Source organism: Quercus robur, chromosome 4 (assembly GCF_932294415.1).
Source record: "Quercus robur chromosome 4, dhQueRobu3.1, whole genome shotgun sequence".
In the NCBI taxonomy this organism is placed as follows: Eukaryota; Viridiplantae; Streptophyta; class Magnoliopsida; order Fagales; family Fagaceae; genus Quercus; species Quercus robur.
The window spans coordinates 23,382,381-23,444,929 of NC_065537.1; the positions used below are offsets into that span (position 1 = coordinate 23,382,381).

The window sequence follows — 62,549 nt, forward strand, 5'->3', positions numbered from 1 at the left end:
GTTCACAGTTCTTGAAGAACCAAAAGAAGAGCAAAGCCTCACCTTTTCTGATTTTTATTCAATAATTCTCTCTATTACAATGAGTGCATGCTATTTATAAGACATGACTGCAAAATAAAAAATCTAAAAACGTACTAAATAATAAAACCCTAAATAAAAGTTGATTTGGTCTGAAATTAGCAAATCCAAAATAGGAAAATAGCTAAAAAACATTCTAAATAATAAACGCCTAAAATTAAGGTAGATCTGGTCCGAAATTAGAAGCTCCAGAATAGGAAAAATATCTATTAATCCACGCCATAAATCAAGCCCAATTAAGCCGCCCTCAATAGCTTGAATTAACTTTAATATGCCTTCATCTTCCTTTGGGCCAAGCTTGGAATGTACTACATTAGAATCAGCCCAAATCTCTTGAATCAGCCCATTAAGTGCTTCTTTGATCTTCTTGGATCTTGCTTTAGTAATAGGCCCAACTGGAACATGCAATGGATCCTTGAATGCTTGTTGATTCTCATCACTAAGACTTCAAACCTAAAAGTTGCTAGATGATGCAAACAACTTTAATCTAGATAGGTTTACTGAAGGAGTTTCAAAGCTACAAGGGGTCAAGTTTCATTTTTCCCATTCGGATGGGGACCTCAATATGCATTGGACAACATTTTTCTATGGTAGAAGCAAAAATGGCTCTATCAATGATTCTACAACGCTTCTCCTTTGAGCTATCCTCATCCTATATTCATGCTCCGCTCCTAATTATGACCCTTCAACCACAATATGGTGCTCTCATTATTCTACATAAACTCTAGAATAGAATGTTAGAAGTTAAACTTGTTTTTAATTAACCTTTCATAAATAAGTGGGGGTTTCATAAGTTAATATAGTGGAAGGTTTATTGAAGTTATTTGTGGGATTTATGAATGTAAGAATTAGTAAAATAAATGTAGTGGGAATTAGAGGTTAGATGGTGTACTATATAAACTCATTCATCCATCAACTTTTATGCAAGAGTTGAAGAGAAATACAAAACATTGAAGTGTTCTAACTCTTCCCTCTCCAGTCTCTCTCCCTTTGTTTAATTTGTGAGTGAGAGTCTTTTATACACTTAGTGTGTGAGTGTTTATGAGAGTAAGTGAGGAAAGATCCATCAATATTATTATTTTATTTCCAACAAAGTGGTATTAGAACCAATCAGTTCATGGTGAAAATGGCTATTGCCAATGGGATGGTGTCGTTTCAATTTCCTTGACTTACCAAACAAAATTTTGAAAATTGAAGTATCCAAATGAAGGCTTGCTTGGATCTCAAGATGCATGGGAGATTGTGGAGAAAGGTTATGTAGAGCACAAGATGAAGAATCTTTGAATCCAAACCAAAAGGAAGCCTTGCAAAAGGTTCGGAAGAAAGATCAACAAGCTCTTCCTTTGATCTATCGAGGTTTGGATGAAACCATGTTCGAGAAAGTTGCAAATGGAACTTCATCTAAGCAAGCGTGGGAGATTCTTAAAAACTCTCTAACGGGAGTTAATAAAGTGAAGAAAGTTCACCTTCAAACATTGAGAGGCGAGTTTGAAGGTTTGAACAAGAAAGAATTTGAATCTATTTCAAATTATTTTTCAAGGGTGTTAGCAATTATAAATCAATTGAAGAGATAGAGTTAGAACTTAGATGATGTCTTTGTGGTAGAAAAAATCTTATGGTCATTAACTTCTAAGTTTGACTATATTGTTGTCGCAATGAGGAATTAAAAGATTTGGAGTCAGTGACCATTGACCAGCTCATGGGATCATTACAAGCCCATGAAGAAAGGCTCAATAAGAAAATGCAAGAGCCTTTGGAGCAAGTTCTACAAGCTAAGCTCACCTTGAGTGAGAAAGGGTGGCGTGAAAGTAGCCAAAAACGCTGAGGACATGGACATGGTAGAGGGAGAGGATTTGGAGGAAGGAATGGTCAAATTTCTCCCAATTATGAAGAGAAAGGTCAAAGTTCACAATCCACAAGAGATCGTGTAAGAGAAAGTTTCTCAAGACCATACAGAAGATGGTATGATAAGTCTAATATTAAATGTTATAATTGTCAAAAATATGGGCATTATGCTTTTGAATGTAAAACTGCTGCTGACACTATTAAGGAGAAAGCTAACTATGTTGAAGATAAGAATGAAGAAGTGGAGCTGACTTTGTTATTGGCACACAAAGGAGAAGACAGAGAAGAAAATGATGTGTGGTATCTTAACATTGGTGCCAGTAACCATATGTGTGGGAGTAAAAGGATGTTTATGGAGATTGATGAATTGGTGGTTGGGAATGTTACCTTTGGTGACTCTTCCAAAGTTTCAGTGAAGGGGATAAGTAAACTTTTAGAACCTAACAATTTCCCCCTTTGGCAATCTGTGACAAAACTTACATACAAAATGAAATGCTCAAATACAAGAACAACCTAATCAAAATACATCACAAATCCCAATCTAAGACTCCTAACCTAGAAGTTGCAAAAAGCGGCAGAAGATCTTGATCGGAATGTACCTTTGTTTCCTAAAAACACTCAAAAGAGCACATCAACGCATATGTGGAAATAAAGATAGATAAACAATATGAATCATCAAACTAAAGCAAACTAACTCTCCTCCTAAGTTAGATACATAAAAAAAATAAAAATAAAAAAATTATTTTCTCCCCATTTCAAAAACAATTTCATCTCCCCCTAAATAAAAGCAATTAAATTTTTTTTCCAAATTTCATCTATTTCTCCCTTTTTTTTGTCACATATTGACTAAGACAACTCAAAAAAAGAGAAGATAGTAAACATACACAACAAAGGACAAGAGTAAATAGAGAACCAAAGAACCAAACATAAGCTCTATAAAAAATAGAGGCAACTCCCCCTAGAAACAGCATAGGTTATAAAAACAACTTTCTCCCCCTATAAAAATAGGGAAATTTTTTTTTTTGGAAAAATAGGCTTAGGGAAAATTTAGGAGGTGGGGAAAACTAAAAAGACACAAATCAAACTTAAACAATAATAAGTTGAGGATACACATGAATACAAATATTCTCTCTTTTAATATATGTACATTTTTAGACCCCTTAAAACACAAGTTGTTTAACTTAGTTATTTAACCAAGTGAATACTTAGATAAATTATTCAGATCTAGGTTAACACAATCAAATCATATCATGTAAACAATGCAGAAAAGTAAAAAACACAACAATATGATAACCCAAGAAAACCAAACTGGTAAAAAACTTAGGGAGGATTTAGCTTAGTTATCCTCAAGGTAAAATAAATCCACTATGAAAGAATTGAAATTTTTACAATAAGACTTAGACCACTAACATATTATTACCACTAACATATTATTGCCACCTCTAGTAGAAAACTTACTACCATGACCGCATGACAGCTCCGAATTCACGAACTACTTCTTTCCTTGATCCACAGCAACCACAAGTTCTCCTACTTGTGTTTTTCTTTAAGCTCTTGAAACACCTAAAGAGATTACCAAGTTCTTGACATCAATCTTGATCTTGATAACCTTAAGTGTGAATAAAGGTAAACACCTTTAGATCTCACAAAAGATTCACACACACAACATATCAACAACCTCTAAAACGTGACTAGAGTTTTTTCTTTTATACTTGAAGCAAAACATAAAACCCTACACGTCATATGGGCTTGGCTGAGTTGGAAATTTTGTAGAAAAAACAATTTGCACAAGGTTCAATCGATCAAGTCTAATTTTCAATCAATCGAGCCTTGCAAATTTAGTCCAGTAAATTCTACAATCACTTTATTCCAACTTTACACATAAATACACTTTGAGCGGCCTAAATCTAGACTCTATGTTTTGATCATGGTTTGCCAACACATTACACTTTGAAGTTCTTATACATTTAGTTCCTAAAGTCATAGAACCTAACAAACTCCCCCTTTGGCAATTCATGACAAAACACATCACAAAACTGAAATGCTCAAAGTTACAAACAACCCTTGTGACTAATGCTCCTATGAGTTTTTCTACTCTTTTCATTCAACCAAAGATTGAATGAAAAGAGTAGAAATACTCATAGGAGCATTAGTCACAAGGGCATACAAAAATGCACATCTCTTAATAGGAATGGTGTGCAAGTGAAAGATAGGCCAAATAGAATGACAAGAAATCTAGAAGAACAAATAATTGAGCTTAGTAAGCTCAAGAGAGGTAACACGAGGATTAGTACCCCACTAAATGAAAGTACCAGTGATGTAAGACATAACGTCATCAGGAGAAAGGGTCTCAGTGTATAGGTAGACAGGCTGTTGTACCAAAGGTACACCAAAAGTAGTGGCCACTACAGAAGGTGTAATGACATACTCTTCACCCCTTATCCAACTCATCACATACTGGGCGTTGGAATCATCGGAGTGGACAAAGAGGTTCAAATAGAACTTTCTAATCAATGCAGCTAGAGGAGGATGATCTATATCCAAAAGAGGCAAGCAACCCCTACGCTCAAAGTTCCTACAGATTTCCATATCTAACTTATCTAGTATGACCTTACGCTCAGCTCAGATAGACCTAAACATGTTAAGCTTCTCATAGGTTTCTTGGTTTTTCTCAAACCTAAACCTATCACTCTCGAAAGCCGAGGAAGAGGAGGTGGTGGTTTTCTTTGCCCTTGTCTTTCTAACCATGATACTAAGGGTTGGAAAGAAAAGACCAAAAAAAAAAAAAAAAAAAAAAAAAAAAAAAAAAAAAAACAAAACAAAAACAAAGAAACCATGGGCATACTGCATTAGAGAGGGTTAGAGACAAAAATATAGAAAATAACAATCTATATGATGCATGACATGAATGCACATATGATGCATGCTCTAATGCATTGAAAATTGTTCAATTTTACTTTATAAACCAACAATTGACTTGAACATAGAGTATTAGTTGAAAAACCCCAAATTTTGAAAAACCTAATTTCAAAAATCAAATAAAATTGATCAATTAAGCATTACACTAGTTAAATAACATCATATAATGACATAATCAATCAATTACACAAGTCAAATTTACCAATCTAAGACCAATTGAACAAAATCCCCAATTTCATTTAGTTTCAAGCCCTAGAAATTCAAATTTTTCTCAAAACACAAGATTAATCAAATTAAAGCATGAGAATCACATGTATATGATCTAGGGACAAAAACCCAATTATTGAAATTGAAGAAAAACAACCCAAACATTAAAATCCCTAAAAATCTTATGTTCGGAAATCACATGAAAAATGCATGAAAAATGTGAATTAATTGAAAAATAAGGGTTAAAAAAGACTTACTAGTACTAGAAGACAAAAAACCCTTGAAAGATTGAGGCAGAAAATGACAAAGAAATTTAAATTGGATTGGTCAAGGAGAGAAAGTGAGGAAAAGTTTGAAATGAAGCATTTTTTATAAATCTCAACTTTCGAATTTCGATTAGTCGAAAATTAGATTTGATCGATCGAAAAACATATTCGATTGATCCAACATCAATCGAGCACCGATTGAGCCAAACAGATTCAAACCTAAATTTTTATTGCATTTTCGATCGGTCGAGAGACAAATTCAATCAATCAAAAATCTGGAAAAATCAAATTTTTGAAAAAGAAAACATCTTAACATAGAAACTTCTCAAAGCACAAGATTTCATGAATGAAATGCATGTGTATGAGATTAAAAGTTTTTCAAAAACAAATGGATTTCAAGCAGATCTTTCAAAAACAAGTTTTTCAATCAATTTGTCCTCAAAACTCAAACATTAAATATATTTTGCATTAGAATCAAGGAACATTTAATCTTAAATGGCCACAACAAGGTCACACACAATATCATGTACTAAATTTAGCAAGGAATAACTTGTGTAGTATGTGCAACTAGCAATAGCATGAGATACATGTGAGGTGATATGTAGATAGTAATCAATCACAATTTTTACAAAATTCATCACATAAATTTGAAAGTGACTACCAATTTTATTTCATTTTGAATTTATTATAGCCCAATAATGTACACACCAATTTTATTATTTAAACCGAGGCTATATCTTATGTTCTTTTTATGCATGTGCTACACTTTCTCGAGCACAAAATCATATGAAATGCACTAAGGTGTTCATGATTGGCGAGTAAATAGTGGTGAGATGGTTATTTATGCCTTTCTCTTATGATTTTTTAGTCCTTACAATAAAAAACATGTGAGTTCAAAATCAAGATCATGTGATCAAAAACTATAAACAACTTCCACACAACATGCACTACATAACTAACACTAGCAAAGTACAGTAAAATAAGCTCATCCAAGATAATCAAGGTACACAAACATGTTATGTAAAAATAATATGGCCAACCTTGATTACAAGTCCAAGAAAAATAATGCAAAACACATTTTTCCTTCCTTTCCCTTTTCTTTTTTTTTTTATTTTTTATTTTTTTTAAGGAATAAAAAAAACAACCTATCATGAAATGCAATGAAAATCCTTAAAAAAAAAAAATGCAAAAGGAGAGAGGTCACAAAGAATATTGAGATGAAGCACAAGGACCATGTCAGAAAGACTCAATTAGATTGAGCCTTTTACATCCAAAACCTTTTAGATGCAACTCTTGAATTGGAGTTATCTATATATATATATATATATATATATATAACCGAAGCCTCTGAAACTCTCACAATTTTTCATGTCACCACTATTTTATTTTTATTTTTATTTTAGATTTTATATCTTATATATTTATTATTTCTCTTTAATGTGTAATTATCTTATCAAGTGTTACAATAGTTTAGTTTAAGTAAAACTCTATTAGATATATGTCTCAAAACCTTGAAAATTCTACTTCAACTAAAATTCTATAACAAAAATAATATATCCAAGTCAAACAATGTGGAAAAGCGGATTTAGTTATATTTGAAGCGAAGTTCCTCCCGAAGGATCTCAAGAAGCAATCCTAATTTATACTTCTGGTTAATTGGCATGATCCAGTTTCTGACGTGATAAGTATATGGTGCAAGAGAGTAAATCTTTTGTATGCATGCGCAACCGAAGCCTTTGAAACTCCCACAATTTTCCACGTCACCACTATTTTATTTTTATTTTTATTTTAGATTTTATATCTTATATATTTATTATTTCTCTTTAATGTGTAATTATCTTATCAAGTGTTACAATAGTTTAGTTTAAGTAAAACTTTATTAGATATATGTCTCAAGACCTTGAAAATTCTACTTCAACTAAAATTCTATAACAAAAATAATATATCCAAGTCAAACAATGTGGAAAAGTGGATTTAGTTATATTTGAAGTGAAGTTCCTCCTGAAGGGTCTCAAAAAGCAATCCTAATTTATACTTCTGGTTAATTGGCATGATCCAGTTTCTAACGTGATAAGTATATGGTGCAAGAGAGTAAATCTTTTGTATGCATGCGCATGTCCCGTATGTCAAAATAGAAATTGAAAGTAATATACCTCATCAGTATATATATAAATATACTTTAGCAATACGTTTCAATATTTCACTATAATTTTTTTTTTTTTTAAGAATGCACTATAAACTTTTCAGTTTGTGTTTTCCAGCAATATGTTTTAGTTAGTGTTTTACTTTATTTACTTTTTTATAACAGTTTTTAACTTTATCTCTCTCTCTCTCTCTCTCTCTCTCTCTCTATATATATATATATATATATAATCAAAATCTCTGAAACTCTCACAATTATTATTTTTGTTTAGTCCAAACTTAACAAGGAGTGAAACTCTATCTCTCTAACAAGTCCAATTTAAACTCAAACTCATCATTATCAGTTTTTTTTTTTAAACAAAACTATTTTTGTTTAATTCAAACTTAACAAGTAGTGCTATTTTTCTAACAAGTCCAAGTTAAACTCAAACTCAAACTCAAACTTAAACTCAAACATTGTTAATTTATAAATTTTCCCAATACTAATTGAAATCTTAAATGTGAAGTTCAAAAGTTGTTAGAAAGATTGAGCCTATCTAAATCCCCAAACTTATCATATTCTACATGGCATATATATAGACCAGCAAGTGTCTCTCAACCTCACACGCTCAAAGGAAGGAGAAAAAACAATGGCAAAACATAGAATTGGGTATATTGGGGTCGTGAGACCAAGCAGTAAGGGTAGTTCAATCAAAAGAATAATGGCAAATAAATCATTAACACTATAAAAGCTGAGTAGAGGTATGAACTCTTCTTATGTTATTTTCTTCTCCTCTATTTTATTTAAAAAAAAAATTATTTTATGATTTTTCATGTATTTTTTAAAAAGTAATTTTCATATATGAACCACCAAACTCGCTTTAGCCTTTTTTTACAAGATAAAAAGTTTGTAATAATTGAAATTATTCTTTTGAATGTAACTCATCTTTCTCTTATATTTCTCTATTGTTTAGTCATATATATTTTGTTTTGTTTCAATAATTCCTAAGCAGTGAATCATCTGATTCTTCAATACTTTTTAGTCTTTCAGAAGTTTTAATATCTGAATTTTTGAGTTATTTTTTTGCATTATCTGAAATTGTAACACAAATTAAAGTCATACAAGAGCAAATGGTGTAATTTCTTAATCAATTTTAAATTTTATAAAATTATTTTAATCTACCTTACAAATAGCTAGGTTCCCGTTTATAGTACGAGTTAGCGACTAGTAATTCATATTAGAATGATTAGCAACTCCAGAATTGGTATAAAGGTTTAACTCCTTTACCAACTCACCAATAAGTACTATAGGATTTTGTCCTTGAGGCGCAGGTACTTTTGGTTTATTTGCTCGCTTTGCAGCATATAACTTAAAACAGTTTAGACGAATATGTCCAGTCTTTCCACAAAAATGACAAACCCATAAAGGTCTATCATGCAACTTATCCTTAGGAAGAGGAGGATTCTTAGGTGTGGACTCTTTAAGATCAACCCTAATCTTCCTAGGAGGTGATGTAACTTCTATTGGTTTGACAATCTCACTCTTGGGGGGCTCAGAAGAAGAAACAAAGTTTGTGGAATGAGTTTCAGACACAGAGATGCTATCTTCGAAACCTAGACCAGTTTTGTCTAAGGGAGACTTTTGAATACTCAACATGTGATCAAGTTTAGAACTAGCAGACCTATTTATTTGTTTTCTAGCAACAAATAATTCTAGTCCCAAGTTCTTAATTTTATCAAGCAATAACATGTTTTTAGTCTTCACCTTATCAATCAATTCATTAGCATCAAACAACTTCAACAACAAAATTTTCTTATCAAGTTCAAGAGAAGCAATTTTATTTAAACCTAAGTCAACATTCATAGCATCCTTTGCAACAACCTTGCAAAACTTATTATAGGCTTCTTGCAATCAGCATTCTCAGAGAGTTCTCCATCAGAAGGGTTCTCATCAATCACAACACTTTCATCAACTATAGTAGTAGCTATGAAAGCAATGAAGTTTCCATCCTCATCACTACCAGACTCATGATCAGAAACTTTATCATCACTAAGGGTTACAACCATAGCTTTATCCTTTGATCTCAAGAATGTGGGATATTCTGATTTCACATGACCATACTCTTGACAACCAAAACATTGTTGACCCATGGAATTATTAGAGGTTTGACCTACTCTTTCTTTAGATTTATCAGTATTATTCTTTAGTGGGTTCATTCCTCTTAAAATTCCTAGGTTCAGCATTATTTTTGCCTCTTGCCCTTCTGTTTTTATTCCTAAGAAAGTTTTTAAAGTTTTTGGCAAGATATGCAATCTCTGTAGAAGAGAGTTCATCATCAAATCCATTACCATTAACATCATCAACTGACTTAAAAGCCATTGATTTGGATTTTTTTGTCTTAGGTAGGTCTAGTTCATAGGACTGGAGAGATCCTACAAGCTCATCAATAGGAATGGAGTCCACATCCTTGCTTTCAGTAATGACAATCACTTTGGGTCTAAAATCCTCAGTCAAGGATCTAAGAATCTTCCTAACAATCTTAGGTTGATCATAAATTTCGCCCAAATTATAAGCAGAGTTAACAATATCATTCAGTTTAACATAGAATTCATCAAAACATTCATCATCAGACATTCTAATACTTTCAAATCTAGTAGTTAATTGCTGTAGTTTGTTAATCTTAGCTGCCTTTGTGTCTTCATGCACAATTTGGAGAATATTCAATGCAGTATGAGCAACCTCAACATTTGAGATCCTCTTGAATTCCTCCATAGAAACAGTATTAAAAATAGCATTCATGGCTTTGCTATTAAAAGTAGCTGCTTCTTTCTGAGAAGTTTGCCACTCGCTTACAGGAGTAGTCGGTTTCTCCTATCCGTATTCAACGGAATTGCAAACTCTCTCATCAATAGATTTCAAGAATGTTTTCATCCTTACTTTCCAGTAGGCATAGTTATTCCCATCAAAGTGAGATGGATTCACAAGAGAGTAATCATGTTCCATGACAACAGGGGTCAAGGATCAACTCTTAGATCAAAGGATCTAAATATAATAGCTAACCCGCTCTAATACCACTTGTACGTTTTTAGACCCCTTTAGTCATAAGTTGTTTAACCTAGTTATTTAGCCAAGTGAATATTTAGATAAATTATTTAGATCTAGGTTAACATAATCAAATCATATCATGTAAACAATGCGGAAAAGTAAAAAACACAATGATATGATAACCTAGGAAAACCAAACTAGTAAAAAACCTGGAGAGGATATAACTTAACTATCCTTAAGGTAAAACAGATTCACTATGAAAGAATTGAAGTTTTTATAATAAGACTTAGACCACTAATATCCTATTGCTACCTCCTTAATCCACAGCAACCACAAGTTCTCCTACTTGTGATTTTCTTTAAGCTCTTGAAACACCAATTGAAAAGATCACCAAGTTCTTGACATCAATTTTGATCTTGATAACCCTAAGTATGTATGAAAGTAAACACCTCTAGATCTTACAGAAGATTCACACACATAGCATATCAACAACCTCTAAAACGTGGCTAGGCTTTTTCCTTTTATACTTGAAGCAAAACATAAAACCCTACACGTCATATGGGCTTGGGCTGAGTTGGAAATTCTACAGAAAAAACAATCTGCACAAGATTTGATCGATCGAGTATAATTTTCGATCAATTGAGCCTTGCAGATTTAGTCCAGTAAATTCTGCAATCATTCAATTCCAACTTTACACATAAACACAGTTTGAGTAGTCTAAATCTAGACTCTATATTTTGATCATGGTTTGCCAACACATTACACATTGAAGTTCTAATACATTTAGTTCCTAAAGTCTTTGAACCTAACAATATATGCAAACTTGACATTATATGACCCATAAATAGATGCATGCAAACAACCTAGGCATAATCAGTTAAGACTATACAATATAGATCTCAATAATATAAAAATCAGCATGCAATTTGTTTTCATGTTTTAAGGTATTTTGAACTCAAATCAACCTTAAGAGTACGGAAAATACTTACACATTTATTATCCACCATAACTCTTTAAAAAAAATTCCAATTTTTAGCAATTCACATATCAAGAAAAATAGCATATTCTAAAATGTACAAAACTCATAAATTAATAAATCAATTTTTAAATCAAGTTAAGTACCCAATTTAACAAAGTGTATGTGTGTTGTTTCTAAAAAACAATGAGAGATATGACTGGAAAAATGCAAGATGGATAAAGAAAATAATGCAATGCATGTGGATCCAATCACAAATGATGCACGAAAAGACTGATTGGTTAAAAACTGAAATTTTCAAATTTCAATCGGTTGAAAGGAATCGAGCATCAATCGAAAAAAATTTCTGGGAATTTTCGATCGGTCGAGCATTGATTAGGCATCAGTCGAAAGAGGCAGAGAGTTTTGAACACAAAACCTCACAGGTTCGATTAGTTGAGGGAGATTTTTGATCAGTTGAAGCAATGAAAAATTTTTAAACTTAAAAATCTAGAAATTTTATGCAAAAAAACAACTTAAAAAAAATGTTTTTAAGACTCGATGTACATGAACATGATCCAAAAAAGTTTTAAAAACATGATGTCTCTTAAATGTAAATATCAAAATCAATCAAGAAGTTAAAACCACAAGATTTAAACTTCTAAACAAATTTTTCTTCAAATTCCCAATCAAAAAAAAAAAAAAAAAGAAATTGTATGTACACATTAGTTCATATGCAATTAAAGATGGCCAAACTAGACACCATGCACAATCTTATGTATAGAATTTAGCATTGATTTGCGTGTAGTGTGTGCAACTAGTAAGTGTACAAAGTACAGAAAATGTGATATGCAATTAAACAAATTTTCTACATCATCATTCACATAGGTTTGAAAGTGACTATCATCTATAGAGTTACATCATATCACTTTTACATCTTCTAGAAAACACGTTTGCAATCATGTATAAGCATTTTGATTCTTTTTGCTTTTTCTTTTTCTCTTGATTTTTTTTTTCTTTTGAGTACAATCAAAGATATCATGCACAGGCATATAGGAGATAGAAAAGAAATACCCTTGTTACACTTTTTTTTTTTTTTTTATATTATAAAATAACATCTCATTTTATCTTGTTATGCAAGTGCTACACCTTACTGAGCCCAGCTTTTATGATTTGCACACAGGTGTTCATAATTAGAGAGTAATAGTGGTAAGATGGTTATTTATGCCTTTCTCTTAGGATTTTCTAGTCCTTACAATCAAAATATGTGACATCAAAATCAAGATCGTTTGTTTAAAAACTATAAACAACTCACACAATTAAGCACTACATAGCACAAACTAGCCAAGTGCAAAAATTTCATTGGCCAACCATAATTACACACTTGGTGGTATGCAAGACGAAACAATAAAAAATCTTTTTGGATTTTCAAAATATTTTTACTATGACCAAAAACAAAGCACATATTATGCTAAATGAATAAAAATGCAATAGCAATGCATAACAGTGCTCAACTAAGCTATAGAGGGTCCACAAACAAGAAATATCAATTTCTTAATTAATCTATGTGTATATGTACATTCTAGTATATACTTACACAAAATCAGAAATATCAAGCATGTTCTAAGTTAAGAGAGATATTATAATTCATGTAATCCTCAAAATATATATATATATATATATACAAGACAAAAAATAAAATATTTTTGTCTTTTTGAAAATTTTCATTGTTTTTGGATTTTTTTTAAAATAATCAAAACAACCTAAGAAAATAAAACAACTAAAAACAAAAAGTAAACATGTCCACAAATAATTGAAAGAATTAAATCAAGGACAATTAAACAACCCTCACCTTAGCAAATCTTTTCTAACCCATATAGCACGCGTCTTTGGCTTTGTAGGTGAAAAACCATGAGAAACAAAGTGTATTTGAGGGATTACACACTTCTTCTGAGAGAGACTAAAATCTTGCAAATTCCTTTCACAGGCCAACATTTTTTAAAGCATATGAAATAATTTATCAAGACTTGTAGCAGGAAATATATCATTTCATATTCTAGATTGAAACACAGAATGCTTAAATTTCAATTTATGATAGTTAGAATGAATGTGACTAATAACACCACAAAAGTGATAGACATGAACAAATTTAGAAACATCACTATTCCAAACGACAAATCTAGTCTTAGATTTTGGTTTTTGCCTTAACAAAGAACAATTTGGTCTAATGTGACCAACAACACTACAAAGGTGATAGGAAGGCACAAAAACAAATTTCTTTTGCACTCAAGCAATAGGTTTAAACATAGATTTAGAAATTTTAGCGTCTACATCAGAACTTTTTTCTGTGTCTAACCTAGCAAAATAAGCATTTTTCTTATGATTCCTCTTGAAAGGAGGAATATAAACTTTGTTATCTTTAGGCTTAAGAGGAATAGAAACAGAAACAAATTTGTTATCAACAACAAGTTTGGTATTAGACAAATTGTCAAATTTAGCTTCAGACTCAGCTATCTTTTGTTCCAAACTTTTCATCTTTTCCTCTTAAAAGGAAAATTGATTTCTCAAAAATTTATTCTTTTTATTAGATTCATGTAATCTCATAATCGATTCCTCTTTTTCAAGATTAGCCAATTTGAACTCTTCCTTGAATTTCTTAGTGATTTTCATAGATTTAAACAATTCCTTACGAAGAGTTTCACAATCATTAATAAAATCAACAGAAACATTAGTGTCCTTTTTATTCAAAACATCACAGCTAAAAGTAGTAAGACACTTAAAATTATCCATGCTAGTAGGGATCAAGGATCTCTCTCAGAACATTAATCCAATCATAGTGAACCTACTCTGATACCACTTGTTTGTTCGTTTAAACCCTGCACACTCAGATTGTTTAACCTAATTAATTAACTAAGTTGATATTTAGGTTGATTTTTCAGATCTAGGGTAAACACAAACAATAATATTACTTAGTGTGGAAAAGTAAAGAAGGCAAGCAATATGATGACCCAGAATAACCAATGAAACCAACAGTTTCAAGGTAAAAAACTTGGGAAGAATTTAACCTAATCTATCCTCAAGGCAACAAATTCACAATGATAGAATGGAAGATTTACAATAGTTACTGTTTGTAACTTTGAGATCCCACTAAAAGCACACATTATGCTAAATGATTAAAAATGCAAATGTAATGCATAGCAGTGCTTAACTAAGCTATAGAGGGTACACAAACAAGAAATATCAATTTCTTAATTAACCCTTGAGTAAATGTACAAACTAGTACATACTCATACAAAATCATATTTATCTCAAAATAATCATGCACTTAGTTGATCAATACATACTATTCAAGTTTCTCCACAATGTCAAGCATGTTCTAAATCAAGAGAGAGATATCATAATTCATGTAATCCTCAAGAAAAATAAAAACTAGACACAAAATAAAATATTTTTGTCTTTTTGAAAATTTTCAATGTTTTTGGATTTTTTTTTTTTAAAAAAAACCTAAAAAACAAAACAACCAAAAACATAAACAAAACATGTTCACAAACAATTGAAAGAATTAAATTTGGAACAAGTAAACAACACTCACCTTAGAGAATCTTTTCTCACCCATATAGCACAAGTCTTCGGCTTTGTAGGAGAAAATCCATGTGAAGTAGAGTGTATTTGAGGGATTACACCAATCTTCCAAGAAAGATTGAAATCCTGCAAATTCCTTTCACAAGCCTCAAAAAAATCAAATGAAATAATAGTGTCCTTTTTATTCAAAACATCACAATCAAAAATAGTAAGACACTTAAAATTATCGATGAGAACAGGGATCAAGGATCAACTCTAGGTATAATAACATAAATCAAGAGCTAACCCGCTTTGATACCACTTGTACGTTTTTAGACCCCTTAACATAAGTTGTTTAATCTAATTAATTAACCAAGTGAATAATTAGATTTATTATTCAGATCTAGGTTAAAACAATAACAATCATATCATGTAAAGCAACAAAAAAATAAATAACAAAACGATATGATGACTTAGGAAAACCAAATTGGTAAAAAATCTAGGGAGGATTTAATCTAACTATGCTCAAGGTAAAAAGCAAATCCACTATAGAGAATCGAAGTTTACAATAAGACTTAGACCACTAACATCTTATTGTTACCACATGTAGAACTTACTGACACGACCACATGCAAGCTCCGAATCCACAGACTCTTTCTCTATTAGGTCTTTGCAACACAAGCACCCACCCTTGTGATTAAAAAAAATAATAATAATAAATAAATAAATAATAAATAAACACATACACACACACACACACACACACACACACAAACTCTCCTATTTATGACTCCAAGACCACCCTTGAAGGTTTAGATCATTAGCACCTTTGATGACTAAAGAATGCAGCAACTTCTACAACACCAAATCTTGAGATTCTTCAAGGAATAACACAATTAGAAGATATGAGAGAGTTTTTGGGTACAAAACCCTAGATACAAAAAGAGACACACTCTTTTCTCTCTAAAAAGCCTTATAAAAACATGCTTAAGGTTTCCTTTATATACTAGTAGTGTTTTACTTGAAACCTAATACGTTTAAGTAGAGTTTGGGCTGAAATAGAATTCTGCAGATACGTGTTTTGATCGATCGAGCCTGTCTTTCGATTAATCAAACTAGGCAGTATCTGAACTCTTCTTTCTGCAACTTGTATATTCTTAAATCTTGATTTGTATTACCTTGAGCATTGTCTAATAATACTCATAGACTCTAGGATTTATATCTAAACAAGTTTATGTTCACGATTTGCTAATTGTTCTAAACTTTTAGAACCTAACAACCCCCAAACTTTAGGGGTGCAATTTCCTATTTACCCTTTTTTCTTTATTGTTCAAGCTTATTTAATCCCTTTAAAACATCGAAGTAAAATTGGTTTTTTTTTTTTTTTTTTTTTTTTAAGAGAAGAACATCGAAGTAAATTGGCAAAGCAAAATAGCTTGTACTAATAGTTGCCATAATCTTATATTAATAAATATTTTAATAAATACCTATTAATTATTATGAATTACGATAAGTATCTATTAAATAGTAATTATTAAAATAAATATCTATAAAAACACAATTATAATGAATAATCATTAAATAACTATGAATTATCAAATGTCATGTTTAATATATCATATATACAAATATAATCAAAATAAATTGTATTAATAACTATCATAATTATCAAATAATGTCTATTAAACAATATACAATGAACTTGGAATTTTGTAGTAGATCAATCAAAGTGAAAATTTAGAGATAAGAGAATGAAATTTATGACACTAAAAGAGATGAATGAAAGAAAAACTATAATACTAAAATAAAATAAGAAATAAAAATAGAAAGAGCCTTGTGATGAGGCTAGTAGTAATAAATGCCATAATCTTATATTAATAAGTTTTATAATAAATTCCTATTAATTATGATGAATTATGGTAAATATCTATTAATAGTAATTATTAAAATAAATATCTATAAAAACGCAATTATAATAAATACTCAGTAAAAACTATGAATTATCGAATTTCATGTTTAATATTTCATATACAAATATAATTAAAATAAATTTGTATTAATAATTATCATAATTATCAAATAAAGTCTATTAATAAATATACAATAAACTTGGAATTTTGTAGTAGATCAATCAAATTGAAAATTTAGAGGTAGAGAGAGATTTTCTCGAAAATAGGAACTATAAAAGGCATCCCCTCTAATTCATTTTATTCACACTCACTCTATTATCTCAAAACATGGAAATATCATTGCTTAGAATTGCAGTTTCCTTAGTTTCAATTGTTGTACTAATAACATGGGCATGGAGATTGGTGAATTGGGTGTGGCTAAGGCCAAAGAAGCTGGAGAGGTGCTTGAGAGAGCAAGGTCTGAGCGGCAACTCCTACCGGCTATTGTTTGGAGACTTGAAGGAGTGGTCTAAGATGAGTAGTCAAGCCAAGTCTAAACCCATCAACTTCACCCATGACATTGCACCACGTGTCTTCCCCTTGATCCATCAAGTTGTGACCAATTATAGTATGTTTACATGGATCTGCCTGATGAAATTTTATTTGTTTATTTTATTTTCATATAAACAAGACGCATGAGTTTTTATTTTCTGAAAGAATAAACAACTTAGATGCAGTTTTTTAAGTGCAATATATTAGATTCACGAATTTAATTTAAATATTTGTCTTCATTAGCCAGTACAGCATCAGTATATCTTTCCCAACAAGAGTTAATGCAATCCAGCTATTTGTTTAAATCTACGTGGAAAACCTATAGCCATTTGGTAATGTTATTCTAGTAACGTTATTTGTATTTTTTAAAAATACGTGTGGATGAAAAAGCGTGTAAAAATACGTGTAATGTTGTTTAAAAACTAAAAACTATTATTTAAGTACATGTACCAAACACCCCAAATATAGTATAGTACTTAATATATATATATTTTTTTCTACCAGTAAATAATGGGTTTTTTTTTTAGAAGCTAAATGATGGTTTTTAATCCTATTGACTAGCGTCCATATTTGGTGGGCCTTAATGAACCCATCATTAGATGAGGTTTGTCATGAATTTTGCGTTTGATGGATAAATTCGAATAATTCAAGTAGCTTGATGCCATCCTATTCCTATCACGGCAACACCACTACGAAATAATGGATTTTTTTTTTTTTTTTTCCTGGTATTCTTTTCTACTATTTTCTCTTTTTCCCGTGAATCTCTAATTCTCTATACAAGAATATTTTAAAACCTACTTTACTTCCCTAGGGGTAATCAGAGAATATCAAGTGCAACTTGACTTTTTCTAGATAGAAACCATTCTTTCTTCAAATGATGATCAATCACATTCCTTCTTACTATTGATACTGTTCAAGTGATAACTTTTCTAACTATCCTTGTGTTAAGATTTATATATTTATGGGAAAATACAATGTTTTTGTTTCTAAACTTTAGGCTATGAACAATTTAGTCACTAAAGTTTGATATGATTGTCGTTTTTAGTCCCTAACAAACTAAAAGCGAATGATTTTAGTTCTCCCAAACTTAAATTAATTTTTTTTAGTTCTTAATATATCTAATGAAGTGATGATATGCTAATTTTTAGTTTGGTCCCATTATCTATCGGACTAAAAACAATCTCTTTAAATTTTAGAAACTAAAAATTGCTGCTTAACCTTAGAGACAATCAGTATACATAAAGTCTTAAATATTTTCAACTAATGTAATTACACTTACAAATTATGAAATCCCAAAGAACTGATGTAATTCCAGTGATGTGTTTGTGTTAATTGATATCTTCATGAGTTTATCTATTTGCTTATGTCAACGACCAAAATTCATATGCTCTCTCAACTTGTCCTATAGTAACAAAATATATATATATATATGTGCAGGTAAAAATTCTTTTACAGGGAGGGGCCCCACACCCCTAGTGAACATTATGAACCCTGAACAGTTAAAAGAAATCTTCTCCAAGACATGAGACTTCCGAAGGCCATTTGGAAATCCATATATCAAGTTGCAAGGAAACGGACTTTCATGGCACGACGGTGAGAAATGGACAACACACAGAAAGATTATTAATCAAGCATTCCATCATGAGAAGTTGAAGGTTACTTTATTCTTAACATTTATTTGCTGTTCGTTTAATCACAATGGTGTTTGAAGTGAAACTAATGATTAAAATGGTGGTGAATATATTGTAGGTCATGTTACCTTTTCTCAAAATTTATTAAAACATTTTCTCGAATTTAATTACATCTTTTTCCAGGTGTGGATCCAACAAACGTAAAGTAAAAATATGTGCAAATATAGCATTTATATGTGTGCGCGTGTGAACATGTGCCTACTAAGTACAAACCACAGTTTTCACTGACATTTGGCTACAGCTTTTACTAGAATATACTTGAAATGTTCTTATATCTGGATATTTTAAATGCTTGCTGTATTTTTTTTCATGTAGTTTTTGTAATTAGATGTGCCTTATTGCTTCACATGTAGGTTTCTGCCAACTAAAATAAACAAGAGGATGAAAAAAATTGACAAAGAAATACAAGCTTCACTTAAAGGCATTATCAACAAAAGAGAGAAGGCAATAAAAGCGAGTGAAGCTAGAGCTGATGACTTACTAGGTATACTTCTTGAGTCCAACCTTAAAGAAATTCAAGAACATGGGAACAACAAGAACGTTGGAATGAATCTCCAAGATGTAATTGAGGAATGTAAGACATTTTATTTTGCGGGACAAGAGACAACTGCAGCTTTGCTTGTTTGGACGGTGATAATTCTGGGTAGGTAACCAAGTTGGCAAGCGCGTGCAAGAGAAGAGGTCCTACAAGTCTTTGGAAAAAACAAACCAGAATTTGATGGGTTGAATCACCTAAAAGTTGTGAGTACTTTTGATTTATTTACTTTGAATTTCTTTCTAGAAGAAATAGATTATTTCCTAAAGGATTTACACCATGCAGGTCCCTACATCATTTCTTTCTTACAGGAATATATCTTGATTATTATATTTGAACCTATTTAGTTAATTGAGGAAATTGCACCACCACAATTGTGGTTTTGAATCAATTTTGACCAGCTTGATTGGCTCTGTAAGATTGGTATTAATGCTATCTAAGTACATCATAGTCATCCCTGTGTATTTCTTGTGTATTTTCCATGTTTTGTATAGGGAAACAAAGGTAGGTAAAATCAATCATAAAAAAAAAAAAAAATTTATATATATATATATATATATGTGCAAAGATGAAGTTCTGCCAAGTGACGTATTTTATGCAAAGATGATTGAAATATTCTCAAGTATCATATCAGAGATAATAACAAATTAAATATTGACTTTTATTTTCATTTGGTTCAATATTTCAAGACTTTTCATCCCTTACACATACACACAAAACTCTTTGCATTTTAATTCACCATTTCACCTCTTGCACTTCTACCATTATATATATATATATATATATATATATATATATATAGACACACACACACACACCAATAGCCCTTCATGCTATCTCAGGTCAAATACACACTGATCAAAATTGATGTCATTTACCTTTAATCTTTAGATGAAACCTACCTAGTTCTAATATTGTGTTTCATCTAATCCTAACCCATATGAGTTTGATACAACTAAGGAAGGGAGGCTTGCATTTTATATTGAGTGACAACGACAATTATGATTTTGATGTTAAGGTCAGATGTTGTTGATTTGTGGGTTATGTAAATAATGTGATTGACTGTGGGTGTTTGGGATGTATATTTGTTTTTAGTATTAAGGAGAAAGAGAAAAATACATTCTTTATCAACTTTTATCCTATAATATTTCTCCATAGTTTTTTTTTTTTTTTAATATTTCTCATTACTTCAACTGAATAATTATAGTAGATATGTGTGTGTAATTTATAATTGTTACTTTTTATGATGAACTTATTACTAATAAAGTTCTTTAACATTTATGCTATAATACATATACAACATTCTCCAAAACTATCTTACATAAAATATTATAACATTATCTATGTATCATATGGGTATCTTACTAGTTATTATACAACGTACAGAAATGAGTTATTCAAATACATTCTATCATTAACAAGGTTGAAATTTTTATTTTTTAAACTTCTTTGAATTCAGCATTTTTTTCAAGGGCATTTACTTCTATCAAAGATTTATTAATTGAGTATGGTATGCATATCACTAATGCATTTTTACTCTATATATATCACAATGTGTCGTGCCATGCCACAGGTGACCATGATTTTGTTTGAGGTTCTAAGACTATATCCGCCAATAATTAATCTTTCTCGTACTGTTCATGTGGAAACAAAACTCGGAAATTTGTTTTTACCAGCTGGAATTGAAGTCTGCACACCGGCAATCCTTGTCCATCATGACCATGAACTTTGGGGTGATGATGCAAATGACTTCAATCCAGATAGGTTTGCAGAAGGAGTTTTGAAAGCAACAAGGGGTCAACTTTCATTTATCCCATTTGGATGGGGGCCTCGGGCCTCGGATATGCATTGGACAACATTTTTCTATGATAGAAGCGAAAATGACTCTATCAATGATTCTACAACGCTTCTCCTTTAAGTTGTCCCCATCTTATGCTCATTCTCCGCTCCCAACTATGATTCTTCAACCAGAATATGGTGCTCACATTATTCTACATAAGCTCTAGAATGCAAATTATCAGTTGTCAAACAAGATTTGGATTCATAACATAAGTAACATCTCATATATATTTATATTGATACTTTTGAAAAAGTGTTGTATCTTCCTTCCGCAGTCACTAATTTCCTTTAGTAATTGGCTTTTGAATGATATTACTGAAGTTGTTAAAAGAGAAAGTAATTCCGGTTTTATACTTAAAACTAACTTCTAGCCAGTGCCGACTCAATGGGTGAGCTAAATAGGTAACCGCCTAAGGCCCCCAATGAAAAAAGGTCCCTAAATTTTTACCAATAGAAGTATTAATTAAGTCCTAAATATTCACCAATAAATAAAAAAAATAGTTGTTTTTTATCAAAGAAAAACTAGTTAAAGAAAATATTTTCATTGGATGGGTCAATCATTTGATCTCTCACACATAAATGTTAAAAGAACTCATTAATCTTACACTAGTAAATAAATTTATACTCAAATTCTATTTAGAAATATCAAATATATAACTTTATTAAAATTTTCAATCATAATTTTTTAGTATTTGGTTACTTCATTCAATGAATAGTGTTTATTTTAGTTGTATAGTCGTTGAATAATGCAATGGGTTCATTTTAATTTGTAATTTTTTTCTTAAAAAATAGATTAAAAAAAAGTTGAATAAATATTCTTTTAATATTCAAAATATAAGAATAGACCTCACTTAAAATTATCGCCTTAGGCCCCACAATACCTTGAGCTAGCCCTGCTTCTATCCTATGTTTCAAAATAGTTCATGCTCTTTTGAAAGTACTAAGAGCATTAGCAGTAGTGGAGCTAAAAAACTATATAGCTATTTTAGCTCCACACAAACCCAAAAAATGCTCACACAGCAATGAAGGTAAAGCTAAAATTTTTTAGCTTTAGCCTTCCGTATGAAGCTATATTTGGCTTCGAACGAAAGGTGAAGGTAAAAACAAAAAATAATATTTTAATCCTACCTCCATTAAAATAATACTTTTTTATTCCTTTTCTTTTTACTCTGTCGTGCTCTCCTCTCATTCTCACCCTTTCTCCTTCAAATCATCAAACTCTCAAACTCTCTCAAACTTTCACCTCTCTATCTCACTACCACCGGCCCAAGTCGAAGCTCAACGCCGCCAGCCTGATTCGAAGCTCAATGCCACTGTGGGTTCATCTTCATCATTGATTTGTTCTAGGTTTGGTGGTGATTTGATTTTTTTTTTCTTGCCGTGGGTTCATCTTCATCTCCGATCTTCATCGCCGATCTGTTCTGGGTTTTGTAGTGGTTTGATTTTTTTTTTTTTTTTCTTGCCATGGGTTGTGGTTGTCACATAGATGTTGTTGCTAGTGGAGTGGTGGTGGAGGTGGATGTGGCTAGTGGAAAGGTTTTTGTGGTGGTTGTTCTTGGTTGGCAGTGGCTGTGGACTGTGCCAATGATCGATTTGTGGTGTTTTTTTTAGTTGGATATATTATTTTATTGTAGTAGATATATTATTTTATTGTGATGTATATATTATTTTATTGTGTTAAAAGTTAAAATAGATCCACTGCTATTGGATGTTTAGTAAAATGAGTAGGTAAAATAAATAAAGTAGTTTTTTGTGGAGCCAAATAGCTAAAATTTTAGCTCCACTACTACTAATGCTAAAAACACAAGTATAATTAAACTTATAATCTCTGTGTGTGTGGGGATCTCGCATTAAAACACTATGACGGATGTGTGTGTGTGTATAGTAACACTGGCGACTCCAAGTTAGAGTCAGGGTGGTCACAGGACCGCCCTAGCCTAGAAAAAAAAAGTCATTATTATATATAAAATTTAAAAATTTAATGATTTTTTTACCTTAAAAAAAATGTGTGACCACCCTAATTTTTTTTAGGTCCAATATAATTAAATTTTGGACAAAGTTTAGTAACAAACTTGGTTGTAAATTAAGGTTACAACTCCACTCAATATTTTTTTATTAGATATGAATTTTAACAATTCCATAATTAGAGTACATTTCTTTTTCTTATATCCTCTTTGCTTGCAAAATTCAAGAAGATTAAAGATAAATAGCTTATGTAATCAATCAAATGTTTAATTTTCGAGTTTTTGTAGTCTAAAACCATACATAAAAAATAAGTTTATAGATCAAATAGTAATAACATCCGATTGACATAAAACTTGACATGTCTTTTAAGAACATAAAAAACATACAATTCAATAGTTAGATTTTCAAAATATGTAGTTATGTTAATTTGTTTAATGAAAGTTGTAGTTTTAGGCTACAACTAAGTTTGTAGTCAAACTTTGGTCATTTTAACAATATATTGGGCCTTTACAAACAAAATGAAAAATCCAAGAAAAATCTTATTTAACTAAAATTTTGAAAGAGATATAGCTTGCAGTATTGATAATAAGATATAACTATATTTTTTATTAAATACTGTATTGTAAGTACTCAAAAAATAAATGTCTAAGCCCACTAAGAACAATGGTACCGTGTCCTTCGAACCAAGCCCAAACAATAGAATTTTTTGAAGAGAGTGAGAAAATACTTCAAGTGCAATTCTAAGCTTAGTTCAAGTCTAAGGCCGAAGAGCCCAGAGTAATAGATAAGTGAGAATTAAGTAGTAATTGAGAATGATGTTCTCCTCGGGCTGGTCTGAGGAATATTAGTCTCTTATATATATTTGGTTCAGGTTTTACACCAGATAATACATTGTTCACTTCCTTATTTTTCTATTTCTTAAAGAAAATGTTCATCCCTTTTTTCTGGGAGATTCCCTTCCTTTTATATCCCATTTTCTTGCATCCTAATCCTCCACCTATATTCCTCTAGACATTCCTAAGGATACTTGTCTTATCAAAACTCTGCTAAAGGTGGCGGAAAGGGTTGCTAACTGTGAAGTTACTGCTCAAGGATCATTTCCACATTAATGCAGCTGATAAGGTTGGTGTAGGGCATTAAATGCGGAGGGGGGAAGTATACCCTTTAGGAAACTTCCTCCTACCATCCTTGCCTCCATCGCTATCCCTTCTCCTTTCCCTAGAACACCACAGGGCACCAATTGTCCTGATTCTATTTCCATCATCTGGTGGGCAAAATCCTCAGAGCATATTTATCTCTTCGGGCTTGGACTATGCAAATTATTCCTCGGTCTGATCCTCCTCAGTCTTCGGACCCCCCCCATGTATAATTTATATTTCTTAATGACCACCCTAGAAACAATTCCTAGAGCCGCCAATGTATAGTAATGATATGGTTGTTTATGTAAGTTGCATTTATGTGGTTTTTTGGTTTATTAGAATATGAAATCATCTCATTCTGAATTGACAGTGCTCAGTCGAAAGGGATGATTTTTCTTTTGTAGGGAAAGAACGTCTTTATTACTTCATGGATTAGTCAATGATGATGCAAAAAATCGTTAGTTGAACTCCTCGTCAATTCAAATGGACGAAGACATTTCGTCTAGAGACGAACCTTTTGGTGCAATTCTTCTTTGGCTTTATAGCTTTTGGTGCTATTCTTATCTGGCTTTATAATTGATGATGCAGAAAATCATCGGTTGAACTCCTTGTCAATACAGATGGACAAAGGTGTTGGATTTGTATAGAGACGAACCTACAGTAAGATATGAAATAGAGAAAAAGAAATACACCGGTGTGGTGTATGCCAAAGGGCCTCTGATGATTATGTTAGAATGAAATTCAATTGGAGGCATATTGCAAAAGAATTCAACTTGGGAATAATTTTTGGGGTGAGAATTGTCTACCTCCTTCCTTTGGTTTGTGTGGGTTTTATAGCTCTTGTATTAATTGTCTGAATGAATATCTGCATTTATGGGATATGAAGTCATTGATATTAATGGCTGGTTTTTATTGTCTGCCAATGGCTAATCGTCCATTGGTGCCCATACGATATTCCTTAATTAGTTGTCTTGGGCATTGAATGTCTTTTATATCTTTCTTCCTAGTTTCTTTTAGTAATTGACATTTGGATGATAGTACTTGTCAAAAACAAGATTTGTGTTCATGACAAAAGTAAAATCTCATAAGTATATTGAGGCTTTTGGCAAAGTGTTGAAGCTGTTACAAGAGAGTTATATCTTTCTTTCAAGGCTACATAATTTCATTTAGTAATTGGCATTTAGCTGTTACAAGAGAGTGATATTCTTTTTTCTTTTTTTAGAATACAAAGTATTTTAACAAACACACACACAGAGAGGGGAGAAAGTTTTAAAAAAACTGACAGTAGTGTATATCCAAAATGGCCTAACTCTTGAATACATAGCATATGCTTTAAACCTTTTTAACTTACACTCATTTTCTAATGTGGGATTAACCCATTGTTTTTTTTTTTTTTTTTTAGAACACTAAGTACTTTAATACACACACAGAGAGAGGGGATGTTCTAGTTAACAGTAAACTTATATTACACAATTATTTCTACGCTTTTGTCACATGTTTCAAAATGGTTCATAATCTCTTGATTTGTGGGGCATGTGATTTAACTAAAATTTATGGGGTTGACTTTTCTAATATACTTTAAAATTTTGGAACGAGTTGATTTGTGAGTTTGCAAAATGTGATTTAACTAAAATATTCTCAAATTTTACAACATAGAGCTTACAAATTGATATGCTACTACACAAAAAACAATTTAAATATTCATTTATTAGGTAATTGAAATCTACCAATCTCATTCACTATTACATCAGTTTATATGCTTTATATAATAAAATTCGTAGTATTTTTAACATTTTCCAAATTTGTATGAGATATCATGGAAAGAGTGGTTGACAGTGGTAGAGGGCGAGACGTGGTGGTGGTGGATTGGAGGTGGTGATGAGGGAGTGGTTCGTGGCAAAGGAGAGATTGTGTTGGCTACAAGTAGAGGGAATGGCAAGTGGCAGTGTTGACAAAGTGAGTAGTGTTACTGTTTCTAATAAATATCTCTAGTATTTTTTTTTTCTTTAAAGATTTGAAAATAATTTTAATTTTAATTTTAATTTTTGTTTTTGTTATGAAACAATATTTTTATTAACTTTTCACATTTATTTTAATTTAAAAAACTCAAAACTACATCATTTGGGAAGTCACTATTAGCAAAATTGTTACGGAAATTAACAAAATACTGAATTGAATAAAAATGAAATTATATATATATATATATATATATTTTTTTTTTTAAGTGAAAGTTAGGATTTTAAGAAAGATTTTTTTTAGTTAATAATTTCCAATTTCTAACTTTAATTGATTAAATAAAAATTTTCTAAGTAAAAGTTATATAAAAGTCAATATTATGTATTTAAGTTTTTAGAATTTTTTTTTCTTTACATTTTGATGATGGAAAAAATGTTTTATTAAATATAATATATAAATATGTATCACCTTTATGTAAAACTTTCTTGTGCATCGCACAAATTAGGAACTATTTAAATTATTTCAGTAAGTTCTTTATGTCTTCTCCAAGAACGTTCCTTATATTTTTCTGCATGTAAGATCTCTATTCGCCCTTTTATACACAAGTACTCAAGAAAGCTTTTTTATTCATCTATGCTTTATCATAAAAACTTCCCTTATTGGCCAACCTTGTATATCAGAGGGCATGGCTGATCTTACAAATGTCTTCCAAAATCAACAATTTCGTTTTTTCCTAACCAAATTAAGGTCCAAAAGATCTCAGCTAGATAGCTTCACCCTTTTTTTTTTTTTTTTTTTTTTTTTTTTTAAAGGCAAATCCAAGATGATGGAATTGTTCTTTCAACAGCTATTTAAGAGTCACGAAACACTTTTGAACTTTCATCGACCGCTAGATGTGTCCTTCACTTCAGCCAAAGTTTTTTCTTTTACTTTCTTCTTTTAGTCGAAAGTATTTCCATCAAACAATTAATAGAAGAGTCGTGTCTGCATCCATGGATCTTTGGTTAAATTAGATCTGAGTGAAAAGCATTTAGCTTTTCTAGTGAAGAGCATTAAAAAGATGATGGATTTTTATTTATTTATGTTTTTAACTTCTCCTTTATTTTCCGATTGCAGCTTACTATTATAACGAGTTATTAAACATTCTCTCGAGGTTTGAGAGCGTATGGGTAGACCAGAGGCAGGGGTAGACCAGAGGTTTGGAACCCTGAGCTTAAGGCCTTCAATGGTGCATTTATTGGTGAATATGAAGTAGAGAACTTCGTGTTCCATGTCTAACAGTATTTCGTAGTGGCGCATATACCAGGAGCAGATAAAGTTAGCATTACTTCTATGTATCTTGTGTGTGATATAAAACTATGGTAAAGAGCCAGAGTTGAGGATTCTTCACGCCAACCTATCACTGATTGGCCAGAGATGAAACAAGAGCTGGGAAATCTGTCTTTGCTGTGTATGTGAGGAGTTTCCAATCTCTCATGCTCAAAGTGGGTAGTATAAGTGAGGAAGAAAAGCTTTAAAACTTTATGCCTGGATTGCAGTTGTGAATTCAGAACGAACTTAGGAGGGAGAAAGTAAATGGCCTCACTTCAGCTATCACGGTAGCAGAGAGTTTAATGGACTTCAAAGGAAGTTAGATGAGACAGACAAGAACAACAATTCTAAAGGTAAGAAGTTTAGTCGGAAGAATGATCATGAAGCATCAACATCCAAACCAATGTTGACAACTTGACAACAAGGGCAAGGGCAAAGGCAAAGTGCACACAATCGATTGGACCTTTGACAAGTTAAGATTTGAAGTCACAAATCACCTCTGGCAAAAGATAAACATGTAAACATACAAATTTCTGGCAAAAGAAAACATAGTTGTTGCATCCATAGGCATCTAATCCCAAGCATTGAATCACATATGCAGATGCATATACATGCATAGATGCAGAAAGAGAAACAAAGAAGATGTGTTTGCTCATCAGAACAACACTAACAGACATATGGGAGTGATTCTCCAGCAGAAAGAGCAAAAGAAACTGAGCAGAAAGCCAATAGCAACACAGACAAGTAATCTGTACTACTGGAATAGCAAAAGAAAAATTCATTTGATTGAAGCAGTATTGTAAAGAAACAAAATGAAGGTCCGTGGGATATTCTAAACAAATAACAGCTACTTATGCTACCTTTAAATTACACAACAAAAACATTCAAGCCTTCCCCAGTTACTTCAGTTGGAAAAAAAAAATCAAAATGCCAAAACGTCAACTCTTCAGAAAGTAGAGGCAGTGTCTATGGCATGATACATGCGAGCAAAATTCAAGCACAACTTGTGGTCCCTCTCATCACCCCAACCCCCCCAACCCTTAAATCCAGCTTTGTAGCCCGCTTGATTATTAGAGACCTGCACTTGCCATTGTGATTTGATATTGGCAATTCTATCAATCTCTTGCACATCAACTTTAACCATGCCATTGTCAATGCAAGCTTTATTGTCCACGTGGCCCTGATGCAGACCACACTTACCAAAGTGAACTGCACTAGTTCTCGGCCCTCGTAATGAGTAAACAGAACCACCAAATGATGGATAAACAGTTGCCCACATTGTTATATCCCAGTTGTATTCATCAAAAAAACAAAATTCTCTTGCCTTCCTATGGATTTTCCTCCAAATAGTTTGATTAAAGGAATAACCCACATTTCCCATTCTCTCAGCAATCAAACTATCCCACTGCTCTCCTCTTGAATTCACATCCCAAGGTGCTAAATTAGCAGCATAACAATCAGGACACTTATAAGGTTTCAATTCTGTAAGTATCTGTAAGTTGCGATATGCATTGGGGAATATGAAATGGTCCTCCTCTATAAAAAGAATATGACCTGAGTGCCCGCGGGTCTCCTTCAATCCATCCCATACCGTGTTCATCATCCACCACCAGTGATGCTTTAACGACACAATCTTTGGTGATCGGTGGTTACCGTACTGATCAGGATGCCCTTCACAATGTTGCTTTGCTGCATCTTCCTTATCCTTACAGTCATTAGGTGAGACCCCTGGAAAGCTATTGGGAAAGAGATGAGGTGAGTAAGGAGCAAATATCTGTTTCACCTGGCAAAATTTGATGCCTTCGACAATCTTGTTCATCTCTTCAAAGTACCCATCATGGCTAACTATCAGTAAAGTTTCACTTATTCCCACAACCTGTGAAAGGCTCTCCACAACAACCCGGAGATATTGGGGCCGGTTATGTACATATAGAACAATAGTTATATGATCTTTGGCTAGATTTGGATACAGATCTATGTTTCTTGGGGGCAATTGGTTTCGCTTCTCCAATTTAATAGACAATTTACTCTGCTCAGGAAAACCAAGTTTTTCCCTCAAATGTGAATTAGTATAACTAACTTCATCTATATCATCTAAAGGCGGTGACACAAAATTTGAAGTTAAATTTGTTCCAAGGAGAAATATCAGTAGCAAAACCCCTAACAGCGTGAGAAGAACTACGGATAAGAAACGGCGAAAGGCCGCAGCTTTGAGTTGGGGTTTGTTGATAGTAGCCATAAAACTAAGTCACTAAGAACATACACAGTGTCAAACAGGTTTAATAGATTGTACAATAACAGCATCCATCGCTTAAAGCTCAGACAAACAAAACCCACCAAATATTCTACGATGAACAAAATTACCAAAATTTGATTCTAAACAAGAGTCAAAGATCAAAAACAACACCGACCCATTTGAGAACAGATTGAATAAAATTAAGGGTAAGTATCAAAAACCTCAATTACAGCCTCCAAAATGAAACTGAAGCAATCCAGACCTTGTTTTAACTGATACCCATGAACAGAAACCACTGCTCCCTTGTTGCTGCGATTCAATCAGTTACCACAAATCAAGTTTCTCCTTTCGGGTCAGTGAAATAGAGCAAAACCTCAGTGACCCAACAAAGCATTTGGTTGCTTCAAAAAGGAAATATCATTGAGATCAAGGACCTTGATCGAACAGTTGGTAGACTTGAAAAACCAGAACAGAACAATTGAGTAGAGTTGAAGGAAATTTCCAAAGGGTGACTTTTGGGTTTGAAAGTTGACAATTTCTCTCAAGTTAGGTAGTTGGGGTTTAGATAAAGGGTCGCAAACTTCCAAGGGATTTTATAGGTTAAACCGAGAAATTTACAAAAAAAGCAAAGAATATGCTTTAATTGCAAACTAGTTTTGAGTTCAGACTCGGTTCAGTTGTCAATTGAGGTCCTCGCGTTTTGTGGAAAATCAAAATATGGAGTCAACATTGAGGGCTAAATGTGTCATTGTCATTTCTAATGTAAATCTGGCCTCTTTAGGACAAGGTAAACGTTTTCCCTTTAAGAATATACTTCTAGAGAAGAAAAGGTTTCTTCTCAATAATAATATCTAGAACTACTACTTTTAGATTTTCACCATTTCTCATTAATATTAGAGTATTTAGACTACTGATACATTTAGGAGTGTGATGAGGCTAAGATTTAAAAAATGAACAAATATTACACATTTATTTTATATTAAAAAAAAAAAGGTGTTTTTATTTTATATATATAATTTTTATTTTGGAGAATCTAATTTATAAATAGATAAAGTAATTTAAAAATCAACAAGATAGTGGCTTTATTTTTCAGACAATATTTTAGTAGGAGTTAGAGTTGTATTTTTACTAAATTGTCTTTTAGTTTTGATTCTACTTAAATATAAAGGTGTAGGGGCATTTTTGAACCCCAAAAAAAAAAAAAAAAAAAACTGAGAATATCAAATAGAGAAAGACCATTAAATAATATTATAGATATAAATAATTTTAAAAAAAAGTTTAAGTTTAATTGAGAGTTATATGGGAAAAAAAAAAGTTAAATTGAATGTTTTAATTAAATAACGCCACACTTTTTTTTTTTTTTTTTTTTTTTTGATAATCTTCAATTTTATTCAAAAAGAAAGAACTAGGAAACAAGAGGACAATCTGCCATACAAACAAGCCTTAAGGGCGGAGGCAGATTGTTTGAACTAAAACAAAAGGAAAAAACAGTAGCTAGAGCTAACTTAGCAGCAGTATGTGCTGGGATGTTACAAATTCTTCTCACCCACAAGAAAGTGCAGCTAACAAAGGAAGGGGTCAAACTCTTGATGTTATCAATGATATTCATGATGGACCAATTTGCAGAAGAGGGTGTAGACGAGAGCGCATCAAAACAAAGCTTCGCATCTCCTTCAATAAGGATGTTAGTCCAGGTCTCAGAAATGGCTAATTGAGCAGCCCAAAGGATAGTTGTGGCTTCAGCTTGAATAGGTGAGCACAAGGGGATAGATTTTGCCCAAACTTTGATGACAACTCCATCATGGTTGCGAGCCATGGCAGCTATGGAAGCTTTGAGATCATAATGTGCAGCGTCAACATTGATCTTAATGCAGTTGAATGGCGGGGGGGTCCAACTCAATAGGGAGGGCGGAGGTGTGGTGTAGGTATTGGGGGCTGCTATCCTTGAAAACTCCATAAGTCTAAAGTGAATTTGTTGTGTAGCCGCTTGTATATCAGCTTTATCTTCATGAAAAAGAACCTGGTTATGTAGATTCCATATTCCATCTAGCGTGAGAGCCATGTTGAGGGAGGCTCTCCATGATTCATTGTTTGGGCAAATGGATGCTGGAGGTTCAAGAACTAGCTTGATGATGTCTTCAGAAGATTGGATATGGGCTTCATCTGCTCTAAAGCCCCAGCAAGTCAAATGCCATAAGGCTCTTGCTACAGTACAAGTGAAGAAAACATGAGTGGCTGATTCAGGATCTGCACCGCAATGAACACATGAGGAATCTACTTCTTCAAATCTCTTCAGCAGATTTTCTCTAGTAGGGAGGACATTTACCCCAATTCTCCAAAGGAACATTTTCAAACGTTCAGGAGCATTAAGATTCCAAATCTTTTTCCATGGGGCGGATGGGGGGTTGGAGAGGTATTGGTTGGTGATAGAATGATAGGCAAATTTCATAGTGAACACTCCCTTGGAATTTGGGATCCAAATGAATTTATCTTCTCTGTGCCTCATAGGGAGGGGAATGGAAAGAATGGCTGGGACATCAACAGGGTCAAAGAGCTCTCTAATCATGGATTCCTTCCAAGCATGTCTCTCATGGTTGATAAGCTGATAAGCCATAATGGGGAGTTGGATGAAGGATTGTACTCTCGGCTTGGGCTTGAAGTTTTGAATCCAAGGGACCCACAGGTCCATCCATATGTTAATAGAGGCTCCATCGCCTATGAGATAGCAAGCACCCTTAATGACAACTTTCTTGGCGTTTTCAATCGCCTTCCAAATAGGAGAGGCCATATTAGATGGATTTTTATGCAGCCAATCAGATTTGACTTTGTACTTGGATCGAAGAATCTGCATGCATAAGCTGTCTCTTTTAGATGCTATCATCCATGCGAGTTTAGCAAGTAACACAGTGTTGAAATCCTTTGCCTTTATGAATCCTAAACCACCATTCGTGATGGGTTGGCACAATTTATCCCAAGCTTTCCAAGCTAGATACTTCCCTTCTTTCTCCTTAGGCTTCCACCAAAATCTTCTGGTTATAGCATCCATTTTATCACATATTATGTTAGGCACATTAAAAGAAGACAGAGTGTAGTTGGGGATAGCTTGGGCAACCGATTTGATGAGAGTGCTCCTACCTGCCCATGAAAAGCACTTACTCCTCCATCCAGAAAGCTTTGATTCAAGTTTATCAAGAAGGAACTTGAAGTCCTTGGAGGGGGAATTAGACAGATGCAGAGGGGCTCCTAAATATATTGCATCCTTCTTCAGACTTTTCATATGGAGCACGCTTTTAACCAGCCTGCGGCTTTGAGATGGGGTGTTTTTTGAGAAAAACACACCGGATTTTCCCCTATTTAGCTGTTGACCTGACCAGGAGCAGTATTTTTCAATACACTGATTAATATTTACTGCCTCCTTCCTGTTCACCTTCGCAAAAAGCATTATATCATCCGCATACATGACATGGGTGATTGCTGGGCTTCTTATGCTAGCTTTGAACCCGCTTATGTTATTGACTGCAAGCTCATGATCTAGAATTCTGGATAAAACCTCTTGGCCCAAGATGAAAAGATATGATGATAAAGGGTCCCCTTGACGCAACCCTCTACTTGATTTGAATTGCTCTGATTTGCCCCCATTTACGATGACTTCAAAAGACACAGATGAGAGACATGCTGTGATCCAACTGATGAAAATATCCCTGAACCCGAAGCGACGAAGGACAAATTGGATGAACTTCCAGTTGACCTTGTCGTAGGCTTTTTGGAGGTCTAATTTAATGGCCATAAGACCAGTTTTTACTTTCCTGGTCTTGAAGCTATGCAGCATCTCTTGGACAATTACTTGATTTTCGGCGATCCAACGATCAGGGACAAAAGCTGATTGACATGGAGAGATGATCTTGTGAAGAAGAGGTCGTATCTTGTTTACCAAAAGCTTGGATATGATTTTATATATGACGTTGCATAAGCTTATGGGCCTGTAATGATCCATAGATGATGGGTTAGAAATCTTTGGGATAAGGATAATGAGAGAGTTGTTTACCTCTTTTGGCATACTACCGAAGTTGAAGAAGCAGGTGACTGCTTTGATAACATCATTCCCTACAGTTGGCCAGTATTCCTTATAGAAAAGAACAGGGAAACCGTTAGGACCAGGCGCTTTAAGGTCTTGCATATTGAACAGTGTTAATCTGATCTCTTCTAGTGTGGGAGTGCAGCACAGGTTGGAATTCTCATCATCTGTGATACATGGCCTGATAAGATTGTCTAGGTGGTCAGGGAAGGAGACCTCTTCTTCTTTGTATAACTCCTTGAAATGCTGCAAAAACTTCTCGCGGATTCTGTTGGACCCTGTGACCCAATTTCCATTCTCTCCTTTAACTGCATCAATATGATTATGTCTTCTGCGGATTATGGTTGAGAGGTGGAAAAATTTTGAATTTTTGTCTCCTTCTTTTAGCCTTAATTCCCTAGATTTTTACCGCCACAAAATCTCGCTTCTAAGGAGCCACTCAGATAGCTCAGATTGCAAAGTAGCTTCAGAAAATCCATTATCCGCAGAGTCATTATTGCTTTGGATGTCTTTGATTTTTTGAAGCAGCAAGTTAATTCTAGATTGGCAGTTGCCAAAAACTTCTTTGTTCCACTTGCGGAGAGCGTCTCTAGTGCCAGCTTGTTTTTTATACAACTTGACAAAATCTGATCCTCTGACTTCTTCATTCCACGCCTTTTCTACCACTGCGGCGCATCTATCATCTCTAATCCACATTGCTTCAAATCTGAAAGGTTTGTGGGCAAAGGTATCTTCTGGATTTGTTTCTAGGAGAATAGGAGCATGATCTTAATTAATGGCTCCTAGATGAGCTATAGATGCATTTGGGAAGGCTAGTCTCCATGAAATGCTGGATATGCCTCTATCAAGCCTTCTTTTGACCGCTGAATTTCCCCATCGACCTTTCGCCCAAGTGAACTTACTTCCTGAAAAGCCTAAGTCAATTGCACCAAACTCCAGCATAAGCACTTTAAGATAGTTTGGAGCTAACGATTCACCGCTTTTTTTATTGGATGATTCATTCTCATTGATGATGAAATTAAAATCTCCTAGACATATCCAAGGGCCTTGGAAGGAGTTAAGGAGAGCAGAGAGATTTTCCCAGGCTTTCTTTTTCTTGGTTGGGTAGGGAGGGCCATAGAAACCAACCATTATCCAGTCACATATTGGGTCAGAAACTCTAATGGCAATCAGATTTTTATTGAACTCAATACAATGGGCAGAGATTCTTGCCTTCCACATCAGACATAAACCTCCAGCAGAGCCCTTAGACTCAACCACAATGCTTTCATCAAAACCAATAGAACTTTTAACAAAATCCATACGAACCAAATTAGCTTTAGTTTCACACAAGAACACTATATCGGGTTTGGACCCTTTTATTTGAGACTTTAAGACTTGAACTGTCGAGGCGTTGCAGATGCCTCGACAGTTCCATCCTAATGTTTTCATTGAGGAGTTGGGGGCATGGTAAGGCCCACCTCCTCAGCCATAAAAACAATAGATGAACAAGATATAGAATTAGGAGAAACATTGCAAGTGGTAGATTGAGATGTGTTTTCTCGAGCTCGGGATTTTAGGGACTCACCTCAAATTTTTGGGGGACAAGGATTGTTGGGTTTATCTTTCTCAGTGAGCATGAAATTCTCAAGTTGGGATTGTGGGATCAACGTGGCTGTCTCCGGATCAAAGTAGACAACTTCAGGTCCCTCAATCGAGATTTTCAAATGCTTGGCAAAGGTTTCAAGTTCTTCTTTGGTGACCTTTCTTTTGAGGGGATTTGACTTTTGGGTGTCGAGGTTAGAGGTAGATGAAGAAGAACTGAAGTTTGGGGGTAGATTGTTATGGTTGTTGGGGCTGTCCGAGGTTGGGGATGGGTTTGGGGCATCTGGGTTAGATATGTAAAGGTTTGGGCTTTCAATGTTTGTGTGACATGGAGTTGTGCTGAGGCGGTGGGTTGAACTTGGTGGACTAAGGCTTGAATCTGTGGTGATGGGCTTTAATGTTGTCCCAAGGGAGATATCAAGTTTGGGTATTAAAGCGGGATGTGTATCAATTGGTGAGGTGGGTCCGGCTGGCATAGGTTGGTCCAAACGTTCAAGGACAATGTTGTGCGCTCTATCCATAGTGTCAGTGTTGCAGGTGGTAGTGGGGGGGGGGGGTGGGGGGGAGGTGTGTGCCTTGCTGATCTGTCTTATTGAGGCCCGCGTGATTGGGCTGTACTGAGAGAATGACAGCTTCCTCAGAGGAGCACGCAGTGCTGGCTGGTGACGTGGCTATCGGAGCGTCACAAGATTGGGGAGGATGGCCGTAAACTTTTGGAGCGAGCTCATCACAATCGGCGCGTAGCCAAGGTCCAGCAACCTTGAAGCGGTGGCCGAAGGGATTGCAGAGGTAGAAGGGATTCATAGATTGGCAGTTTCTCTCTTCGTGCCCGATAAGACCACAATTATAACACACATCTGCTAATCTCTCATATTTTAAACTAATCCACAAGTCAGATTGATTTGGTCGTGGGAGAAAAATACCTGGGCATAAAGGATTTGTGATGTTAACGTCCACTTTTATACGGACGAACTTGCTCCAGACCCCGCCTCCTTCGCCGACGACGTCTATATCGAGTACATTTCCAACGGTAGAGCCTATCTTTCTGATGTTGTCATTAGATTTCCAAAGGGCGGGGAGACTATGGATTCGGATCCAGAAGGTTGACAAAGAGAAGTCGACCTCTTTCCAATCTAGCTCGAGTCTCCATTTTTTTAGAACTAGATGACCTCCACGAATGGACCAAGGCCTTTTTTGGAACACCTTATTGATGTCAACTTCATGGTGAAAGCTAAACATGAAGGTGCTTTTGTCTAGACGCTTGACTTTAAGTGGGTATACTGGCTTCCAAGCTTTTAGAACTACATCTTTCACGATGTTTAGACCTGCAACTCTGGAGGAGACAAGCTTACCCAGAAGAATGAGGGCAGAGCTTAATGAGGTCTCTTGGTTTGGAGGGAGCTCTAGGCGAATGCATTTTGAAGTTCTATCTGCAAGTTCTGAAACCTCCATCCTATTGGATGGAGTGAAAGAAATGATGGAGTAATGTAGGTGAACTTAGTAAGGTAAGTGGTTTAGAGTGGGTGGGTCTATTAATGGTTGCAGTAAGGCAGGGTGCTGGGCTGTATGAACAGGGGTTGTGGTGGGGATGGTAGGTTCAAAGAGTAGGATTTGGTAAGGAAGACTAGCTTCAGGTCAGGGTAAAGGGGATGGGTGCTACAGAGAGCACGGGAAAAAATGTGAAGGTTTGCTGTCTTCAGACATGAAGTCTTCAGACATAAATAACGCCACACATGGACATAGTTATTGTTGTAATATATATAGTAGGTTTTTTTAGTTTAGTTTCGGATCAAAATCGAATATTCAATTTAAAATAGATTCAAAATGAGTTTAGATTTTCTAGAGTTTCATTTATTAAGGATTACACGTCCCTTGTGGGATGTACCCGCCATTCCATCACGTGCGTGTCTGCATTGTTACCAATATCTCACGTCCTACCTCATCGTTGCATATTGTCCTCTTTGAGAACGGCATAGCATCATCCTTCAAGGCTTTAAAATGCTTCGTATATCAATTAGTCTCCAAGACCTCCATATAAGGCATATGACCTTTTCTTATCTTGGAGATATGACACTTAGGATACGTTTGGTACACTGAATGTAGATTACATTAGGAATAGTAATCTTTATTACTAGAAATAGAAGACATTGTAATGAAATAACTATTAGAGCACCTACAGTAGATGTGGGATATGTGCCAAATGCTAAATATTTGGCACATATCCCACACCAAACCCAGTTTGAGCCCATTTATCAGATGTTGTAAATGTTATATTTTTTGCAACTTGCTACAGTAAAATCACAAATATACAACTGTACGGTTAGCTGTGTTATATTGGTTTATTAATTTTTTATTTCTCTTTCAACCCTCATATCTCTTTCATTTCTCCTTCAACAGTTCAGCTCACCGCCTCCATCTCCATCTCCACTCTCCCATTCTCTTTCTTCTTCCCTCTTCCCTGTTGCTCTATTGTCTTCCCGTTCATGAATATGAGCCACCATCAATTTCGTTTCTACCATCCCTGATCTATATCCTTCACCAGTTTTTTTTCCCCCTTTTGTTCGCTCTGTCCTCTCTATTCTATCGGCGTCGGTCTGGTTGTGGGTCTTCCCCGTTGCTCTATTGTCTTCCCGTTCATGAATATGAGCCACCATCAATTTCGTCTCTACCATTACTGATCTATATCCTTCACCGGTTTTTTTCCCCTTTTGTTCGCTCTATCCTCTCTGTTCTATCAGCATCGGTCTGGTTGTGGGTCTGGGTTGTGGTTGTGATTTCCGATTGTGGGTCTGGTTGTGGGTGTGGTTTTATTTTCCTATTGTGATCGGCGTGGGCGTAGGCCTTTGGGTTGTGGGTCTCTCCTCTCTATTCTATATCCCGGTGAACTGACCGAGCCCTTTCGTCTCATCAGAGAGTAGGCTCTTTGAATCAATTCTTGGCACAAGAATTTTGTGAGTGGACTTCCGGTTTCATGAAAGAGGCCCTGGTGAAATCTGTGCACGAAAATCACGACAGGAATAGCTCACTGGTCTTACTCTGTTTGGGCGATACTATTTCATCGATTCACCGTACAAGTAAGTTCTCCGTCTTCTCTGTGATTCTCTCGGTACTTCAATGTCTAGTTTTGATTCTCTCTATATTCTGTTCATATGTGTTGTTTGCTATGTTATGAATTTGTTCTACCTAAATTAATCTATCCGACAATCTTCTCTGTTGCTCTTGTCTTTAACCTTAATATAATCTACTTATTCTTAAAAACAAAACAAAACAAATGAAAATATTAGGCTATGGGAATTACTCTATCCGACAGTCTTCTCTGTTGCTCCGGCCAGGACAGGTCAAAACAAGAATTTCTCATTATATGCTGTGGGAATTACTTCATGTTAATATTAGACAAAAGTATTTTTTGAGATAGTCAACCAACTTAATGAAAATAATTCAACATTAAAAATGATGCTTTTGCCTTGGTCAAAGTAAAATATGATATTAACCCATGTGATGACTTAGTCACATAGGCAGTCATAATGATCACCTTCCTTAAAGAGTGAGGTGTGGATTCACAAGTGTCTGTGTGAATCCATGCCTCACATATTGGGGGGGGGGGGGGGGGGGGGGGGCGCTCGACTCTCACATGTGCATGTGTTTGATGAGGGCTCACATTTTGAGTTTGGCAAATTTGCTAGAGAGATACATTGACAAAGTTTAGTAATGATATATTTTGTTGTAATTAACAAACCAGAACAAGTAGTCTCCATATCTATTTAGAGCATGGACTCAAGGAATTATTCCTCATTCACTGATCTTGTACGGGGGAATATTAATCTTGAGGATGAAATTTTCGATGTATCTGAAAGTAGTCCCCTGTTAGTCGAAGATTCTCCACTAAATGATGAAGTTGCCACTTCTAAGAAAAAACAAGCACGTGGTGTCAACTTCAGTGCTAAGGAAGACAAGCTGCTTGTAGCAGCATGGTTCAATACCAGTGTCGATCCTATGTATGGTAATGAGCAACATAAAACAACATTTTATGGCAAAGTTGTGAAATACTTTATGGACCACAAGACTGATTCTACACGTAGTGTTGCATCCCTAACAACCCGATGGGGAACAATTAATAGGGAAACAGTTAAATTTATTGGGTCCTTAGCTAAAATTGAAGCAAAGAATGAAAGTGGAACCACGGCTCATGACAAGGTATAAATTTTGCAATGGTCTTTAATTTTTTTAGGTTTACAACACAAATGAATTGTTTGAAGAAACTAATTATGTTATATTTATTTAATTTTTTTTAGATTGAGAAAGCAAAGGAATTCTTTAAAGAAATTCACGGTTTCGTTTTTCAATTGGAACATTGTTGGCTAATCTTGAAGGATTATCCAAAGAGGGCATCTACTATGCCTAGGGGAGATTCAAGAAAAGAAATGCCTCAAACTCCATATTTAATAGATCAAGGAGGGGGGGTTGATGGCATTATGGATTTCGAGAGGCCAATAGGTAGAAAAGCTGAAAAGGCTAATCGAAAGAGAAAAGATGATGGGAAAGATATTGCAACGGAATATTTGAAAAAGAAAATGAAAGTTCTTGAAGAAGGTTGTGTAGCCAAAAAAGAGAGAGTACATATCAAAGCGGAAGAGGTTCGCTTCCAAGAGTTGAAAGAGAATGAAAGAATTATGATGCTAGACACAAGTGGCATGAACGAAGACCAAAAAGCTTTTTATGATGGACTTAAAAAGGAAATCCTTGCAAAACAAAGATCAAGCCATTCGTTGGGTTGAGATGATGTTGGTGATGTCTTGTTTCAACCTTATTTTGGTAGTAAGTAATTCTAGGCCGTGATATGTATTTTGTGGCATTTTTTGGGTATAGCTGACTTTAGAACTTGATATGTATTTTGTGATCTTAGCAAAAGGTCTTGACTCTTTTATTATGTGATTTTGTTGTAGATTTCTAGTAGGCCACTGTCATGTAAGTAATCCTAACATTTTAGCTTATATAAAATGTCGTGTATTTTCTATGTTTGAATTTATATTACAAAAAAACCTGTACAACTCTCCAGCTTTTGCAGATTTTTCTTCCTGCTATTTGCCAAGTGAATATGTGGTTGTTTAGCTTTGCATTATCTTGTATTTTGGTTTGTTTGTTGCTGGGAATTTGTCCTTACAGCGTATATGGGTAGTCAATCTTGGTTGTGTAGTTAGATACTGTTATTTGGTTGTTCTACCCCATTTGTGTAGGTTGGCATATCTTGGCAAAGATTTTTTTTATTTTTTATTTTTTATTTATTTATTTTTTTTTTTTGTAGTAGGTGTGCCTAATTCCATTTTGTTATGGTTTGAGTATCTGCCATGGAATTTCTGCTATTGACTTATTATTATTAGTTTATGGTTTTTTGATTCTCAATTGGTAAGTTGTAGAGGCAGTGAGGATGATGTCAATACCATCAAACTATGAAAGCTTTAAGGCTTGTAGATGTCATAAGAAATGATTTCTCTCTAACCCCTTTTTCTTAAACTCTATTAACTTTGAATAGTGTTTTATGTTTTGCATTTAATTTCTTCCTTGTGCTATTCCTAGACTACATGTGTTATGACATGTTCACTAAGACTTTTTCCTTGATGCATCTGAAGTGTCCTGTATTGAATGTTGGCTTGATCATTTATATTACTAATGTGAGAGAAAAAAAATTATTTAATAGCAGTGCTGTGGTGGTGGATTAACTTGCCATACATAAGAGATTTTCTCCTTGATGATTACTGTCAAAAGAAAATAGATTTTACACAAATTGGTGGTGGGTGTTGACAAATTACTTGGTATAGTTTTTTTTATTACATGATCAACTAGTTCTATTCACATGTTAGGACACAATGTCACATGTATGCATTCTCTGAATCGTCTGCTTACTTGTAAATGAAATTATTGGAATTAGTGGTTGTCCAATAGAGTTTATGTTTACATAAGCTTGAGCTCTTTGAATTGTCTCCATGTACTCATATTCATAGTGGTTGGACAATAGAGTTTGTGTTTACTTGTAAAACCTTTTTCTCCCCTATTTATGTTGTCTTCTTTTTCCGTCCTAATTATTATAATTTTTCTCTAATTCACAAAAAGTATGACTGCTTAATCTTTTTGTTTTTGTTTCAATCTCTCTCACACTCTCTCTCTCTCTCTCTCTCTCTCTCTCTCTCTCTCTCTCTCTCTCTATATATATATATATATATATAGAGAGAGAGAGAGAGAGAGAGAGAGAGAGAGAGAGAGAGAGAGAGCTTAATGAATATGTATATGAATGGCATGAATTGGGAGAAAAAAATTATCAAAATTAAAAGTTAAATGTCAATTCTTTTCCCAATATTTATAAAGAAGTAAAAGATAGTTCAAGTAGTGACACATGTGATGACTTATATTGAGATATAAAAAAATGTATATAATTAAGTAGCGTTGCCTATGGCACTAACAGATTTGTTTTCACTTTCAGGCCTGATATAATTTGTCAGCTAGTCATTGCCGTACGTATAAACTATTGAGATCTAGTAACCAAAGTGGAGCAAAAGAATGTGTGTTGGAGTTTGACCAATATATCATTATAATCATCATTCTTATGATCGATGATGATGTGTAGATTCTTTTTTCTTTCTTTTCTGGTGGTAGAATCTTTCATTATATAAAACAACCAACAATACAAGGTAGCTAATTACCAAACCAAGAGCTCTAACCACATAAATTGTTTGTAGGAGATATTGATTATCTTATCCTTTAGAGATAGCCAACTGATTACTGTCCATGCAGTACGCTTCCTATCCATTGAAAATGTTATGTGCTTATCCTTCTTTTATAAGATATTGCAATCAAACCTTCTTTTAAAGTTATTGATTTCATTTCATATTATGATAATGACATCTATATTGATAATTGCTTTCTAATGTTTTCTTTTAGTTTATCTCCATGGGTCGTTCTTTTTTTCGTAAACTGCTTGATGATGACTCAGATGAAGATGAGATAATTATAAAACTTCTCACGAGTTCGACATCACAACGTAAGCATCGTCGGTATATCGAACGTAATCATTTGGCAGGCCATAGAAGGCTTTATGATGACTACTTTGCCGAAGAACTAGTATATCCTCTCAACTTATTTCAAAGGAGATTTCGAAGGAGACGTTCTCTTTTTCTCCGAATCTTATCTAGGGTAGAAGCTCATGAACCTTACTTTACCCAAAAAAGAAATGCTGCCAAAAAGCTTGGTCTATCTCCCCTTCAAAAGATGATCGCTGCACTTAGGATGCTTGCTTATGGAGTAGCGGCTGATTTTATGGATGAATATGTGAGAATAGCAGAAACCACTGCAATAACTAATTTGAAAAAATTTGTTGCAGCAGCGGTTGCTATTTTTTCAGAGGAATACTTGAGGTCACCAAACAATGAAGACATCGCTAGATTGTTAGCCCATGGCCAAAATCGTGGATTTCCAGGCATGTTGGGAAGTATTGATTGCATGCATTGGAAATGGAAAAATTGTCCAACTGCATGGAAAGGGATGTATTGTGTTCATATTCGTGAGTCAAGTATTATTTTGGAAACAGTGGCTTCATATGATCTTTGGATATGGCACTCATTTTTTGGGTTACCTGGGTCAAACAATGATATTAACGTGTTGAAGCGGTCTCATGTATTTTCTGAGCTTGCACAAGGACGTGCTCCTGCAGTTAATTACTCAATTGATGGTGATGATTACACTATGGGATACTATCTTGCCGATGGCATATATCTACAATGGTCAACATTTGTGAAGACAATCCCAAGGCCACTAGGAGCAAAAAGAAAATTATTTGCAAAAGCTCAGGAGGCATATAGGAAGGATGTAGAGCGTGTATTTGGAGTGCTTCAAGCACGATTTGCTATTGTACGTGGACCTACACGGTTTTTCTATCATGAAACACTACATGACATTATGAAAGCATGCATAATTCTTCATAACATGATTATTGAAGATGAGCGAGATGAAGCTGAAGCAGTGGACTTAGATTATGAACAAATTGATGAGATTTCATGTACACCAATGTCACGTGAGCCAACAAATGAATTTACGGAATTCATTCAAGTTCATCAATGCATTAGGGATCGAGAAGTTCATTCTCAACTCCAAATGAATCTCATTGAACATTTATGGCAATTACAAGGAGAGTCATGAAAACTTTTGGTTTTGTTTATTTGTCTCCTTTTCTTTATGGAGTTGCCTTTAAAACTTTTGATTTGGTTTATTTGTTTCATTTTGTTTTTATGAAGCTACCATTAAAACTCATTGGCTATGTTGTTTTGTTGTGTTAAGTTTAGTATTAGCCAATTGTTTTGTTGTGTTAAATTTAAGTACTATTTGTCATCAAGGAAGTGGCAAGCTCAACTATGTCTAATTCAATGGGTTTTGTGTGAGTTAATGTTATTGGATATAAGTTATTTGTGTGAGTTAATGTTATTGGATATGAGTTATTTGAGTTATTGGATATGACATATTCTAAGTATTTGAGTTAAAAATATGATAGTTGAATTAAGAGTATTTTCAGTTTTCAGAATTTTGTCATGCATGTAATACTGTGGCTGATGCTCACAATAGGCCAAACTTTGTACAGGGCAGTAGGTGTGGCTGGATTACATCCCAGCTGACATTGCGCCTCTAGTTTCATTTGATGCCCATTGAGGTTCTTTCAATAAAGCCCAGACTAGCCGGTTTCTAAAAAAAAAAAAAAAAAAAAAGAATTAAGAGAATTGTTTGAAGCCCAGGCTGGCCGGTTTCTAAAAAAAAATTAAGAGTATTGTTTGAAGCCCAGGCTGGCTGGTTTCCAAAAAAAAAAAAGAATTAAGAGTATTGTTTGAAATGTTACCGTTGGGATTTGAAAGAAAATGGAAAATGTTACCGTTAGAACAAATAATAAAGAAAGGATAAAATAAGAATTAAAAAGAATTAAAAATAATATTTAAATGAAGTGGTAAAAATATAGAACATCTGATAAATGGGATATTGTAAAATGATGTGGTAAAATAATAAAGTAGGCTTTTGGTGTGGTAAAATAATAAAGTAGGCTTTTGGTGTGGCAAAATGGCATAATATTTACAACGGCTGCTACGAATGCTCTTATTATTCATAAGTTTGGTTGTTACTTATGAAAAGTTTGTAAAAGATGATGTATAAGGAAACTTTATATTTTTAGAAATATATTAATTTTAAAACCTATTATATATACTAAGGAATAACTATTACATAAGAGGAATAACTATTCTTCAATTTAAAGAATAGTCATTCTAATGTAATAACTAATCCATGTAATAAAGATGCAACCAAATGACCGAATTGCTATTACACATGAATAACTATTCCATTACAGAAGCTATTACAACATACCAAACGTACCCTTAATTAGGATTTAGTTCTCCTTCACCTCACCCTATTTAGGATGTCTCTTGGACTTTTTGGTCAATACACCAACTCATAATTGGCATGATATATTCTTCTTCGAGAGTAACACTCAGCATCATCCCTCATGAATTTAGAGTTCAAGGCCTCCATATAAGATGCAAGACCTCCCCTTACCTAGGCAGCGTAGGACTTAGTCAAAATTTTGTTCTTCCTCTCCTTGCCTTAGAGCATTATTGGACATTTGGATCCTCTCAAATTGACCTTGTTAAATTTTACGCAATTCAATTTTAAATAAATAAATAAGATTTTACGAACTCTGTAATGGAATTATGACTAGGGATGGCAATGGGGTGGGGCGGGGCCAAAGGATGGGATCTTCGTCCCCGCCCCACATGATTTTGTCTTACCCCATCCCCATCCCCGCCCCGCAAGACGGGAAATACTTTCTCACCCCATCCCCGTCCCTTGGGGCCCAGCGAAGTCCCGCCCCGTCCCGTAAAACTCTACTTTTTGTTAGCTTGCCCTACAACTAGTACAATTTTTTTAATGAAACTTATTTCATTAATAAAAATATACTTGAAATTACAAATTTATCTCATCAAATTAAATCAATTTTTAGAAAAAATTGAATAATATATCCAAGTGTTTAACAAGACAATCATAAAAATAAAATAAAAATCTCATATTATAACACATAACAAAATAAAGACAGAGAATTACATTGGGTAGAATAAAATATGTTAATATTAATATGTTTGTTTAAATAGTAGGGTTTTAGGGTATGAAAAATTTACAATTCTAACCATTAGTAATACGGGGCGGGGCAGGGATGGGAAGGGGCGGGTCTAAAAAGTCTAAACTCATCCCCGCCCCATCCCGTGGTGCAGGGCTAAAATCTTGCCCAATCCCCACCCCACTGCCTTTGCGGGGCGGGGAAAACCCACATGGGGCGAAGTGGGGAGGGGCGGGGAAAAATTGTCATCCCTAATTATGACAGAGCCATAGCCCCCATAAAATTGAAATTATATATATATATATATATATATATAGAGAGAGAGAGAGAGAGAGAGAGAGAGAGAGAGAGAGAGAGAGAGAGAGAGAGAGAGAGAGAGAGAGAGAGAGAGAGAGAGAGAGGTTGTCAAGGTTGAATTATTTATATTAAAGTGTAGCTACTTATGGAAAGCATAAAAAACCGTGGCAAGTTTACTGTATGGAGTGAGTTTCAAATAGCTCAATTAGTAAAGTCTTTGATGGTTGAATAAGAGACCTTGGGTTCAATCCTTACTTACACTAAAAACCGATTAGTGTCTTGGTCTGATGGCAAATAGCACAATTATTATAAACGGACGTTATAGGTTAAAACTCTATTAAAAAAGAAAGTACTATATCGAAAACATAAATAAATTTCTTTATTTTATAGCACAAGAGCAAAATGTGGTTCTTTCATCTTTATAGCTTATTTTCAGCTTTGATCCCACTCACCCATCCTCATTTGTTCGTGCATCCTTATTGTTGAGCTTTTTTTTCTTTTTCTGTTTTTCAATATTTCCTCCTTTTCTTCTTGTGACTATCATACTGGAAACATATCAAGAGGATCATAAATCAATAACTATCTCATTATAAAATGTTTAAATTCCAATATTTTTAAACATCAAAATTTTAAACAAAATATGAGTTTATGAATCATATAGTAAATAATATCCTATTGACAAGAAATTTGTGTGTATATTAAAAGTAACAAAATATCATATTTTCAAAATATTAATCCAATAAAAGTTATGGACTAATGTTGTAACAACTCAAGGAAAAGCGCTAGCCACATTTGCGCTATACCTCAAAAGGACTAGTCACAATTGAGACTCCTTGCAGTTGTTAATAAAGCCCAGTTCAACCCAGTAAATACCCGATGTGGGACTCATCACACACCCACACACATCACACAATCAATCAAATTGGGATATCACAATCTCCCCCACTTAAATCCCTAATGTCTTCGTTAGGGCCCACTTTGTGAGGTAGTGTCTCTGAGCCCACATGGGATTACTGGGCCGACTCTGATACCATATGTAACGACCCAAGGAAAAACGCTAGCCACATCTGCGCTATACCTCAAAAGGACTAGTCACAATTGAGGCTCCTTGCAGTTGTTAATAAAGCCCAGTTCAATCCAGTAAATACCCGATGTGGGACTCATCACACACCCACACACATCACACAATCAATCAAATTGGGGCATCACCTTTATTAACAACTGCAAGGAGCTTCAATTGTGACTAGTCCTTTTGAGGTATAGCACAGATGTGGTTAGCGCTTTTCCTTGGGTCGTTACATATGGTATCCGAGCCAGGTTCGGTAATCCCATGTGGGCTCAGAGACATTACCCCACAAAGTGGGCCCTAACGAGGACGTTAGGGATTTAAGTAGGGGAGATTGTGATGCCCCAATTTGATTGATTGTGTGATGTGTGTGGGTGTGTGATGAGTCCTACATCGGGTATTTACTGGATTGAACTGGGCTTTATTAACAACTACAAGAAGCCTCAATTGTGACTAATCCTTTTGAGATATAGCGCAGATGTGGCTAGCGCTTTTCCTTGGGTCGTTATAAATGTAATATCGTAAAGATTTACAACATGTGTAACTTAATTCTAACCTTATATATTTTGGAGAAGCATGATTTGACTCTTGGGGAATCAAAGCAAATATATAAATATAATTATGTATATATAATGTGTGTGTGTGTGAGAGAGATAATATCAAGCTGAGTTAAAACAAAAATCTCTTACATCCAAGTATAGATGGCAACCCTTTTTGCCAAGCTAGTATTTGACTATAAATATCTCATTTTGCAACCTACATTTAACCTCAACTAGGGAAAAAAATGATTTTTTAACATCTTAAGGGTAAAATCATAATGTTGACCCTCTAAATTCTCCCTGTAAAATAAATCTTAAGTCTTAACAATCAATCATCCCTACAATTAGGATTAGATATGTGTAATTATGGTCAACTAGCCAATGTTCCCGTGCGATGCACGGGTATAGTATTAATTTATTTTAAAATATTTTATAAGAAATTATCTTCTAGACCATGCATAATACTCATTATGTGATTTAATGCTTGAGGAATTAGTTTCAATTACATTACATGTTATTAAAAATAGGGTAAATATAATTTGTTAAGATTAATATACAAAAGATTATGAACTTAATGATCATATTTTAAATTGTTCAGTTTACTCAAACTAAAATGGTAGTCGTGAAGGCTAAATAAAAAGAATGTTGTTCTTTCAAAATAGAAAGATACAAGGCACAAATTTTTTTTGCAACATAGGCTCCTGCTTCATTGACTATTGCCTTACACACGATTGAGAATTTTAGATAAGTAAAAAGCTAATCTAAAATGGAGGAACCCATATCTGCTTATTTTTAATATCCTCTAGGGAAAAAAATATAACTGAAGTTACAACAAATTTTGAGAAAATCAGTAATTTTTCAAAATAAATTTATTCAACTATTATATTACACTTCATGACAGAATAAAAACACTCAATGCGATAGGTATTAGAAGTGTAAATGAACCAAGGTGTTGAAAGTAGATTAGTAATCGTCCTCCTACCTATTTTTGCAATAAATTTATTAGAATTATTACATGCTTAGGGTGCAATATATGGATCAAATCTAATGACAGGAAATTGATATCAACATAAAAACTTCTACAAATGTAATAGTGATCATAAGGGTCCACAATGGAAGTGCATTTGCCCATGGAGGATAAAAAAAAAGAAATCAATGAAAATGTAGCAATAATAATATTGAAAAAAAGAAAGGGTCAAAACAAATGACATACAAAGTGGAACAAATAGAATCATATATCAAAACCACCATTGAGTATATGGAACAACTGAAAATTTTCTTCTTTGGAAGCATTTTAGAGAGAGATAGTATGTTGGGGTATTGGTCTCTTCTTCTTTTTTTTTCCCCCTTAAACTAATCAAATATAACTTGTATTAAATACTATTCATATTCATTACATCAGTGTTTAGCCAATCAATAAGCAAGCCATACCAATACATATGCATGTTGATTTGCCTCTCACCTAGAATAGCTTTCCTTCCATGGCTTGAATAGATTCATTCTTAGTATTGCTTCCTCCACCATAGCTCCCAGCATGAATTATCTTCCTCCTCAGATCATAGCTTGTCAATAACATTTGCTAAATCTCCCTCTAAGATGATATCTCTTGCACCTATTCCAATTGCAAAATTAATAGCCTAGTGGCCTAGCCAATTGCTGCTAGTTCTGCCTCCTCCTAATCCATAATTGCTCTCCCTTTGCAACTCAATGCTGCAATGAGGTACCGATTATCATCTCGAATAAAAACTCCTGCTCCCAATGTGCTTTGTTCTATAAAAATTGCTCCATCAAAATTTATCATCAAGGACATCTCTTGAGGAGGTTGTTTTTTATTGATTGGTGGATTCTTATGTGCAATTAGATCGTTACAGGTCTTGTAGTCTTGCAACAAAACATATGGCCTCTTTGGCCATCACACCGGGCAGTTTGTATTACCATTCAAAAAGTCATTAATTTCTTTAACTCCAGAGCATCCTCGCTATCTCAAAAAGTTCCTCCACCACCTCTTCTTCCTTCCCTTCTAAAATTTTCCTATAAGTTTAATGACAAAAAGTTTGATGAAGAGAATGCATTGATTGGAAAAATGTGGAGAGACAAAATATCAAATTAACTAATCCATTGAATTTAACTCTTACAATTCTGCATTAATTTTGCGTTGAATCTATCTTAAACATTTAAAGTAATAAAGGCATACCAAAGATTTGAGTTGTTTGGCTAATTTAATGTGGAAAAATGCCTTTCACCAATTAGCCAAATCCCTTTTACCCATTTAGTCAAAAAACTTTGAGATAAGTTGAATTGAACCACCATAATCTTTGTTCCAACCAAAAAATAATTTTCAAGGAAATCAACCTTAAACAGTGATCACAAAATGGGAAGAATGTAGCTCAGATAAAATATGAATATTTCACATCACATCAAAAAGAAATTTTCAATCAACATATGGCCTGCAACAATAAGTCAATAACATATAATCATAATTCCAAAAGAACATATATACATTGCAAATTTTCAACTTATTATGAATTAGGAGATAAAATCAAAACCACCCAACTGTGCTCTACCACAATGACCATTATCAAGTAATATGTATTACTATTTAGTTGAGCTTAGTTATGTGGGTTTGTGACCCAAGTGGGGGCTTAAACCAATGGACTTGGCAAAGGCTCAGGGTTTTCATTAATCTTTTAAAAAAATAGATAGAAAGAGGGGGTAAAAAGAGAGATAGAGAGAGGGAACAAATAAAAATAAGATCTGGGAAGGAGAGAGATAATAAGAGATAGAGTGAGATTAAATTTGAATGAGAAAAAAAAAAAGAATCAAAGGATTACAAATCACCTGTCTAAGATAAATTTCATTAAACATGCGACCTATAAAGTTGATCTTCCACTGTGACAGTCTCTTTTAGCCGTTAAGTTCTTGTTCTCTATCTTCTTGAGTAGTGATTATCTGCCCTTTTTTATGTCAATCTCATTTGAGGGGGTTTAACTTTGACGAAGATAAGAGGCGAGAGAGAGAGGTAGTAACTGAAGTTGGATAAATTAATGGCAAAGAAAATTGGAACGTAAGAACAACCATTTTATGAAGAATACCAAGAGGTTGGCAATATGAAACTACTAAATTTTGTAAAAGGAGAAATGACAGCTAAGTTGCACAATATGATTGGATTTCAGTAAATGCTGAAAGCCTCTGTTTTTATAGCTTCCTCATTTTCCATTTAATTGAGGCTGACAATGGCCCATGTATTAACACTGGCCATCTTTTATATAAAAGTAAAAATAGGTTAATGTACTCTTGAGGTAAATGCAATATTAGAGTGCCACATGGCAGGACCTCATACACTCCCGCATGAGGTCTCTGCTTTTATATATATATATATATATATATATATTGATTGAGTATAATTGGTTGTTCAACGGATTAATTATTGTTAATGAAGTGTCATGATAATCATATTAGCCTAACCTGATGGACAAGGGTGTAATATTGCACATGGGATTATGTGATTATAATGAATAACTAATCTTAATTAAATATATTAAATTTAAGTTTTTAATTGAAATAAGTTATTTTCTCAACAAAAAAAAAAAAAAATTATTTTCAAAATATCCATTATCCTAAACTGATCCAAAATGATTAAATTTTAAGTTCAACGTTAGGATTCAATTCAAAACAATTACGAGAAAACCATTAAAAAACATAAAATTGCAACAATATATATTCATGTTCACATTGCAGGGCAATTGGCATTGTAAATATTGAAATTTGAACTTGGACATTTATGAAAGTTGTTATATATATACCATTAATAAGAGGATTTTTCTGTTTTGTCTTCAATTTTTGGCGTACCAAAATATTGTCATACAAATTTTGAAATAACATACTCTTTAGTTTAATTTTTTCCCACAAAAAAAAATGTTAAAATAATAATACTATCTCACGTAACAAAAAAAAAAAAAACCGTTATTTTCACCACCCATTTTTATTCAAATATATGATTCCTATCTATATTTGTTATCTATTTGAATTCAATTACTTCAATTATCTTTATAAAAAAAAAAAATTACTTCTTCCAAAAAAAAAAGTCTACCTCATGTAAAAAGTAAAAACTACTCATTCTTATCCCGAAATTTTTATGGTTTTTTTGTTTTTTAATTCTTCAAAATATTCCAAAATTTTTGTTATCCAAATTCTATACAGTTATCACAAATCCACATCCATCCAGACTAACGTATATCATCTTTCTTTTGTTCAAATCTCAAATTTTTTTTACTTAACACAATACTTATCGCAATTCTTATCACAATCAATAAATTCAAATGTCTTATTCAGTTTCAACTTCTTACGGTTCTCTATCTCATTTTTAAACATTATTCCACATTACCTTACCTCCTTCTTAAAAAAAAAAAAAAAATACACACGGTTATTTATATATATCACTTTTAAGCATTATAACACTAAAAGAAATAAATAAATAAAGCATTATTGCACAATATATGATAATATATGAGATAAATATATGATGTGATGTATATTTTAGTTATGTAGTAAAAATTGTGCATGCTAATGCATTTATTTATTTATTTATTTTTTCAGAAGGTGCTAATGGATGGTTTCTTTTTCATTTTTCCTTTTTTTTTTTGAGAAGGTGCTAATGGATATTTTTATCATCATGTAGCTTTTTTTTTTTTTTTTAATATGTTATAAGAAAATTTTCTTTTAATTAACTTTTTTTTCTTCCTTGTAATTGTAAATTGCAAGTTAAAACAGTAATACTATCTCACATACAAAAGGAAAAAAGAAAAAAAAAACTATTCTCATCACCCATTTGTATTCAAATGTCCGATTTTTATTTGTATTTGTTATTTATTTGAATTCAAATACTTCAATTATATTTATAAAAAAAAAATTACTTTTTCCAAAAAAAAAAAACCCTACTACATCATGTAAAACTGCTCATTCTTATTCCAAAATTTCTATGGATTGTTTTTTTTTTTTTTTTTTTTTGAATTCTTTAAAACATTCCAAAATTTTTGTTATCACAAATCCCCATCTATCCACACTCACGTATATAATCTTTCTTTTGTTCAAATCTCAATTTTTTTTACTTATCACAATTTTTATCTCAATCAATAAATTCAAATGCCCCATTGGGTTTCAATTTCTTTCGGTTCTTTATCTCATTTTTAAACGTTAATCCACATTATTTTACCTCCTTCTTTAAAAAAAAAAAAAAAAATACATACGGTTATTTATATATCACTTTTAAGCATTATAACACTAAACCAAAGTAAATAAATAAATAAATAAAAAGAGCATTATTGCAAATACACACACACATATATATATATATATATATACACACACATACACATGGTGTCAACTTAATCTGAATTTTAAACAAAAAGTTATGGCTAAAATATTGACAAGTGTTCCACTTTAAAATTCAAGTTTTCCATATTTAGCTCTTGTTTCTCCCTCCCATTTCATTTGAAATTTGAATTCAAATTTGAACCAGCTCATCTAAAGAGGATCCTCCCTCTTCTAGAGACTTCTATAAATAGAAGATTCGCCATTCAGGTACCCCATCCCCTAGCATTCTAGAGAGAGTAAGAACTGCTTGTCAAGCATCAAATCTTCCTAGTCTCTGAATGTGAGTGAGCATTGTCTTGCTTCATTTCTAGATTTCTAGAGATAATTTTTTAGAGTTCTATATGAATGAAAAAAAAAAAAAAGGCACATGTGATCATCTTCCTAGTCGGTCATGTTGGGAACATCAAACTTCCTAGCCTTAAGTTGCAGTCAAGCACCTTGTTGCCTCACTCCTCAAAAGCTTTAAAAGAATTCCCTCACTTTTGTTTGTACTTAATTAATTTAGGTAATTAACTAATTATAGACACCTCATTTTGTATCCATCATTAATAACCTTTTGTCCCTTACTCCAATGATGAGTGTGACATATTTCAAGCAAGGTAATTGAAGTGTACTTAATAGTTTGGTCAGAGGCAACCACAACTCAAAGTACTCAAAATTTCTTTGAAAATGATGTTAAAAAATGACATATGTTCACTATTTTGACCATAAATTCTTAACCACAAATAATTTTTTAAATTAACTTTTTGCATTGGAAAGCAGACATCCAAGGCTTTAATTTGGACATAATTTTTCTCAATTTGGATTTAGAATAAGTAAGTTATGACAATTCCAAGTTAGGGCACCAATGCTGTCAAAATTTTGGATTCTTGGTGAGTTTGCGCATGAGGCCTCAAGGCAGTGTTCGCACACTCATGGGGCTTCGTACGCAGTCTCGTTTCCAGAACTATATATTTCCATATTTAGTCCCCCAACACTTAAATCTTCAGGTTGGGGCGCTCATATACCTCTTGGAACGTCTACCTCCAAGGCTCAAAATCCCTTAATTTACTCCTATATATATCCACCCTATGCCTCCAAAAAAACCTAGAGATAGTGCTTCCATGTTTTCAAAACCCTATTTCTATTCTCTAATCTCTCTCACCACACACTAGCACGTTTTTAAAGTCTTCAAAACCTCTCTCTAATAGTCTCACAAGACATAAACTTGTTTTTAAAATTGTTTTCAAAATCTTTTTCAAAGTAATATTGTTCTTGAGTTGTGGTAACTTAGTTCTATTGTACGTGTTCTTTAATTCCTCTTGTATTCTGAATCTAAAGTTGTTGTTGTTGGCACAGAAGGGTCGGTGAAATAAACTTCAAACTCTCATCCTCAAGCAAGGTGAGTTATATCTCCATGATTTCTTGTCATGCTAAGTAGTTCCCAAATTAATCTCATGTAGTAATTTATTTCTAGGCTTGTATTCAATTTTTTTAATGATCTTATATATTTTGTGATATAAATTAATTTGACCATATGTTTTAGTATTTCCTTTGTGTTTCCCTATTGCCTGTCCTTAAATTTCAAGTAAATATGCTATAATAAGTAAAGTATTTATATGTGATTTGCTTGATGATTCTAATCTTTGTTTGATGTATTAATATGATCATAGATTAGTTATATTTGATTTTTAGTGTTATTTGATGTTAATATGATCAATTTATGTATTGGATTTTTTGAATAATGCGACATGCAAAATATAAGTTTATGTATTAGGATGCGTACGCAAGGTTGAGTATGTGTGCACCCACAACCCAAAATGGGCAGAAACTATGTTTTCTCATATGTTATGTAATTTGTCTGACTTTGAATCTTTAGGATTAAAATAGTTTATTAATTGCCATGATTTTCTCTCTTATTAATTTCATATTTAATGTGATTTGAATATGCTTAGAATAAGATATTTCCTCATTACTGTATGTTTATTTGTCTTAATTTTTTACTGTAAATTTTAATTGATTTAGTTGAATTTCATATGTCTCTTTAGTGTTGTGGTGTGATCTTTGATATATGTTTCACGTGCTTTTTATTTAATTCAATGTGCATGTGATTAGGATTAGGGTTTATGACTCTTTTGATAAAATATTTAGTTAAATATGGCTTCTAAACATAATAATGGAGGCCGGCTCACAAGACGGGGTGGTTTGGGTGCTTAACATCTTTTCATTCTAGTACCCTAGCTCTGGATGCAATGTCAAACATGTAGTCCTTTGTAAGTGTTGAACCATGAGTTGTACCATTTCACTTTAAAACCAATTGATGATAAAGAAAACGCACTCAAATCTTTTGTGGTATTCGACATCACGACATGTGGGCCTGTTTTTAGAGTGGTTGTAGGGAGTCAAATTGTGGTCCCCCCAACAATCGCTCCCTCACAATGACACTCCCTAACTCAAACTCATGACCTTGGCTTGGATACCATTTGTCGGACCGTGAGTTATGTCATTCTACCTCAAAACCAATTGGTAATGAGAAAGACACACTCAAATCTTTTATGACATTCGACATCATGCCATGTGTGCCTGTTTTTAGAGTAGTTGTAGGGAGTCAAATTATGGTCTCCCAACAGTAAGGGGCCTAAGTTGTTTCCTAGACCTAAAATAGGTGGCAACTCTAAACCTTCTACCTCCCGTCCATTCAACTAAAGCATACGTCCAGTAAGCAAACCATGTGTGTCCTGCACAGGACGGTGCACTCACTATTATAATCCTATTGGTTCTAATCATGTCAAATTTCTTTGTGTAATTTGTTTTGATGCCTTAATTATATGATGTTTATTAGAATCTATGCATGCTAGGTGTTCATTATGTTTTTTATTTGTTCATATGTTGTTCAAGAATTAATCTCATTGTTTATTTTAAACTTTTTTCTGTCACAATCAATAACATATTTGTTTTTCAATCTCTTTACCATGTTGGATTTACATGTAATAACACGTTTACTTTTCAATTTATTTACCATGCTTGGCTCACATGCAATAACATGCTTGTTTTTTCAATTTGTTTATCATGCTAGATTCAATATGATAACATTCAAATGCTGGATTTCTAATTTTCATCAATTCCATAAACGCATATGTTCTCTCTTACAATCTTTTCGATCTTTTATTAATTCTAAATCCATTGCATATATTTTTTCATGCTTATAATTTCATGTTTCTAATTTTGATCAAGTTCACACGATTGGTTGTTCACACATGCTTGGCTATTCTCACATACTAGTTGTTCTTACATGCTCGTTTGCGCTACACATGATTGATGACTTAATTTATGTGATTTTTTTTATTTGCCTATATACTTTATCACTTTCATTGTCTGATTTCCCATTTTAGTTAAGTTTTAGGGTTAAGGTGTGAGTGCATGCATAGGTGCCTGCTCAATAAAGTCTATTTAGGTATAATCCGGTAATACAAGTGAACGCAAATTACAGCTAGGTGATCTAGGGTGCCTAAAACCTTTCCAAGAACTTACCATGAGTCTGGACTCAATTTGGGCCAATTAATCCTTCAGTTATAAAGTTCACAGTGGTTTCTAAATCTAAATTAGGTGACGACTCCTTTTATGGATCTGTTTTAGAGGCATTAGCGTACTCCGTAGTTCATTGCCAATAATGGGTCCAAACCACAAAAGGGGGTGTGGCCCATGAAACTCAAACCACCCAAGGAATCAATGCCTATAGAGATACCGTATTCTCGAGCCTATCCTAGTTACCCTGCCTACACACTCCCCACAAGTATAAAATCCTTGGAATTTGACGAGTACAACGGGACCAGTGACCCTAATCCAACTTCAAATGTATTGCTGCAAGTTAGCCCAGTATTTTGACAATGACTCATTTTTTATTCGGACTTTTCAAGACAGTCTCACAGGATCGACCAATATGTTGTAAGGACCTGGCTAATGTCTTATTATCTTGTTATAGTTTTAACATTGAAATTACTTATGACCGCTTTGATCTTAAATGTATGGAGAAGAAAACAGCGAAACCTTCCATGAATATGCTTAGAGATGGAGAGAGCAATTCGCACAAGTTAAATCTGAATAAAAATAAAATAAAATAACATAAAAAGAGTACATGGTCTAAATCATTATGGACAGCCTTAAATGGGGCAAAAATGGCCCATTACCATTAATTTTCAAAATAATTTGCCCAGAAACACTGTTTCCAAACTATATAGCAATATACCACTTTTTTAGGTACTCGAGCTTGCCAAGCTCGAGTACCATGTTTTTTTAATCCACTATCGCCCCATATTCAAGGAGCCCTATAGTGGCGTTTTTAAGCCCTATAGTGACGTTTTCGGGTCAAAAAACGCCACTATAGGGCCCCTGAACCTGTTCTGGGGACTTGTAAAAAAAATTTTGCAGGAAAACGCCGCTATAGGGCCCAAAAACGTCACTATAGGGCTTAAAAACGCCACTATAGGGCCCTTTGAACTTGTTATGGGGACTTATGAAAAAAATTTTGCAGAAAAACGCCGCTATAGGGCCCGAAAACGTCACTATAGGGCCCCTTGTATGGGGGCTTAAAAACGCCGCTATAGGGCCCGAAAACGTCACTATAGGGCTTGAAAACGCCACTATAAGGCTCCTTGAATATGGGGCGATAGTGGATTAAAAAAACATGGTACTCGAGCTTGGCATGCTCGAGTACCTAAAAAAGTGGTATATTGCTATATAGTTTGGAAACAGTGTTTCTGGGCAAATTATTTTGAAAATTGATGGTAATGGGCCATTTTTGCCCTTAAATGGTCCAAATCTTTGTTGATCTAGTCTTAATTAGTTGGAGAATAAAAGATAGCATTTGAAGTAATTGTATTCATGATATCTCTCAATTGCTTTTCATCCTAGAAAGGCAAAAAGTAATCGAGGAGAAAGGAGGGGATGTGCACAAAAATGTTCAGGTTCAACATCTACGACAGAGATAAGCTATATCCTTACAAGGAACCAAGGAAGTCTAATTCGCTACCCATGCCAATCATGGAATCATATTTACTACTACTGAATGAGAGAATGATCACCCCACCCCGATGGTTCCCAAGCCAATTACTTACCTTCCAGAGGATTATCACCCTTCTAAAAGTTGTGAATTCCATTGAAACACCCTTGGACATTCATTGGAGGATTGTCTTTTGCTCAAACGTCGAATTCAACACCCTATAATTGATGATAGTGTCTTAATATTTGGGGATACTATGCAACACCAAGCCATCGAAAGTGCAGTAAACATAAATATTGGGATAGAAGATGACCACCCAAACATAGAAAACTTTCGTGAATGCAAGCCCCTCTTAAGACATTGGTTGCCTCGGAATATGCCAGGTGATGGAGGCCAAAGAGTAAGGAGATACCAGTGAGACTTGTATTTGTTAATGTGTATAGTGTTATGGGTTTTAGGCCCAACTAGATTACTTGTATAGCACACATTCTTGTACTACACTCTTACTTGTACTGCACTCATATGCCTCCTATACAAAAGCACTCATGTGCATTCTTTTACCATAAAAATACAATATACAATCATTCAGTATTTTTAACATGGTATCAGAACCATTGCTCTAACTTTCTTGTGTCTTGCAGCCTTGTCTTTGTTGGTATTTTCCGTTGCCTCGACTTCTTCGGTCAATAAACCTTTTCCGTGCCCTCTCCTGACTACTCCACCGCCGTCAGAGGTGCCCAAGGTTGAATCTTCACCGCCAGAAGCTTGAACACTACCACCAAGATCACTGCCTTCGTCAGAGCTTCCACATCGGACCTCTGATTAAGACATAAGACATATCACCGTGTAGATTTTCAACCGATCTACACAACTCCGCCGGAATCATCATCATCTAACCCTACACGCGCTGTTATGCGCCAATCTAATATTCGGCAGTTTTTCCATGCGCCTCACACACCTTCAGTATAGCTCCGATCATCTCACCGCCGCCGTCATCAGAATATTCTTTCTCCGATCTACATCGACAGAAAAGAATCAGCCTCATCGGACTCTCCACGCTCCCTCACGCCCCATCCAAAACTTCGACGAAGATTGAACCATGCGCCTCATGCGCTCCATGCGCCGTTGGGTCACCTGCTGACATCATCACTGCCACGTCAGCATCCACATAAGCCCTAGCTTACGTCATCTTAATGACGTCATCACTAGGAGTTGACTGTACCGTTAACCGTTGACTTTTTCCTCAGAGTTGACTTTTGCAGTCCAGGTGCTTCTTCCCCAGTTTTTCACATAGATTTCATTTTTACAGTTCATTTTTGCATATTTTGCTTCTAAATGAAGAATAAGGACAGGTCTTCTTCTTGTTGAAATAATCGTCGCCAACAATCTAGCAAACGTTTTTGCAATTTTTGCAAACGTTTTGGCCATAATATTGTGACTTGCTATCATCGCAACAAATCATCTATTTCAATTTCTGCTACTACTGTTGCTAACACTGAGAGTGTCCAACCAATGGCTCCCGTCTCTGCACAGTCTAAGTCTTCAGGTCATACTTTCACCATAACCACGAATGACCATAAAAACATCATCGCTAATGTCATTCATATGGTTGGCAATGCATCTTATTCCTCTTCTCTCTCAGCTTTATCAGGTATGTCTTCTTCCTCTTGGATTATGGATTCTACTTGTTGCAATCACATGACACCTCACTCGTCCTTATTTTCTAAACTTAAACCTACACCACACCCTCTTAATATTTGCACAGCAAATGGTTCCACAATGTCTGGTCATAATATAGGTTCCGTTTCGACCTCCAACCTCTTGGTTCCTAGTGTCTTTAATGTTTTTGACCTTTCTTACAATTTATTTTCTGTAGGACAATTAGCTGAGTTGGATTATCGCATTATCTTTTATTATTCTGGGTGTATTGTGCAGGATCCAAGGACGGGACAGGAGCTTAGGACCGGTCCCAGAGTTAGGCGTATGTTTCCCGTGGACAACCTTTGTCTTCCACTTGTTGTTCTTGTTTCTGTTGCTGTAGCTGCTGTAATTTCTTCTATTCCTTCCCTTCCACTTTGGCATGCTCGACTTGGCCATGCATCTTCTTCACGGGTACAACAATTGGCTCCTAGAGGTTTGTTAAGTTCAATGTTTATAGAAAATTTTGATTGTGTTTCATATCAGTTAGGAAAACAACTAACTTTGCCTTTCAATACTAGTGAATCAATATCCACTGATATCTTTGATCTTTTTCATTCTGATGTTTAGGGGCCTTCCTCTATCTCTAGTATTGGTGAATTTCGATATTTTGTTGTCTTTATTGATGATTACACTTGCTATAGCTGAATTTTTAATATGAAATATCGTTCTGAATTATTGCAGGTATATTCTAATTTTGCAAAAATGGTTGAAACTCAATTTTCCAAATGTATCAAAATTTGTCACTCAATATGCTTTCCAAACTGTTTTGCATTCCTATGGTACTGTTCATCAACTAACTTGTCCAAGTACTTCTCAACAAAATGGTAAAGCCGAACGAAAACTTCGTCATATTCTTGACACTATTCGTGCTCTCCTTCTCTCTGCCAAAGTTCTTGCTCCTTTTTGGGGCGAAGCTGCTCTTCATGTCATTCATGCTATTAATCGCATTCCAAGTCCTGTCATCCAAAATCAAACTCCATATAAGCGCCTTTTTGGGTCACCTCCAGACTATCACCACCTTCGCTCTTTCAGTTCTGCTTGTTTCGTTCTTCTTCAGTCACATGAGCATAACAAACTTGAGCCTCGGTCAAGGGTTTGTTGTTTTCTTGGCTATGGCGAAACTCGAAAGGGGTATCGGTGTTATGATCCTATTTCCCATCATCTTCGTATCTCCCGCAATGTTGTCTTTTGGGATCGCCTCTTTGTTGAGCTCTCTTACTTTCATGCCTCCATATCTTCCTCCTCTGTCTTAGATCTTTTTCCAGATGAGGCACATATTCCTTCTGTAGTTGCTCCTGATCCTCCTGTAGTTGCTCTTGATTCTCCTGTAGACTTCTCTGTCCAACCACCAGATATCCTTGATCTCTTTCCTAGTTCACCCTTTAATGAACAGGTCAAAGACGAACTACCCAACCCTGAGCTTGGGTCCCCTGCTCCTGCTCCACCTGAAGATCATGCACAAGACATTCCACCTCGTCACTCAACTCGGGTAAGATCCATTCCTACACATTTACTTGACTATCATTATTACACTGCCCTTGCTACACTGCACGAACCTCACACCTATCGTGAGGCTTCCACTGACCCTTTATGGCAAATTGCAATAAAAGAGGAACTTGATGCATTATCTAAAAACCATACTTGGGACTTGGTGACTCTCCCTCCTAGGAAATCTATGGTTGGTTGTAAGTGGATCAATAAGATTAAGACTCGCTCTGATGGGTCCATTAAGCGCTACAAAGCTCGTCTTGTTGTAAAAGGTTTTACACAAGAGTATGAGATTGATTATGAAGAGACCTTTGCTCTAGTTGCTCATATCTCATCTGTTCGTGCCCTCGTAGCTGTTGCTTTTGCCAGTAAATGAGACCTTTTTCAGACGGATGTCAAAAATGCATTCCTTAATGGGGATTTAAGTGAAGAAGTTTATATGCAACCTCCTCCTAGTCTTTCTGTTGAATCAAGCAAGGTTTGTCACCTTCGACATGCACTTTATGGTCTTAAACAAGCTCCATGAGCTTGGTTTGCCAAATTCAGCTCTACCATCTCTCGCTTGGGTTATATGGCCAGTTATTATAATTCTACCTTATTTCTTCGTCGCACTGAGAAATGCACTATTTTACTTCTCCTGTATGTGGATGATATAATCATAACTGGTGATGACCTCAGTGGCATTCAAAAACTCAAGGATTTTCTCAGTCAGCAGTTTTGAGATGAAAGATCTTGGACATCTCAGTTACTTCTTGGTTCTTGAAATCACTCATTCTACAGATGGACTTTACATTACTCAAGCCAAGTATGCCTCTGAACTCTTGTCTCGAGCTGGACTCATTGATAGCAAGACTGTTGACACTCCAGTTGAGCTTAATGCACATCTGACTCCCTCAGGGGTGGGAAACCATTGTCTAATCCCTCTCTTTACAAACGCTTAGTTGGCAGCCTAATTTATCTCACTGTTACTCATCCAGACATTTCCTATGTTGTTCACCAGGTGAGCCAGTATTTGTCCGTTCCACAATCGACTCACTATGCTGCTGTTCTGCGCATTCTTCGATAACTAAAGGGCACTCTCTTCCATGTTCTTTTCTACTCTGCTCAGTCTCCTCTTATTCTCCATATTTTTTCTGATGCTGATTAGACAGGAGATCCCACTGATCGTAGGTCCACCACTGATTATTGCTTTTTTC

General features: G+C 34.2%; 4 protein-coding genes, 1 long non-coding RNA gene, 1 other non-coding gene and 1 pseudogene across 6 annotated transcripts; 4 read left to right on the forward strand and 3 right to left on the reverse strand.

Annotated features, from left to right (window-relative positions):
* Window positions 1-17,235: 17,235 nt before the first annotated feature.
* On the forward strand, window positions 17,236-21,671 carry LOC126724392 (cytochrome P450 CYP72A219-like; annotated as a pseudogene).
* Window positions 21,672-28,638: 6,967 nt separating this feature from the next.
* LOC126720902 (alpha-1,6-mannosyl-glycoprotein 2-beta-N-acetylglucosaminyltransferase) lies at window positions 28,639-30,782 on the reverse strand. Its single transcript, XM_050423749.1, has one exon. The coding sequence runs from the start codon at window positions 30,112-30,114 to the stop codon at window positions 28,822-28,824; it is 1,293 nt and encodes a 430-aa protein (XP_050279706.1). The 5' UTR covers window positions 30,115-30,782; the 3' UTR covers window positions 28,639-28,821.
* Window positions 30,783-31,516: 734 nt separating this feature from the next.
* On the reverse strand, window positions 31,517-35,617 carry LOC126721586 (uncharacterized). Its single transcript, XM_050424634.1, has 3 exons — window positions 35,089-35,617; window positions 34,596-34,932; window positions 31,517-34,517 (listed from the first exon to the last, which is right to left on the reverse strand). Exons 1-3 carry the CDS (start codon window positions 35,615-35,617, stop codon window positions 31,517-31,519), a joined length of 3,867 nt encoding a protein of 1,288 aa, XP_050280591.1.
* A 3,921-nt stretch (window positions 35,618-39,538) lies between these two features.
* On the forward strand, window positions 39,539-40,545 carry LOC126721587 (uncharacterized). The gene is made up of 2 exons (XM_050424635.1): window positions 39,539-39,964; window positions 40,063-40,545. The coding sequence occupies exons 1-2, from the start codon at window positions 39,539-39,541 to the stop codon at window positions 40,543-40,545; spliced, it is 909 nt and encodes a 302-aa protein (XP_050280592.1).
* Window positions 40,546-41,184: 639 nt separating this feature from the next.
* LOC126724613 (small nucleolar RNA snoR116) lies at window positions 41,185-41,270 on the forward strand. Its single transcript, XR_007655056.1, has one exon. It is a non-coding gene; the product is annotated as a small nucleolar RNA snoR116 (small nucleolar RNA).
* Window positions 41,271-42,712: 1,442 nt separating this feature from the next.
* Window positions 42,713-43,957, forward strand: LOC126721588 (uncharacterized). Its single transcript, XM_050424637.1, has one exon. It carries the CDS (start codon window positions 42,713-42,715, stop codon window positions 43,955-43,957), a length of 1,245 nt encoding a protein of 414 aa, XP_050280594.1.
* Window positions 43,958-49,018: 5,061 nt separating this feature from the next.
* On the reverse strand, window positions 49,019-51,038 carry LOC126724393 (uncharacterized). Its single transcript, XR_007654963.1, has 2 exons — window positions 50,652-51,038; window positions 49,019-49,844 (listed from the first exon to the last, which is right to left on the reverse strand). It is a non-coding gene; the product is annotated as an uncharacterized LOC126724393 (long non-coding RNA).
* Between the last annotated feature and the right edge of the window lie 11,511 nt (window positions 51,039-62,549).

Coding starts and splice junctions, on each gene's coding strand:
- LOC126720902 (XM_050423749.1), bottom strand. CDS start 30,114: ATGGCTACTATCAACAAACCCCAACTCAAAGCTGCGGCCTTTCGCCGT.
- LOC126721586 (XM_050424634.1), bottom strand. CDS start 35,617: ATGAAAACATTAGGATGGAACTGTCGAGGCATCTGCAACGCCTCGACA. Junction 34,933..35,088: donor TGACTTAGGCTTTTCAGGAA/GTAAGTTCACTT, acceptor CTATTCTCCTAG/AAACAAATCCAGAAGATACC. Junction 34,518..34,595: donor AGAAGCGAGATTTTGTGGCG/GTAAAAATCTAG, acceptor CATAATCCGCAG/AAGACATAATCATATTGATG.
- LOC126721587 (XM_050424635.1), top strand. CDS start 39,539: ATGGACTCAAGGAATTATTCCTCATTCACTGATCTTGTACGGGGGAAT. Junction 39,965..40,062: donor GAACCACGGCTCATGACAAG/GTATAAATTTTG, acceptor AATTTTTTTTAG/ATTGAGAAAGCAAAGGAATT.
- LOC126721588 (XM_050424637.1), top strand. CDS start 42,713: ATGGGTCGTTCTTTTTTTCGTAAACTGCTTGATGATGACTCAGATGAA.